The sequence below is a fragment of the Neomonachus schauinslandi genome, chromosome X (genome assembly GCF_002201575.2).
Source record: "Neomonachus schauinslandi chromosome X, ASM220157v2, whole genome shotgun sequence".
Taxonomy (NCBI): Eukaryota; Metazoa; Chordata; class Mammalia; order Carnivora; family Phocidae; genus Neomonachus; species Neomonachus schauinslandi.
In genome coordinates this window covers 46,418,129-46,490,217 of record NC_058419.1, presented here as the reverse complement: position 1 = coordinate 46,490,217, position 72,089 = coordinate 46,418,129, and the positions used below count along the sequence as shown (strand labels likewise).

At 41.5% G+C, this 72,089-nt stretch overlaps 1 protein-coding gene and 1 non-coding gene across 2 annotated transcripts; one reads left to right on the top strand and one right to left on the bottom strand.

Moving 5' to 3' along the window:
• Positions 1–18,265: 18,265 nt before the first annotated feature.
• TRMT2B (tRNA methyltransferase 2 homolog B) lies at positions 18,266–62,595 on the bottom strand. Its single transcript, XM_021684909.1, is given in 16 exon segments — positions 18,266–18,404; positions 18,857–19,004; positions 25,743–25,842; positions 26,288–26,407; positions 27,206–27,307; positions 27,667–27,881; positions 28,411–28,505; positions 29,025–29,039; positions 48,100–48,170; positions 49,178–49,277; positions 50,116–50,250; positions 53,046–53,100; positions 53,803–54,062; positions 60,141–60,366; positions 60,451–60,482; positions 62,539–62,595. Coding segments are annotated over 15 exon segments (1,710 nt in total). The 3' UTR covers positions 18,266–18,404; positions 18,857–18,877.
• On the top strand, positions 34,888–34,991 carry LOC123323478. Its single transcript, XR_006539421.1, has one exon. It is a non-coding gene; the product is annotated as a U6 spliceosomal RNA (small nuclear RNA).
• Positions 62,596–72,089: the final 9,494 nt, after the last annotated feature.

Sequence of the window (72,089 nt, the reverse complement as noted above, 5' to 3'; positions counted from 1 at the left end):
ACAATCTCTCCCAATACAGAAAAGGCATTTTTTTTTTTTTTAAAGCTATGAGACCTTGAGGGCCCATTGTTGTTAATGGCCACTCCTTCTCAGTGTTCCTTGGGACCCCACTGTCCGTGATGGTCAACTGTCAATATTATGTCACCTCTGCTCTCCAAGGAATCTAGCCCTTCAGGCCACCCCAGAGCCTTGGATTGTTACACCTATACGGAGGGGCCTAGCCTTGACCAGGGCCACTGAGGAGGAGAGAGGCACTGCTCTGGGGACAAGGGGTGAGGATGAGAGCTGAGTGGAAGAAATCTGGTAGAAGAGCAGAGGAACTGTTTTTCTAGATGTCAGGAACTACCCCTAAATCTCTGTCCAAAACTGAAATCCATTTTTCATTTCTATAACCTCAGAACCCAAGGCAAAAAAAAACCTGGAGACACGGGACACAGAAGAGATGTTACTGGAAAATCCCTGTGAAGAAGCCTTTGGATCCTGTGGTTAGTATTCCTTATATGAAGGGGAGAGGGAAGAGAGCAAGACTGAAAGTATGAGGGCAGGTGTCTAGAGGGGTGCAGTCTACGCCCCCTTGGGTGTAGGGGCCAACACCCTCCCAACCGGGAGTGATCTGGAAAGGACAGGAAACCTGGTGCTTAGCTTCACTTTGCAGTGACTGGCTGTTTTCTTTCTCTTATTAGACTTTTAACAGAGTACTAAAGAGAAAAATGGAGGGAAGTCCAAAGAAACCATCTCCTATCCTTCTTCCCTCAGTAAATGGGCTCATCTCTAGAACCATCAAGACTGCTCAGTTTTGTTTTTTTTTTCATTTCTATTTGCTAATACTTCTAAAGTCTCTCCTACCTACAAGTCCACCTACTCTAACATCACATCCCTGTGGAGACTCCCACTGTTTCTACACATCTGCACTCTAGCCATCAAATGAAGCTTATATCTGCCCCGAGAGGCTCAAGAAAAGTTAGGTGGCAGCCATTTGAGAACGAAGATGGGGCGCCTGGGTGGCTCAGTTGGTTAAGCGACTGCCTTCGGCTCAGGTCATGATCCTGGAGTCCCGAAATCGAGTCCCGCATCGGGCTCCCTGCTCGGCAGGGAGTCTGCTTCTCCCTCTGACCCTCCTCCCTCTCATGCTCTCTGTCTCTCATTCTCTCTGTCTCAAATAAATAAATAAAATCTTTAAAAAAAAAAAAAAAGAACGAAGATGACCTTTGGCAAAGAACAGAGACGTTACGTCTCTGCACCTGGATGCTCCTCATGCAGCCCGTGAACAATTTGTCACAGGTGACCAACTGAAATCGAGCCTTAGAAGTAAAGGGTCAGGTTGGAATTACGTCCCCCCGCCAACCCCTGCGGTTCTTGGGTGTAAGGGCACTGGAAGAAATAAACAGAACTTCACTGTTGAGAACTGTGCCCTGCTGAATTGTTTTTAGTCATGCCTCCGGAAAAAAACCCCAAAAACTCGGTTTTAAATTCCCACCGATGGTCTGCGAAGCCTGGCTACAATTCCCTTGCTACCGCTCCAAGAAATGGCAATTGCCGCCTCTTCCAACACTTTGGTTAGGTCTGCAAAAACTGTAGAAGCGGGGCGCCTGGGTGGCTCAGTCATTAAGCATCTGCCTTCGGCTCAGGTCATGATCCCAGGGTCCTGGGATCGAGCCCCATATCGGGCTCCCTGCTCAGTGGGAAGCCTGCTTCTCTCTCTCCCACTCCCCCTGCTGTGTTCCCTCTCTCGCTGTGTCTCTCTCTGTCAAAGAAATAAATTAAATCTTCAAAAAAACACAAAAAACAAACAAAAAACTGTAGGAGCTTGAACACATTCAACCCTCCATCCCATGGAGGGTGAGGGTAGTATTTACTATTACTACGACTATTACTTTCACCACATGTATCGGGTGCCTTCTGGACGTCAGGCCTAAGTACAGGCCTAAGTTCTTCACATTCATGATCTTATTCACAACAACCCTTAAGGGTGGGCGGTATCCCCTCCTGCATTTTCCCAAATGAGGGAGCCATGGAGCAGACAAGTTAAACAACTTGCCCAAGGTCCCGCACCCTGTTAAGAAGCAGAGCAGGGAGTTGAATCCAGATCGGACTCTAGAGCTGGCAGCAGGCCAGAAAGATCTGCCTATGCTTTTCTCAGACTCCATGCAGAAAGAGAAAGCTTACATCCAGGAAAAGTGCTGAAGTGTAGCCATGCCCGAGTCAGGAGAATTACATTGATAGGGACAAGCACACCAATAGTTGTAGCAGACTCGGGTGACTGAGTCCTTCTGTCTGGCCACTCTTGACCCACCTACTTTCTTCCAGTTTGCCTAATAAATGTTACTGGAGAATTCTGTTGACAATCATTCTCACCCAGGGATTCAGCAAATACCTCTACTGAAGAAGAGTTTTATCAAACAGGAAATGTAATTCAACAAACTCGTCTTAAGAAAACTGGATCATCCACATTTGTCTCTACGGCATGTATGTTCATGAGACAGGCATACTTTCCCAGCCAAGAGGGAAGTGTGGTTAAAAGGGGGTGGGAGTGCTACCTATAATGTGGGCAAGTTGGGGAATTTAAGTTGAAACAACCACTTCCCTTTGTACAATGTACGTGTTCCTGAGCGTCAACCAAATTTTTCCTACATAGAATCCATCAATCACAGAGTTATTTAAAGAATACCCCCAAATACAGCCTGCATACCTCTCTTTATTTTTTGAGTGAATCTTAATTTTGTTGCTGCAGGCTGTTACTGTACTTTCCAAATCCCATATCAAGCTGGGTAACCCTGGCAATTTCCCCCAGTGAAGACAAAAATAAGAGTACCTACCTCACAGAGTTGTTGTCAGGATCAAAGGGGAAAATCCATATAAAAATTCTTAGCATAGTGCCTGGCACATATTAAGTAGCTCATTAAATGTTAGCTACTATTATTATGATTAGGGGAGAAGCTTAGATCATTAGACAGCTACACACCCCCTCCTGGGAAAGTGATCCTCTTTTCTGTAAAGGACAACCCAAAGAGAGATGCCTTGGATTCTAATGTAAAAAGAGCATGGAGTGGTGGGGGGTGGGAGGGATGGGGCTGCTGGGTGATAGACATTGGGGAGGGTATGTGCTATGGTGAGCGCTGTGAATTGTGCAAGACTGTTGAATCACAGATCTGTACCTCTGAAACAAATAATACATTATATGTTAAAAAAAAAAAAGAAGAAGAAGATAGCAGGAAGGGAAAAATGAGGGGGGGAAATCGGAGGGGGAGACGAACCATGAGAAGACTATGGACTCTGAGAAACAAACTGAGGGTTCTAGAGGGGAGGGGGGTGAGGGGATGGGTTAGCCTGGTGATGGGTATTAAAGAGGGCATGTACTGCATGGAGCACTGGGTGTTATACGCAAACAATGAATCATGGAACACTACATCAAAAACTAATGATGTAATGTATGGTGATTAACATAACAATAAAAAAAGAGCATGGAGAATTTAGGGTGACTATATAACCACTGCTAACCACTGCCTCCCATATCCTTTTCTTTGAAAATTTTACATCTGCCAAAGAGGTCTTAAAATCCATGTCTCAGCATAGCAGCCCAAGACCTAGATTAAGGATAGTTTCTTGACCCTCAGGGGCAAATTTTCTTTCAGGCAAGTGGTTGCCTTGGGAATTTCTCTCCTTTCATTGTCAAGGTCTTGGCCTCCCTCCTCTAGGACTTTTAAAGCTTAGCTCCTTGTCAGAGGCACTTTGTGAGCAAAAGACCCTGGTCCATCATTCAACAAGGCCCATATGGATCTGAGTACTTGTCCATTTTGTCTTGCAGGACAGGCCTGGGTTTTCTGACTAGAGAAATCAATATGCAGTGATAGAGGGAGTCCCTCTGTTTGGAATGGTTTTCAACTCCTGGCATCTACTCACCACTCTCCATTTATATGTTGTTTCTACCTGCCTGGAGGACCTGTCAGCAGTACTGGTATCTGGTGTGATCTGCAGAACACAGGTCATATAATGAGTACACAGTAAGAGTTAAGAAAGAACAGTGATCAATTAGGATTAGGGCATGGAAACCAGTAGAAGCTAACATAGCTATAAATCCCTGACTGTTTGAGTGTTTGGTGCTTGGACCATACAAGTTGTGTTTTGAATATCACTCTTTCCTCCCAGGAACCAATTAGAATCACTCATTTTCAAGGCAGTTGCTACTAGTGAGACCTAACCAAGCGCACTGAATAGAACACTCTTCTCAGGAGAATCCTGCCAACTAGAATTCTTAACCATAAAATGCCACTGGCCATGGGTGGGGTAGAGGTCACGCCTGGACTCACCTGCTTTGTTGCGCATCCCTTTTAACCCTTTACTGGATGCCCAAACCTGGGATTTCTGACAGGAAGAGGTGTAGAGAGTGAGGGCTATGGCCCAGCTTGCCAGGCCTAGAAACCATCCCCACATCCTACTTCATTTTTCACAGGGGTGCCTCGAAGAACTTTAGCCACGGCACCCCCGACCGGTGCCTTACTTCTTTAGCTATAATAATCCACCCTCCCACTCTCCGTGCCTTTTCTCTTGTATCTCTATGTGAAATGCAGGTGGAGGGAACCCAGGTGAGTGAGAAAGCAGCAAGAACTTCTTGCTGTTGGCACGGAGATAGCACGAGCTGGGGGTCGTGGGGGTCAGGGGCTTGTACTTCCATCCCTATGCCTCTGAAGTGCACGGCTTGGGGCCAGGGAGCCCAGGAGGCTCTGCTGTCAGGTGGTGGGCAGAGTGATGTTAACAAAGCACTCAAAATGTGCTGTGTGAGGATGATTCAAGGATCCCACGCCATCCCACGCTCATGCTAGTCTCCACTTCCAGGAACTAAAATAGACCTCTGGTGCTAAGAAACAGCAAGCCTTTTATATCTGCTTAGAGAAAGGAGCCCAGTCCTAAGAACTATCATGCCATTCAATACAACGGAATGTTACCCAGCCATTAAAGATGACAATTACGTACGCTGCACAAGTGGGAAGCAGAATGTAAAATAATGTTAAATGAAAGCAGCAAAACAGAAAACAGCCTGTACACATGCTGATCACAGCTATGAAAAACATACATAGAAGGGTTCATCCCTAAAGAACCTAAGAGAACAAAGAGTGCCACAGTCCTTTTAGACTCCACTCCCCCTCCGCCAACCCCTTTTGAAATTGTCATCTGGTCACATTAAGGTTACAGAAACACCTGCCTTTTAGCTGATAACAGGAGTTCACGCCACAGTTCATTTGATCCAGGGAATAGAGAAGGAACTGAGTGCTCAGGGGGCTGGTGCTTTAAAATGGGTTGGATCCTTACGCTTCCCACTCCTCTCATGCTCAGGGCACCATTTCAGGCTTAGCACTACAGTGAGAAATTCCTTCCAAACACCTAGCTGATCAAACTCTAAGATGGGAGCTGAAGACAACATATATATTTGGACCTCCTTTTTTTTCAGCTTTTATTTATTCTTTCAGTTTTTAAGTCCAGTAAACATACAGTGTTAGTTTCGGGTGCACAATATAGTAATTTAACACTTCTACACATCACCCGGTGCTCATGACAAATGCCCTCCTTAATCCCCATCACCTATTTTACCCATCCCCCCACACCCACCCACCCTCTCTGGAAACCATCCATCAGTTTGTTCTCTATAGTTAAGAGTTTATTTCTTGGGGCACCTGGGTGGCTCAGTCAGTTAAGCATCTGCCTTCAGCTCAGATCATGATCTCCTAGTCATGAGATCAAGCCCCGTGTCAGGCTCCCTGCTCAGCAGGAAATCTGCTTCTCCCTGTCCCTCTGCTCCTCACCAGCCCCCCCGACTTGTGCCTTCTCTCTCTCTCTCTCTCAAACAAATAAAATCTTTTTGAGAAAGGAGTCTGTTCCTTGGTTTGCCTCTCTTTTTGTTCCCTTTGCTCGTTTGTTTTGTTTCTTAAATTCCACATATGAGTAAAATTATATGGAATTTGTCTTTCTCTGACTTACTTCACTTAGCATAATACTCTCTAATACTCTATTTGTCATTGCAAATGGCAAGATTTTATTCTTTTGGGGGCTGAGTAATATTCCATTGTATATGTATACCCCCTCTTCTTTATCCATTCATCAGTTGATGGACACTGGCTGATCCATCGTTTGGCTATTGCAGACAACACTGCTATAGACACTGGGGTGCATGTATCCTTTTGAATTAGTGTTTTTATATTCTTTGGGTAAATGCCTACTAGTTTAATTGCTGGATGGTAGGGTAATTCTATTTTTACCTTTTTTAAGGAACCTCCATACTGTTCTCCAGAGTGGCTGCACCAGTGTGCATTCCCATCAACAGTGTAGGAGGGTTCCCCTTTCTCCGCATCCTTGCCAACACCTGTTGTTTCCTGCGTTGTTGATTTTAGCCATTCTGACAGGTGTGAGATGATGTCTCATTGTAGTTTTGATTTGTATTTCCCTGGTAAGTGATGTTGAGCATCTTTTCATGTATCTGTTGGCCATCTGTAGGTCTTCTTTGGAAAAATGTCTATTCATGTTTTCTACCCATTTTTAATCAGATTATTTTTCCTTTTGGTTGTTGCTTTTTAGAAGTCATATTTTGGATACTGACCCATTATCAGATATGTCATTTGCAAATATCTTCTCCCATTCCATAGGTTGCCTTTTAGTTTTGTTGTTTCCTTCACTGTGCAGAAGCTTTTCATTTTGATGAAGTCCCAACAGTTTATTTTTGCTTTTGTTTCCCTTGCCTCAGGAGACATACCTAGAAAGAAGTTGCTATGGCCAATGTCAAAGAGGTTACTGCCTGTGTTCTCCTCTAGGATTTTGATGGTTTCCTGCCTCACATTGAGATCTTTCATCCATTTTGAGTTTATTTTTGTGTATGGTATAAGAAAGCAGTCCAGTTTCATTCTTTTGCATGTAGCTGTCCAGTTTCCCAACACCATTTGTTGAAGAGACTGTCTTTTTCCCATTGGATATTCTTTCCTGCTGTGCCAAAGGTTAATTGACCATATCGTTGTGGGTTCATTTCCAGGTTTTCTATTCTGTTCCATTGCTCTATGTGTCTATTTTTTGTGCCAGTATCATGCTGTTTTGATCACTACAGCTTTGTAATAACTTGAAGCCCCGTAATTGTGATGCCTCCCCCTTTGCTTTTCTTTTTCAAGGTTGCTCTGGCTATTCAGGGTCTTCTGTGGTTCCATACAAATTTTAGGAGTGTTTGTTCTAGCTCTATGAAAAAATGCTGTTGGTATTTTGATAGGGATTGCATTCAATGTGTAGATTTCTTGGGGTAGTATAGACATTTTAACAATATTTGTTCTTCTGATCCATGAGCATGGAATAAAAACTTCTTTGTGTCATCTTCAGTTTCTTTCATCGGTGTTTCATAGTTTTCAGATTACAGGTCTTTCACCTTAGTTATTAGTTTTATTTTTAGATATCTTATTGTTTTTGATACAATTGTAAATGGGATTGATTCCTTGATTTCTCTTTCTGCTGCTTCATTATTGGTATATAGAAATGCAACAGGGGCGCCTGGGTGGCTCAGTCGGTAGAGTGTCTGACTTTTGATCTCAGGTCTCGATCTCAGGGTTGTGAGTTCAAGCCCTGCATTGGGCATGGAGCCTACCTAAAAAAAAAAAAAAAAAAAAAAAAAGGAATGCAACAGATTTCTGTATGTTGACTTTGTATCCTGCAACTTTACTGAATGCATGTATCAGTTCTTGCAATTTTTTGGATGAGTCTTTTGGGTTTTCTATATAATCATGTCATCTGCAAATAGTGAAAGTTTTACTACTTCCTTGATGATTTTGAATACCTTTTATTTCTTTTTGTTGTCTGATCGCTGTGGCAAGGACATCCAATACTATGTTAAATAACAGTGGTGAGAGTGGGCATCCTATCTTGTTCCTGACTGTAGAGGAAAACCTCTCAGTTTTTCCCCATTGAGGAGGATATTAGCTGTGGGTTTTTCATATATGATCTTTATTCAGTTGAGGTATGTTCCTTCTAAAGCTACTTCGTTGAGGGTTTTTATCATGAATGGAAGCTGTACTTTGTCAAATGCTTTTTCTGCATCTATTGAAATGATTACATGGTTCTTATCCTTTATGTGGTATATCATGCTGATTGATTTGCAAATGCTGAACCATCCTTACAACCCTGGAATAAATCCCACTTGATCATGGTGAATGATTCTTTTAATGTTTTGGTGGATTCAGTTTGCTGATATTTATTGAGAACTTCTGCATCCATGTTCCTCAGGGATATTGGCCTGTAGTTCTTTTTTCAGTGGAGTCTTTATCTGGTTTTAGTATCAGGGTAATGCTGGCCTCATAGAATGAATTTAGAAGTTTTCCTTCCTTTTCTACTTTTTGGAATAGTTTGAAAGGAATAGGTATTACCTCTTCTTTAAATGTTTGGTAGGATTCACGTGTGAAGCCATTTGGCCCTGGACTTTTGTTTGTTGGGAGCTTTTTGATTACCGATTCAATTTCTTTGCAGGTTATCAGTCTATTCAAGTTTTCTATTTCTTCCTGTTTCAGTTTTGGTAGTTCATGTTTCTCGGAATTTATCCATTTTTCCCAGGTTGTCTAATTTGTTGGCATATAGTTTTTCATAATATCCTCTTATAATTATATTTCTCTGGTGTTGGTTGTTATTTCTCTCTCATTTGTGATTTATTCGGGTCCTTTCCTTTTTCTTTTTTGTTAAGTCTGGCTAGTGGTTTATCAATTTTATTAATTGTTTCAAAGAACCAGCTCCTGGTTTCATTGATCTGTTTTAATAGTTTTTTTTTTAGTTTTATATCATTTATTTCTGTTCTAATCGTTATTATTTGCTTCCTTCTGCTAGCTTTATGCTTCATTTGTTGTTCTTTTTCTAGCTCCTTTAGGTGTAAGGTTAGGTTGTTTATTTGAGATTTTTCTTGCTTCTTAAGGTAGGCCTATATTGCTATATACTTCCCTCTTAGGTCCGCTTTTGCTGTATCCCAAAAGTTGGATCACTGTGTTTTCATTCTCTTTTGTTTCCATGTAGTTTTTCATTTCTTCGATTTCTTGGTTCATCCATTCATAGTTTAGTAGCATGTTGCTTAACCTCATGTATTTGTAGTCTTTCAAAATGTTTTCTTGCAGTTGACTTCTAGTTTCATAGCATTGCTGTCAGAAAAGGGGCGTGGTATGACTTCTATCTTTTTGTATTTGTTGAGGCCTGATTTGTGACCTAATATGTGATGTGTTCTGGAGACTGTCCCATATGCACTTGAAAAGAATATGTATTCTGCTGTTTTAGGATGGGATGTTCTGAATATATCTGTTAAGTCCATCTGGTCTAGTGTGTCATTCAAAGCCATTGTTTCCTTGTTGATTTTCTGGTTAGATGATCTGTCCACTGATGTAAGTGGGGTGTTAAAGTCCCCTACTATTATTGTATTATAATCAATTAGTTCCTTTATGTCTATTAATAATTGTTTCATATATTTAGGTGCTCCCATGTTGGGTGCATAGCTACTTACAATTTTTATGTCTTCTTTTTGGATTGTCTCCTTTATTATGATATAGTGTCCTCCTTTACCTCTTGTTACAATCTTTGTTTTAAAGTCTAGTTTGTCCAGGGGCACCTGGGTGGCTCAGTTGGTTGAGTGTCCAACTCTTGGTTTTGGCTCAGGTTGTAATCTCAGGGTTGTGAGATCGAGCCCCGCGTTGGGTTCCACACTCAGCGGGGAGATTCTTTCCCTCTGCCCTTCCCCCCACTCATGCACTCAAGCTTGTGTGCACTCTCTCTCTCTCAAATAAATAAATAAATCTTCAAAAAAAGTCTAGTTTGTCCAACATACATATTGCTACTCCAGCTTTCCTTTGACACCCATTTGCGTGATAAATACTTCTCCATCCCCTCATTTTCAACTGTGCGTATTTTTAGGTGTAAAATGAGTCTCTTGTAGGCAGCATGTAGATGGGTCTTATTTTTTTTTATCCATTCTGACACCCATTTTATCCATTTGTTTGACTGGAGCATTTATATTTGGACCTCTTTTAGGTCAGGCTGCAGTGTTTTGAACCAGGCTAACTTATACTGAAAGAAAGGAACTGCTTTTTGATAGGCTGCCAGAAATTCCTTATCGTAAAATAATAGCTACATGCTACTCCTGCCCCTTGTCACCTTGTCACAGGTAATGCATATGCCCATAACTAGGTATCTGGGTGAGCACTATTCTATCCCTGGAGCCCTGGCCTGAACACCTGCCCACACTTGGTTTTACTAGAATTAGCTTTCAATCAGTATGCTTAGTTTTTAAAAGACTATGTTTAGGTTTTTTTTTTTTTTAATTTCGAAATAATTTTAGATGTGCAGAAGAGCTGTAAACATAGTACAGAGTTCCTGTATACACTTCACCCAGCTTCCCCTAACATTAACATCTCACATAACTCTGGTACGTTGATCAAAACTATGACACTAACAATATAGTACAATACTATTTACTGAACTACAGACTTTATTCCGACTTCACCGGTTTTTCTACTAATGTCCTTTTTCTGTTTAGGATCTAATCTAGAATCCTACTATGCAGCATTTATAGTATGTGTAGTTTAAAAAAAAACAAACCCACCCCTGGAAACTAGTTTCCTTTTAGGAAGTGGAAAAGGTAAGTCAGTAGAGGTTGTGTGCAATTTATGATCCTGAGCTATTCTACCCAGAAGGGAACTTTATCACTTCTGTACCAAAGCCCTTAATTCATGACACCTCATCACGGTTATTTTCAGAAAACATGTCTTACATTAGCACTTCTCACAGCAGTACAAAGGGATTTGACAAGTGGGTTATTTTAGTAACCAATATTTTGAGGGTGACAAAATGAGAGGGATGGCCTTATCTGTTTTCTATGCTTCATTTTTTTCTCCAAACTCTATTTAAACTTTTTACTAGAAGTTGCAATATTTGACTATAACATAAATGCTGAGAAACACCAACACCAACAGGGAAGAGACTCCAATGTGTCGTTGGTTTTATTTGCCTGAAATTAAGTACTGAAATCTTACAGAAACCAAACTGATTGGGTTATTTTGGCTTGTTAATCTCCAGAGAGGGAGAATAACTCTAAGAATAACTCTCGCCTTACTGCACGCAAACTAGGAGCCAGGCAATTTGCGAGGTGCTTTACAAATAATGTCTTGCTGAATGGGTCATGACAATCCCATGAGCTATGTACTATTATTACCCTTCTTTTACAGGGAGAGGGGCAGGGAACAGAGGGTTGGAGAGGTTAAGTAACTCACCCAACGTCACACAGCACGTAAGTGATGGAGCCGGGATTCAAGGCCAGGTCAGACTGATTCCAAAGCTGGTCCTCTTGGCCAGCATGCTATATTGTCTCTCTGAGCACCTGCACATTTCAGACACTGGACTGGGTGCTAAACAGAGATACAACAGCGAACAGGAGATAGCCCTTATGGCTTCAAACCTTACAGTCTAGCTGGAGGAGGAAAACTATTAAACAGCTAAGTATGTATAATAAGGACCTCTCTTCTCCTCAGATATTCCTTGGATTGGTTACAAATCAAGGTGATCAGTAAAATGCAAGCAGGAAATGCCAACACTTTTAAATATTTAAATTCCTTTTTTAGGTCCTCAGAGCAAAGGCCTCTCCCCCTCCGTGTACTCTGAGGATCCCTAACAGTTAGGAATGGACTTGATATTGACATGTTCCTCCACCAAATGAATCTGGGCTGGATGTCATCATTGCCATCCCACTTAATCTTTGAGAAGAAACAATTGGAAATATAATGTGGAAATACATATAATGATAGAACCAAAGCAGCTGATGGAAAATGTTTAAGTCTGGGACATAATTATATTCCATTTCAATTGTCCTTTTGCACTTGAATTAATTGGTAAGCTCTGAGGGAGCTTCAGTTGGTTCATGACTGCATTTTATGGCCATGCCATTTTGAAATACAGCTCTTAGAAAAATGACAATGACGCCCCTGTAAATTATAAATTGGCAATGTGATTTTGAAGATGAAGGGTTGGAAGACTTACAGCTCAGCAAATGACAGTAATTCTCTTCTCCCTTCCAAACCCCAAACCATCAAATACCCTAACCTCGTGGTTCTCAACACTTGGCTGCACATTGGAAATCACTGGGGAAACTTCAAAATTACCAACGCCTATGTCCCACCCCAGAGGCTGTGATTATTTAATTGGTGCTGGGTGTGGCCTGGGTTTTGGAAGCTTTAAAAGATTGCTGCGGAATTTTATTATGCAGACAAGTTTGGGAACCGCAGCCCTAATCGGAGGATAATAACCCCGACCGCACATTATAATCACCTTGGGGGATCTTTTAAAACTCCAGATCCTTGAGTCATACCCCAGATCAATTAAATCAGAATATCTGGGGTTAGGGACCAAGCCCCAGGAACCAGGAGCTTTTTTTAAAAGCTCCCAGATGAGTCCATCATGCAGCTAAGACTAGGAACCACCGCCGTACGTAAAACTCCAAACCTGCACTCAGGGCAATGGCAAAATTGCACTCAGAGGTTCAGCAACTCTAGGTTGAGCCTAATGAGAAGAAGCTAGTTCTGAAGACAGGTCAGAAGCAGGCTGAGGAGAATTCCTTAAAACAACTGTCCTACATTAATGTTAAAATGAGCTCACTTTTCGGGGTGCCTGGGTGGCTCAGTGGTCAGGCGTCTGCCTTCAGCTCAGGTCATGATCCTGGGGTCCTGGGATTGAGCCCTGCATTGGGCTTCCTGCTCAGTGGGGAGCCTGCTTCTCATTCTCCTGCTCCCCCGGCTTGTGCTCTCTCGATCTCTGTCAAATAAATAAATAAAATATCTTAAAAAAATGAGCTCACTTTCTCTTGCCATGGGTGAGGGTTACTTTAAGGCTTGGCTAGAATTACTAGCAATTGATGGTATCTCAAGCCCACTCTCTACCACACCTACCAAAATAACTGCTGGAAGAATGGGAAAGGGAATGCTTTCAAGGGATGAAAATCTTTTCAAAGGAGTGCAAACCAGTGCTTAGAGACCCTGGGTGGGTCTAGACAAGGAGGAAGCAAAAAAGCAAGATATTTGGCCTATGCATTACACACCTAGTTTTTTATCTGCAATCTGATGTGCACTGTCACTCATCAAGTCAAATACCAGGCTTGGAGACAAAAACCCCAGACCATGGTTTTCAGCCTTACTTGCACATTAGAGTCATCTAGGGAGTTTTTAAAATAACGATGTTAGGGCCACACCCAAAATGAAGGCAATCTGACTTTCTAAGGAGGTGACACCCAGGAACCTCTGTTTTGAAAGGTCCCCAGGTGATTCTAATGTGCAACCAAGGTTGAGGAACAGTTGCTCTGAACAAGTGGGTCTCAAACTTGAGTGAGCATCAGAATCCCCTGGGAGTATGTTACAACACAGATTGGTGGGCCCCATCCCCAGTTTCTCATCGAGTTGGGGTGAAGTCTGAAAGTTTGCATTTCTAACAAGCTCCTAAGTGATGATGCCAATCCTGCTGGTCCAGGGGCCACACTTTGAAAGGCAAAGCCCCACCCAGACCACTGGTTCTCAATCCTGGCAGCACATGAGAATCACTGGGGTGGAGGGCATTTTTTAAATACTGACACCTAAGACCCTTCTTAAACCAATTAAATTGGAATGTCCTGGGTCCAAGGCTCAGTACTTTAAATTGCTCTCCAGGTGACACTAATGTGCAGTGAAGTTCGTGATCCACTGCTCTAGACCTAGATATTTTACAGTTGGAAGAGATTTAGTACAAACCCTTAAATCTCCTGGTAATTTACAGCTACTTTAGCTACTACTGGTATACATATGGCAACTCCAATTTCCATTGTTCTTTCTTTTTTTTAATATTTTACTTATTTATTTGCCAGAGAGAGAGAGAGGGAGAGTATAAGCAGGGGGAGTGGCAGGCCAAGGGAGAAGCAGGCTCCTTGCTAAGCAAGGAGCCCGATGTGGGACTCGATCCCAGGACCCTGAGATCATGGCCTGAGCCGAAGGCAGACGCTTAACCATCTGAGCCACCCACAAGAATGCCTTGGGGCGCCTGGGTGGCTCAGTCATTATGTGTCTGCCTTCAGCTTGGGTTGTGATCCTGGGAGTCTGGGATCGAGCCCCGCATCGGGCTCCCTGCTCCGCGGGAGGCCTGTTTCTCCCTCTCCCACTCCCCCTGCTTGTGTTCCCTCTCTCGCTGTGTCTCTCTCTGTCAAATAAATAAAATCTTTAAAAAAAAAACAAAAAACACACAAGAATGCCAGCTAAGAAAAATAGACTGGATGACAGAATTAGGAAATCAACATTTTCCAACCCCAATTAAATCACCAAGCCAGGGAATACATTTTAAAAATCAGAAAACCAAATTACTGAGTCAGGAAACAATAATCAACGGATGCTAAAATATTTAGGTGAGATGTTACTGGGGAACAGGACAATCATATGGTACCAAAGTAACACCCCACAGATTTCTTGTTAATTATAAAGAGAAAATCACATGGAGAGTTCTGAGGGCCACCACCTAAATAATCACCTTCACTAAGAGTGGACAACTTACATTACATGCCTCCTGCTAAGATGTGACATAAAGCACACGACATTGCTTATGAAGCATTCTTATTAAAAAATGGTTTAATCGAATCAAATCAAGCCTCTGATCCCAAGCACTTCTCATTTACAGGAAATTCAGGGGCTGGAAGGAAGAGCTAAACACCACCATAAGGAAACAAAGCATCCTATTCCGGGATACAGGACCAGTGCTTAAAGCAGGACAGTCACAGGATGAATGGTGACACTACAATTAGATTCCTAATGTGGGGCAGAGCCGGTCTCTTAAAGTCAGTGCCATTTAAAAAAAAAAAAAAAGTGGAGAGACTTCTAAATTAAAAGAAACACTACACCCAAATGCAACATATGAACATATAGCCATATATACAGTTATCAAAGACATTTAGGAGGGTGCCTGGGTGGCTCAGTTGGTTAAGCACTTGCCTTCGGCTCAGGTCATGATCCCAGGGTCCTGGGATCAAGTCCCACATCGGGCTCCCTGATCAGCGGGGAGTCTTCTTTCTCCTTCTCTAATAAATAAATAAAATCTTTTAAAAAAAGACATTTAGGGGCACCTGGGTGGCTCAGTCGGTTAAGCATCTGCCTTTGGTTCAGGTAATGATCCCGGAGTCCTGGGATCAAGCCCCGCGTCGGGCTCCCTGCCCAGCAGAGAGCCTACTTCTCCCTCTCCTTCGTGCTGTTCCCCCTGCTTGTGCTCTTTCTCTCTAATAAATAAATAAATAATCTAAAAAAAGACATTTAGGAGACAGCTGGGGAAATGTGAATACAGAGCAGTGCTACTCAGCCAGCCCATAGATGTAAATGAACTATGTCACTAAGCACATTGTTTTATTCAGCTTTTTTTTTGTGACATACTTTCTCAGTGAAGTATGTGGTTCACTGATATACTATGGTCCAAGCTCCTTATCTCCCTGTGTACCATCAAGCGGTCTGCAAACCATACTTCAAGAAGCACTGGATTAGATATTAGATAATATTTGTGAAGATCAGTGAGGTACTGTTAATTTCTTTTAGCTGTGCTTATGGTATCATGTACCATAGAGTTACATAGAAAAAGGTCCTGCTTAGAAGATGTATGCTGAGGGATTAAAGGTGAAATGGCATGTCTACAACTTACTTTCAAATAGTTTACCAAAGAGCAGATACACAGATAAAGTAAATATGGCAAAATTTAACATTTGCTGAATCTTGGTGAATATATTGGTGTTCGTTGCGCTATTCTTTCAACTTTCTTGTAATTTGAAAGTTTTCATGATAAAGATGACAGAAGCATGATTCTAAAATCATCTTACAAGATAATAACACTAACAAAATTAGCAGGAAGCTGATTATACAACCAATTCTATATTCCTAGGGGAATATCTAAGTTAAAAACAGAAAGATAAGTAAAATTAGCCAGAAGAGGTAATGAAAAGTGCACTCCAAGCTGAGGAACAGAGTATGAAAAGGACCAGAATTGGAAGAAATTTATCTTTTCCAGGAAAAGGAATTTAATGCATAGAAAAATAAGGCTGTCCAGATTATGAAGGGGTATTGAGGGTGCATCAAGAATTTTGGACTTTTTGGGGCATCTGAGTGGCTCAGTCAGTTGGGTGTCTGCCTTTGGCTCAGGTCGTGGTCTCGGGGTCCTGGGGTCACAGCCCGAGCCAGGCTCCCTACTCAGCGAGGAGTCTGCTCCCTTCCCCTCTGCCCCTACGCCAAGCTCATGCTCTCTCTCACTCTCTCTCTCAAATAAATAAATAAATAAAATCATTTAAAAAAGAATTTTGGACTTTTTAAAAGCAGTAAGAAGCCAATGACAGATTTTAAGCACTGGAGAAACATAATGACATTGGCATTTTAGAAAACTCACTATGGCTATAGAGAATGGAATGGATGGGGGCAAGAGTGGATACCGCAGCATCAGTTAAGAAGATGGCTTTTTGAGGGGCACCTGGGTGGCTTAGTCAGTTAAGCATCTGCCTTCAGCTCAGGTCATGATCGAGCCCCGCATTGGGCTCCCTGCTCAGCAGGGAGCCTGCTTCTCCCTCTGCCTCTGCCCCTCCCCCTGCTTGTGCTCTCTCTCAAATAAATAAATAAAATCTTAAAAAAAAGAAGATGGCCTTTTGAGCAATGTGGTAAGAAACGATGGTAACCTACAGGGATGGAGACTTGTGATATGTTGGATGGGAGAAGGAGATAGAGAAGAAGGACTCAGATATAATTCCCAAGCTTTTGGCTTGAGTGACTGAGTAGATTGGTATATTCATCAAGACTGGGAATACAGGAGCAAGAACAAGTTTGGGGGAGAGATATGAAGCATGCAACATTAGATATGTTGAGTTTGGAGTACCCAGAAGATATCCAGGTGGAACCCCCTTTGTAGGAAGTTGGTATGAGACTGAGAGACCTAACTCTGGTTTCTGGCTCAGGTAACTAATAGACAGTTTTGCCATTTACAGATATGAGGAACAAAAGAGAAAAGTCGCTTTCCCATTACATAAAATGAAAATAGGGAAATGAAAATAAAACTTATCGGACTGCCATAAGTCAACACTTTTTTTTTATCACTTTACATTATTTCCTTCTAGCATTTTTTAAATGGATATGTATGTAGTAGCTTTAATGGCCACATTTTTTTCTGAGAAGGAGGCTTCTCCATAAGTATTTAGGATCGAGAAAAATACCAGTTGATCCAATATCATTTTATAAATCAGATTTTTGTACATGTCTTTAGGCTGTTAAAAGATTTAAAACACAATCTAAATTGTTGGACAAGTAACCAAGGACAACTCCAGAGTTGAAGAAATCATGGACTAGAGGATGTCAGTTTCCATATCCAGTTTATTATATACTGGATCATTAGGGGATTGTGGAGCTTTCTGCGTCCATACTACATAGCACAGTTACAGGTATTCAGTCTCTTCTTTGAAGATCTTCTTTCCCACAGTGTCTCTACTATAACCAATTCTCCTTCCATAGGTGAGAGCTGATTGGTGCTATTGTTCCTACCATTTTTAAAGGGTATTCTAGAACTTCAAAGCCTAGAAAACCCAAAGGGATGAAGCTCTGAGATCACGCAGTCACCCTGCAATCACATTATAGTTTACGCTGCTTTTTATTAAAAAAGCTAGATTTGTTTCTAGTTCTAATCCTTGGCCACTTAAGGAATGCAGACATATCTACCAAAATCTCTCAGCAAATACAGAGACGCAAGTCAATGTGTTATTATTACCAGCTGCAGAGAAAAACTTAGTTATATTGTCTCCACACCACAGAGTCAGACAGAGGAGATTAGACTGAACTAGGACCAAGGGAGCCATGACAGGCTGACAGCAATAGGAAAGAACAGTCTAGATCTAGGGCCGAGGAGTAGCCACAACCAAGCCAACATCTGTGAGAGCAAGGGAACCTGAAAACTAAGGTTATAAATCTGTATCAGATAGAAGGCCTGCTATAGTTGACCCTTGAACAACACAGGTTTGAACTGTGCAGACGGACTTACACGGATTTTTTTTCAATAAATACCATACAGCAAATGTATTTTCTCAATAACATTTTATTCTCTCTAGCTTCCTTTCTTGTAAGAATACAGTATATAATACATGTGACATACAAAATCTGTGTTAATTCACTGGTTCTATTATCAGCAAGGCTTCCAGTCAACAGCAGGCTAATAGCAGTTAAGTTTTTGAGGAGTCAAAAGTTACAGGCAGATTTTCGACTGTGTAGGGGGGTCAGCAGCCCTAACCCGTGTTGTTCAAGGGGCACCTGTATATTCTTCCTGCTTGAGATCCAAAGGTTGGTTTCTCCAATAATGCTCTCAGGATCTGCAATGTAGCAAGATGCCAGACCTGGAAGGTACTAAAATTCCAGCCTTAATAAACAACCTGCAGGGGCGCCTGGGTGGCTCAGTCGGTTAAGCATCTGCCTTTGGCTCAGGTCATGATCTCAGGGTCCTGGGATCGAGCCCTGCATTGGGCTCCCTGCTCAGCGGGGAGTCTGCTTCTCCCTCTCCCTCTGCTGCTGACCCCACTTGTGCTCACTCGCTCTCCCTCAAGTAAATAAAATCTTTAAAAAATAAAAAATAGGGCGCCTGGGTGGCTCAGTTGGTTGAGCGACTGCCTTCGGCTCAGGTCATGATCCTGGAGTGCCTGGATCGAGTCCCGCATCAGGCTCCCTGCTCGGCGAGGAGCCTGCTTCTCCCTCTAACCCTCCCCCCTCTCATGTACTCTCTCTCTCTCTCATTCTCGCTCTCTCTAATAAATAAATAAATCTTTAAAAAAATTAAAAAATAATAAAAAAAAATAAACAACCTGCATCCCATAGGAGGTGGCTTATTGAGTGAAGAGGAGCACCAGCTCACAGTGTAGTGTGTGGGGGAAGAGATCCACAGGCACAGCTTTTCTCAGGACAAAAGGCTCACCAACAAGCTTCTTAGCAGAGTCTGGAGGACAGCACAGCCTGGAGAAACAGATCATAATATTAGTTCCTAGATACCAAGGAGAACCTATAGGAACACCACTTCTTAAAAATTAAGCCCTTCCAGGGCACCTGGGTGGCTCAGTTGCTTAGGCGTCTGCCTTCGGCTCGGGTCATGATCTCAGGGTCCTGGGATCGAGTCCCGCATCGGGCTCCCTGCTCAGCGGACAGCCTGCTTCTCTCTCTCCCTCTGCTGCTCCCCCTGCTTGTGTGCTCTCTCCCTCTTTCTCTCTCTCTGTCTCTGTCAAATAAATGAACAAAATCTTTAAAAAAAATTAAGCCCTTCCCTGTGTTCCAACGGTCCCCTATGTTTCTCTCTATAACACCATTTACCATATTTAATGTAACTACTTGGGTTTTTTTAACCATCTTCCTCAGTGGAGTATAATTTTTTCAAGGGTGGAAACAAGGCAAAAACTGTTTATTATTCATCACTGTGTCCCCAGTTTGTGATACAGAGTTCAATAGTGAATAGAGCAAGCAGCCTAAGTCATATATGTTTCTGTATGATTTGTACATGAAAGGTAATTAATTAACAAATATTACTGGCTTATTCTATTGAAATTTTTCAAAGATTACTCATTTCGCTTATTTCAAAGGCAGTCCAGCAAAAATAAGCACAAAAATTCACCTATAAACTCACCAAGGAGAACCACTGCTAACTTCTCAGGATATATCTTTCTAAATATGTATATTTAAATTGGCTTCTTAAAATGGAGTCACACTACATATTGTACATACTGCTTTACAACTAGTTTCTTCAGTTCATCAGAGGTCATATCCATCTGTCCACTACATGTCAGTCTACCTCACATTTATTGGCTATATGGTATTTCATTAAACGTGTGTACCATAGTTTATTTATCTAATCCCTTGCTATTGGAAATTTAAGCTGTTTCTAACACTTTACTATTTCAAAAAGTCCCTCTATGAATATCCTTAATAGTTCTATCTTTGCACACATTTTTAGTTGTTTAGTATAATGGCTGAGGTGAAGGGCTTATATGTTTGTAAGGCCCTAAGACATGTACCACTAAACTGTTCTAAAAAAGGTTGTACCAATTTACTCTCAAACCAACAAAGCAGAAGAGTTCTTGTTTCCCTGGCTGACTCTCAACAGTTTAAATAGCACTGTCCCACTGAAATCAGAACAAGGCAAGATATTCACTATTGCTTCTACCATGGAACATTTTTTTAAAAAATTTTTTTAAAGATTTTATTTATTTATTTGAGAGAGAGAGGGGAAGAGAGAGAGAGAGCATATACAGAGGGAAAGTAAGAGGGAGAAGCAGGCTTCCCGCTGAGCAGGGAGCCCGATCGAGCCTGGGCTCGATCCCAGGACCCTGAGATCATGACCTGAGCCGAAGGCAGACGCTTAACTGACTGAGCCACTTAGGCACCCCTATAAGGGAACATTTTCTTATCCAGTGTAATAAGAAAGTATTGGAAGGACAGAGACAAAACCGGTTTTGATATGGTGGTCACATGGCCAGCTACCAAGAAAATGGCCAGCTACCAAGCAAGAGAATCAACTAGAAAACAAATAAAACTAATAAAAGAATGAGGAAGCTGGACACAAGGTTAGCAATAACCACTTAGAAAAAGTAATGAAAAAGATCCCATTCATAATAGCAATAAAAACTTTACAATATCTTATATTAACCTTAAGAAGAAAGACCTATATTAGAAAAATTACATACACACACACACATATATATATATGGCTTTAGAGAATCATATAAGACTAGAGTAATTGAAGAGACATACCACATACTTATAATGGAAGAGACTGAGCATCCTTTCACGGTTCATAAACACATTTATATTTTCTTTCTCCTGTTCATTTTTCTTTTGTGCTTTTTCTTTTTATTTCAAGCTTTTATTTAAATTCCAGTTAGTTAACATATAGTGTAATATTAATTTCAGGAGTAAAATTTAGTAATGCATCACTTACATTCAACACTCAGTGCTCATCATAAGTGCCCTCTTTAATACCCAGCACCCATTTAACCCATCTCCCTGCCCACCTCCCCTCCAGCAACCCTCAGTTTGTTCTCCATAGTTAAGAGTATCTTTTATGGTTTGCCTCTTTGTTCCCTCCATGCTCATCTGTTTCATTTCTTAAATTCCACATATGAGTGCAATCATATGGTATTTGTCTTTTTCTAACTGACTAATTTCGCTTAGCATACTACACTCTAGCTCCATCCATGTCATTGCAAATGGCAAGATTTCATTCTTTTTGATGGCTGAGTAATATTCCCGGGTGTGTGAGGGCATATATATATATATACACACATATATACACACACACATATATACACGTATATATATACACACCAGAACTTCTTTATCCATTCATCGGTCAATGGACATTTGGGCTCTTTCCATAGTTTGGCTATTGTTGATATTGCTACTACAAACATCAGGGTGCATTTGTCCCTTCAAATCACTACTTTTGTAGTAGTGCAATTGCTGGATCACAGGATAGTTTTATTTTTCAGTTTTTGAGGAACCCTCCATATGTTTTCCAGAGTGGCTGCACCAGCTTGCATTCCCACCAACAGTGTAAGAGGGTTCCCCTTTCTCTGCATCCTCATCAACATCTGTTGTTTCCTATGTTGTTAATTTTAGCCATTCTGACAGGAGTGAGGTAATATCTCATTGCAGTTTTGATTTGCGTTTCCGTGCTGATGAGTGATGTTAAGCATCTTTTCATGTGTCTGTTGGCCATCTGCATGTCTTTGAAAAAATGTCTATTCATGTCTTCTGCCCATTTCTTAACTGGATTTTTGTTTTTTGGGGAGTTTGATAAGTTTTTTCTTTAAATATTGTATTTATCCATTTGTCAGAGAGAGAGCGAGCGAGCACAAGCAGGGGAGGCAACAGGCAGAGGGAGAGGGAGAAGCAGGCTCCCCAATGAGCAGGGAGCCCAATGCGGGGCTCGAACCCAGGACCCTGGGATCGTGACCTGAGCCAAAGACAGACGCCCAACTGACTGAGCTACCCAGGCATCCCAGATAAGTTGTTTATACATTTCAGATACTAACCTTTCATCAGATATGTCATTTTTTTAAATTAATCTCTAGGAGTTTGTTATAAATTAAGGAAAAAACTCTTTTATGATATAAACTACAAATATTTTTCCAGTTTGTATATTGTCTCCTATCTTTGATTTTGGTGCTTTTTATCATGCAAGTTATTGATTTTTTTAATGGTTTTATTGAGAGATAATTCACATACCATATAGCTCACTCATTTATACTGTTCAGTGGTTTTTAGTATACTCAGAATTGTCCATCTATCAAAACAATCAATTTTGGAATATTTTCATTAACACAAGAAGGTATCACACCCTCCTTAGCCCTCACTCCCCACTTCTCTGCAACCCTCCAATGCTCAGCCCTAGGCAACCATAAATCTATTCTGTCTTTTGAGATCTACCTAGTCCGGACATTTCCTATAAATGGAATCATACAAGATGTGGCCCTTTGTGCCTGGCTTCTGGATACCTGTCCCTTATTAGATAAATGATTTGCAAATATTTTCTCCCATTCTATTAGTTGTCTTTTCATTTCTTTTTTTTTTTTTTAAAGATTTTATTTATTTATTTGAGAGAGAGAGACTGAGAGAGAGAGCACATGAGAGGGGGGAGGGTCAGGAGGGTCAGAGGGAGAAGCAGACTCCCTGCCGAGCAGGGAGCCCGATGCGGGACTCGATCCAGGGACTCCAGGATCATGACCTGAGCTGAAGGCAGTCGCTTAACCAACTGAGCCACCCAGGTGCCCTTGTCTTTTCATTTCTTGATAGTATCATTTGCAGCACAAAAGTTTTTTTAACTTTGATGATGTCCAATTATACATACACACATATTTGATACATATATTTTTTGTTGTTATTGTTGTTGGTTGGGTTTTTGATGTCATATCTAAGAAAGCTTTGCCTAACCCAAGGTCACAAAGATTTATTCCTGTTTCAACTCTTACATTTAGTTCTATGATCCATTTTGAATTCATTTCTGTGTATGGTGTAACAAAGGGAGAAGTTATTTTTTATGTCGGCAAACTTAACTACCTTTTACTATATGGCTTTTGAATTTTCATAGTTAGAAAGGGCTTCTGTACTCCAGGATTATAAAGAAATTCTATGATTTCCTAGGGTACATTTATGGTTTCCCCTTTTTACATTTCAATCTCTGACTCCTTTGTAATTTATCCTGGTATATACAGTGTGAGATACAGATCCAACTTTTTTTTCACCCTGGCTACCCAGTTGTCCATCACCATTTATTGAACGGTCCATCTTTTTCCCATTGCTGTGAGGTGCCACCTTTATCATATACTCAAAAACATTTTTAAACGGTAAAACAAAAATTAAAATAAAGGACAACTGTAAGAGGTAAATGTGCAAGAATAGACAAGGAAATAAGACTGTGAAAACACATGGGCCTCATGCTTTTATTTTGGGTAGAAGCTCTTTGACGGGGCAAAGGTGTCTGCCTTCGGCTGAGGTCAGGATCCCAGAGTCCTGGGATCGAGCCCTGCATCGGGCTCCCTGCTCAGCGGGAAGTCTGCTTCTCCCTCTCCCACTCCCCCTGCTTGTGTTTCCTCTCTCACTGTGTCCCTCTCTGTCAAATAAATAAATAAAATCTTTTTTTTTTTTTTAAAAAAGAAGCTCTTTGACAACTTTCTCCATTCTTTTCCATGGTTACTGGTCTGTATAGGCTTACCTAGATCCTCTGCAATTAATATTACCCATTTTCATTTTCCCAGAAAATTGCCCATCTAGGTTTTTAAATGTATTGTGAGCAAGTTGTACAAAATACTTTCTTGTAATTTTTAAAAACTTCCTCATGGGGTGCCTGAGTGGCTCAGTCGTTAAGTGTCTGCCTTCGGCTCAGGTCATGATCTCAGGGTCCTGGGATCGAGCCCCACATCGGGTTCCCTGCTCAGTGGGAAACCTGCTTCTCCCTCTCCCACTCCCCCTGCTTGTGTTCCCTATCTCGCTGTGTCTCTGTCAAATAAATAAATAAAGTCTTTAAAAAAAATAAAATAAAATAAATAAAAACTTCCTCATAGCTGTAGTTATGCTTTTTCTCATTTAAGACTTTTTATATTTTTATGTTTTATTCCTTTATATTCTTGATTAGATTTATTTATCTATTTGATTTTCTTCTTCTAATAACATCTTCTTGCTTATTTGTCAAGTCTATAGGGTTTTTTTTGTTGGGTAGTTCATTCATTCATTTCTGGATTTTGTCTAACATTATTAATTTTTCCCTTCAGTCTCCTTTAAGGTTTATTATTCTTTTCTAGATCACTGACTTGAGAGCTCAATTCATTTACTTTTAATTCTCACTTATTCATCCAGGTATATCACCTGTACTTCATACCCACCTATGTTATTCAAACATTGCAAATTGTATTGCTTATGTAAAAGGGAGAGGGAGGGAGGGAAGGAGGGAAAGAGGGAAAGGAGGAGGAAGAGAGAGACAGAGAGAAGGAAGAAAACTTTTCAAAATTCAAAAAGAAGTGACCAGGCCAGACCTGGAGTGAAGAAAGAGGAATTCACCTTGGGTGCAAAATTTAAGAGGGTGCCAAAAAACTCAGTAATTAAACAAATAATATTTTAATGCAGTATTTTAGAAAATCAAATTGGAAATAACCTGCAGACTGGTTCCCTGTTTTTAAATAAAGCTTTATTGGAACCAGGACCAGGATCAGAGTAAGGTGAGTGAGACAGGGTTTAGCAAGCACAGGAGTGGATCTTGCTTTTTTTAAAAAAGATCTTAATGTGGGACGCCTGGGTGGCTCAGTTGGTTGGGTGGCTCAGTTGGTTGCACGGCTGTCTTCGGCTCAGGTCATGATCCCAGGGTCCTGGGATCGAGTCCTGCATCAGGCTCCTTGCTCAGCGGGGAGCCTGCTTCTCCCTCTGCCTGCCACTTCCGCTTGTGTGCGCTCTGGCTCTCTCTCTCACACACAAATAAATAAATAAAATCTTTTAAAAAAAAGATCTTAATGTGTTTTTCACCATGGCTTTCTTGGGACTAATTTTGATTTTTGAAAATGATGCATTAAGGGTGCCTGGGTGGCTCAGTTGGTTGAGCGACTGCCTTCGGCTCAGGTCATGATCCTGGAGTCCCTGGATCGAGTCCCGCATCCGGCTCCCTGCTCGGAGGGGAGTCTGCTTCTCCCTCTGACCCTCCCCCCTCTCATGTGCTCTCTCTCATTCTCTCTCTCTCAAATAAATAAATAAAATCTTTAGAAAATGATGCATTATAAATGTATCTTAATTACTGAGATTTTATGGACCCTCTTACTAAATTTTGCACCCAAAGTGAGTTGCTTTACTTGCCTTACCCGAGACCTGGCCCTATAACTAACTGCTGATAGTAGTATAATGACTTTTTTCTGTCTCTTTATATTACTCTGTTTTCTAAATCTGTACAGTAAGTACAGATTACTTTGATAATCAGGAAAAAATAATTCAAAAAAGAAGTCAATTGGGGTGCCTGGGTGGCTCAGTTGGTTAAGTGGCTGCCTTCAGCTCAGGTCATGATCCTGGGGTCCTGGAATCAAGCCCCACATCAGGCTCCCTGTTCAGCAGGGAGTCTGCTTCTCCCTCTCCTCTCTCTCCATCTGTCCCCACTTCTCGTGCTCTCTCTCTTAATAAATAAAATCTTTAAAAAAATAAAATAAAAAAAGAAGTCTCAAGACTCACTCAATGATGTTCCTTGTGGTTTCACCATGGGGCTTGCAGGAAACAAAAATCAGTGTGCGGATAGCCCTACAGTTTCGAATGGCTTGAACCACCTGATAGTCTGAAGGAAGAAACACATTGCTATTAATATAATTACTTTTGTTTTAAAGATTTTATTTCAGACAGAGACAGCGAGAGAGAGACAGAGAGAGCGCACAAGTGGGGGGAGGGGCAGAGGGAGAAGCAACCTCCCCACTGAACAGGGAGCCCCACGTGGGGCTCGATCCCAGGACCCTAGGATCATGACCTGAGCCAAAGGCAGACGCTTAACCAACTGAGCCAGCCACCCAGGTGCCCCGCTATTAATATAATTAAGTTATCATGGTCTGGGTTATCAGAAACTACCAACTGGCTAGCACCTAGGTTTGGTTAGGAATAGAGAAGTAGGGTCAGAGCCAGCCCACTGGGAGCCCCCTTAGCACCATATGGGATTAAGGTACTAAAGATGGTGGACATCATGAGAACACCCAACTAGTTCTGTTAACAGGAGAGCTATCCATTCTTACGCAGTCCCGCCCGGGCTGGGTTCACCACAGCAACAATGAAGTGCCCATCTTCCTTTGACTTTAGTAGCTGTGGTAAAATCTTCTCTGCTCGACCAGCGTGGAATTCACAGTTGGTGATGCCTGCAGAAGAGAGGTCCCCAGGACAGAAGTCAAAACTCAAGCCCAGCAGTGAGGAAAGGGGCAAGGGAGGGAGAGTTACAGCTTTACAGAAATGTACAGGAGCCAGGGCTCTGCCATCTTCCCTTTGGGTCTGGCATACCACCGAATAACAAGGAAAAAAACGCTTTTGGACCTGCCTCATTGTTGCCAACACATTTTCCTTTGCAATATCTCAGTAGGCCTTTCAGCTTGAGATACTAGAACATGTTATTTTAAAACTTAGTGACACATAGCACATAAGTACCTGTATACTAAGAAGAAAACCTTGACTTTTACTCAAGTGCTCTTTCTGCTACATTAGAGATTTTCAGAGCCTCAAGAGTTGTCTGGAGGTAGGGTAGAGAGAACAAGGAGATCTGCTTTCTATATCATAGTCTGGCATATGATTTTGTTCAAAGAAAAGGTTTTGTGGCTAACAATTGTTTGAAATCTACTGTATTATGTTATAATGCCTCATGAGTCTAATGTCAAGAAGGCTCCTCTTCTTTATTATCCAAAGTTTTGCCAAATTCTCTTCCTGTCATCTAGGCCTGTTCACTGCCTCAGGCTCTTCTTCTGGATAGAAAAAAAAAGGGGGGGGAGATTAGCTATTGGGACCTCTTTTAGAAAACCATCAGGACCCAACTCCAGTCACTCCAGGACACCCTCCCTCCCTCTGCACAGTCATGGGTATAGTCAATGCCCTTTCCCACACAATGCTTTACAGAGCACAGAAGCAACTGGAGCTCTTCATTTCTCTCCAGAATGCAAGCAGTGTACCATTGAAGGCTGCAGTCCGCCTGGCGTCTTCTACTGCCTGTTCCACCAACTCAATCCCAAGGACCTGCGAGGCATACTGAGCCAGAGAGACACCAATCACACCTGAGGAAGGAAGAGGATAAGAGGAGGATATTTTAGGATTTTATTTTATTTATTTTATTTTATTTATTTATTTGTGAGAGAGAGAGCACAAGCAGGGGGAGCAGCAGAGGGAGAGGGAGAAGCAGGCTCTCCACTGAGCAGAGAGCCCGATGTGGGGCTCGATCCCAGGACCCTGGGATCATGACCTGAGCTGACGGCAGAGGCTTAACCGACTAAGCCACCCAGGCGTCCCTATTTTAAGATTTTAAACCAATGATGGTATGCCTGCACCACCCACCATCGCCTCCCCACTTGAGCCCTGGGTGCTGGGTAGATGGAAGCTAAGTAGCATGTAGATTCTGCCCTGGGCTGCCACTTGCCAGTTCCACAGCAGATATCAAGGAGGATGGTGTTAGAGTTCACTCCACTCAGCTCCTGCACTGTCCGATATAGCACCTCTGCACCAGCAGTGTTGATCTGGAAAAAGGCATCTGGAGAGATGCGGATCTTCGAGCCCAGGAGATCTTCAAAGAGGTGGGGTTCCCCAAATAGGAGCTGATAGGGGGACTGCTGATGGCTGCAACGTGTCATAGTGCTGGAAAATAATTTTTTTAAAAAGGTTTTATGTATTCATTTGAGAGACAGAGCACAAGCAGGGGGCAGAGGGAGGGGGAGAAGCAGACTCCCCGCTGAGCAGAGAGCCCAACGCGGGGCTCAATCCCAGGACCCTGGGAGCATGACCTGAACCGAAGGCAGACTCTTAACCAACTGAGCCACCCAGGTGCCCCTGGAAAAGAATTTTTAAAAAAGCAGTTTGGAATAGCAGACCATTCCATCTCTACTGGTTTGCAGGGGGTAGGGGGGAGTGGGCAGCATCTCAGCCAGGAGACACGGCCCCCACGGCATGGCCCTGAAAGGTCTGGAAGAATTCCCTCTCGGGGGATGGAGGTATATGCAGACACCCTCTCATCTAAATTTGGCCTGGGTTCCGGGACCTGGCTGGTGTACAGGGGCCGGTATCACTTAGCCCAGTTCCCCCACAGTCAGCAACCCTGCCTCAGCAAAGCCACAGCTCAGAATATGGCAAGCCACCCTGCTTGCTGTCTTGGCTACCCCAGGTTTACCTTTCCTGGAAGTAAAGTGATGACAAGTCACAGACTGCTCCTGGCCCAGTGGTAAAAAACCTCTTGACAGCCTCCTTCTGAACATTGAAGTCCTCCTGCCCAGATCACAAAATCAGGAGTCAAGCACAGACTCATCTCTGACAAATTTTCTCTCCAAGCTCTACTATAATAATCAGCCTTGCAGTAGTCAGACAAGAAGGCACCTTTCTCAAATCCTATTATAAATAACACTTAACATAAAGCAATGTTCTACATGACAAAAAATACACTATTTACACATCTCAGCAGAAGCATTGCTTTGCTTATCAGCTTTTGACAAATCCTATACAGTAGACATGGTGCTTTCTCCAATTTGAGCCTCCTTAATAGTCTTCTAAAGAAAGTGTGAGAGTTATTCCTATTGTAAACAAGGAACTAAACTAAGTTTTTGCCTCATTATGAAAAGCAATAACTTCTCAACTCCCTTTATGCCTCTCCACTTCAAATATCCCAACCACCCACTTAAATACCACCTCAAAGATGTGAGTCCTCAAAGAAAAGAAAGAGGGCATGGGAGGGAATGATCAGGGTAACTAAATTCTTTCTTTGAATTCAGAACATTTTAAAATTCTTACATCACTGCAGGGGCGCCTGGGTGGCTCAGATGGTTAAGCGTCTGCCTTCGGCTCAGGTCATGATCCCAGGGTCCTGGGATCGAGTCCCACATCGGGCTCCCGGCTCAGCGGGGAGCCTGCTTCTCCCTCTGACCCTCTCCCCTCTCATGCTATTTCTCTCTTGCTCGCTTTCTAAAAAATAAATAAAAAAATCTTTAAAAAAAAATAAAATAAAATAAAATTCTTACATCACTGCAGAGAGCCTAAACATTAGCTTGACACAGGACAGATCACAATAAACTATGCTGGAGCTCTAGAGTTAAAAGGCCAAGAATTGTATTTTGGGGATAAATACCCAGTAGTTCGATTACTGGATCATAGGGTAGTTCTATTTTTAACTTTTTGAGGACCCTCCATACTGTTTTCCACACTGGCCATACCAGTGTATTCTTACCAACAGTGCAGAAGGGTTCCCTTTTCTCCACATCCTCGCCAACACTTGTTGTTTCTTGTATTTTTGATTTTAGCCATTCCGACAGGTGTGAGGTGATATCGCATTGTGGTTTTCACTTGCACTTCCCTGATGATGAGTGATGTTGAGCATTTTTTCATGTGTCTGCTAGCCATCTGTATGTCTTCTTTGGAGACAGTCTGTTCATGTCTTCTGCCCATTTCTTTAAATTCAAGAACACTAATTCAAAGGGATACATGCACCCTGATGTTTATAGCAGCATTATTTACAATAGCCAAATTATGGAAGCAGTCCAAGTGTCCATCAACAGATGAATGGATAAAAGAAGAGGTGGTATATATATACAGTGGGATACTATTCATCCATAAAAAAGAATGAAATCTTGCCATTTGCAACAACATGGATGGAGCTAGGAAGTATAAATGCTAAGCGAAATAAGTCAGTCAGAGAAAGACAAATACCATATGATTTCACTCATATGTGGCATTTAAGAAACAAAGCAAATGAACAAGGGAAAAAAAGAGAGATACAAACCAAGAAACAGACTCTTAACTACAGAGAACAATCTGATGGTTACCAGAGGGGAGGTGGGTGGGGAGATGGGTGAAGTAGGTGATGGGGATTAAGGAGTGCACTTGTCATGATGAGCACCGTGTGATGTATAGAATTGTTGAATCACTATATTGTATACCTGGCCTAATATAACTCTGTATGTTAACTACACTGGAATTAAAATAAATAAATAAATAAATAAATGGGGTTTTTTTTACATATGTAGATTAAACTTACTAATGTATTTTATCATTATCTGTGCTCACCATTATTTACTGCATCTCCCATTAAAGTTAGCATTGTGTATTTTCCTGTAGTTCTGTCAGTTATTAGGTGTACGTAATTTTAAATTGTTGTATTTTCCTTTTAAATTGAACCTTCTACCTTTATTAAGTCTTCTCTTTTATCTCTAGTTTTGAGGCGCAGGCTAGAAAAAGCCTAGATTGCCTTAAAGAGACTATGGGCAGGATTATGGATATTAGAGGTGATTCTGGTGAGATCTCAGAAAGAAATGAGGAGCATGCTGTTGGGAACTAGACAAAAGTTGATTGTTATAAAGCAAAAAAGAACTTGGACGAATGGTGTCCTAGTGTTGGGTGGAAGGTAAAAATTCTAAGTGCTGAACCTGGATATTTAGCTAAGGAGATTTCTAAGCAGTGTTGAAGGTGTGGCCTGGTTTCTGCTTGCTGCTTATAGTAAAATGTATGGAGAGGAGAAAGATACACTGAAGAACGAATTGTTAAGCAAAAAGGAACCGGAACTTGAAGGTTTGGAAAAATCTCAGACTATCCATATAATATGAAAGCATGTTCAGGAGGCAAAACCGAGGTCTGGCTGGACAATCCTTTGATAAAGTGATTACAGGTGTGACTCATGGATCCAATCAGCCATCTCAGCAGAAGCCAGGAATAGAGATGAAGTTTTATCAACAGAAACACCGCCAGCTTTGACTAAAGGGGACAGAGACAAGATATAATGAAGGAAGGCTATCAGACTTCTGGGATTCCACAGGACAGGACAATAGACCTATCTGACTGCCAACAGGTGTTATCCTTCAAGAAAAGAGAAGAATGACCCCAAGGCAATTCAGAGATCAGCAGGACGGCCACTACCACTATTGGCCCAGAGGGGACAGGCCCCAGGGGGGCAAGGTTGTATCCTCAGTTTCAGTGGGCCAGACTGCCAATGTCCAGGGCCTGAAGCATGAACCTGCCACACCAATGGGCCAAAGGACAGAGCATCAAGCCAAAGAGGGTAATTCTTGAGCCTTAAAATCTAATGGAATTTGCCCTGCTAGGTTTCAAACTTGCTTGGAACCTATGATACCTCTCCTCTTTCCAATTGCTCCCTTTTGGAATGGGAATGTTCACCCTATTGTCTGTCCCACCATTGTACTTTGGAAGCAGATAACTTGTAATGGTTTCACAGGTTCACAGCTGAAGATTTGTTTTTAAAGATTTTATTTATTTCAGAGAGAGAGTGTGAGCATGAGCGGGGGGAGGGGCAGAGGGAGAAGGAGAAGCAGGCTCCCCACGGAGCAGGCAGCCCTACAAGGGGCTCGATCCCAGGACCCTGGGATCATGACCTGAGCCGAAGGCAGACACTTAACCCACTGAGCCACGCAGGTGTCCTTGAAGATTTTTGCCTTAGGATGAATTATGCCTTGAGTCTCATCCACATTTGATTTAGATGATATTCAGATAAGGCTTGGGATTTAGGGTCGATGCTGAAATGGGTTTAAAATTAGGGGCTGGGGATGCCTGGGTGGCTCAGTCGGTTGGGCGTCTGCCTTCAGCTTGGCTGTGATCCTGGGGTCCTGGGATTGGTCCCTCATTGGGCTCCTTGCTCAGCAGGGAGCCTGCTTCTCCCTCTGCCTGTTGTTCCCCCTGCTTGCGTGCTCACTCTCTCTCACTCCTGCTCTATCTTTGGCAAATGAGTGAAATCTTTAAAAAAAAAAAACTTAAAAAAAAATTGGGGGCTGTTGGGGGCGCCTGGCTGGCATGTGACTCTTGATCTTGGGGTCATGAGTTCAAGCCCCATGTTGGGTGTAGAGCTTAAAAAACTGGGGGCTGTTATGAAGGGGTGAATGTACTTTGCAGGTAAGGAGAATATGAATTTTGGGGGTCCAACGGGTAGAGGGTTATGGGCTAAATTGTGTCCCCCTAAAACTTGTATGTTGAAGTCCTAACCTCCAGCACCTCAGAATGTGACTGTATTTGGAAATAGGGCCTTTAAAGAGGTGATTAAGTTAAAATGAGGTAGTTAGGATGGACCCTAATCTAATCTGACTGTTATCCCTATAAGAAGGGGAAATTTGGACACACACAAAGACACCAGGGATGCGGGTGTGCACAGAGAGAAGACTATGTAAAGACATAGTGAGAAAGTGGCCATCTGCAAGGCAAGGTGAGAAGCCCAGAAGAAACCAAACCTGCTGACACCCTAATCTTAGACTTCCAGCCTCCAGACTTTGAGGAAATAAATTTCTATTGTTTAAGCTGCCCAGTCTGTGGTATTTTATTATGGCAGCTCTAGCAAACTAATGCAGTGATATAAGAAAGAGGATCCCTGCCCTGCAACCTCACAGAGGAATATTATCCATTGTATTTTCCAAACACTAAGCTCCATGAAGGCTTAGAGTTATATCCTTAGTCTGCCACGTAGTAGGTGCTCAATAATTATTATTGAAATAAAGTATGACTGAATGAACAGGAAAGGTGTTTCTATGTAGAGTCTTAATTTATTCTATGTACACTATGAAGTACAATAATCTTCTATTTTTATGAATTCCTCCTGGAAGCAACTCCTAATACAGCACTAGGTTGCTATGATTCCACTCTTATTTTTAACTTCCTGATATACACCCATCATTTCTATATTCCTTCATATAACCAGGTACCAACTACACCATGGCTTAGCTGGATGCTTCATTTCCTCCTTGTGAGTACAAGTCAGATGCAATCCTGATTTAGTAGCTGGGATAGCAAAAATCCTTAAAGCTAAACTTTTCAAACACAAACCAGTGGCTAGCACAACAGGACACACTTCTGATTTACTAGCTCCTTTCATTTTTGTAATACGTGTGTTCTAGTTCCACTGTATTTTCAAACAAACCCCCAAATGATGCATGGAAGGAGAAGTTATACCAAAAAAAAGTGCTGCCTGAGAGGGTAAAATCAACTAAGGCTGCACTTAATCACTTTTGCTATACTGTCATAAACATGCAATATAAGATATGCTTAACTACACTGAACATATTTTTCAAATTTTGAGGTTGGTGATTTTAATAAAAAATACCGGTTCAACTGTTGGTTACTGGCTGGTTGGAAAGCAATGTTTTCTGGAAGCAAGATTCAAAGATCACTGGGGTCCCGGAAGGATAGGAAATTGAAAAACTGAGTCTAACCCGAAAGATAATGGTAAATAGATATGAAATACAGCTCCGCCACTGTATGAACTGAGACCTTGGTTTCTTCATTTATAAAATGGAGACTGAAACTCTTATTCCTATATAGCAAGGCCTAACTATGATGAGCGAAAGGGGCTTCTAGTTAAAATAACAGAATATTCCTTATAAAAATCCTACTAAAATGGAGGCCCCTGGGTGGCCCGGTTGGTTAAGCGTCCGACTTTTGATTTTGGCTCAGGTCATGATCTCAGGGTCGTGAGATCAGCACCGCATTGGGCTCCGCGCTGGGCCTGGAGCCTATTTAAGATTCTCTCTCTCCCTCTCCCTTGGCCCCTCCCTGCCCCTGCATGTATGTGTGCACGTACTCTCTCTCTAAAAGAAATCCTACTAAAATGAAATAAAGGAATAAAAAAGACACAAGTTGATTTAAGCTCATTACTCCACCAATTCTCCCTTCTCTTTCTCCTGCACCGTCATTTTCCTACCTCACTACTAGAACATTCCCATAAACATATAAGCAAGCTCTTACTCTCCCACCTTTAACAAAGAAAGGGAACTTCCTGACCCCACTATCCCTACCAGCCACTGTTATATTTCACTGCTCCTCCTTGTAGAAAAACTCAAAAGAACCATATATATTCACTGCCTTCCACTCCTCTCCTTCTATTCACCCACTAGAATCAGGTCCCCACCACTCCACCAGAATGGTTCATGTGAAGGTCACCAATGATGTCCTTGTTATGCAATTCAACATACATCCATCTCCACCAGTACTGTCACTGCTCTATATCAACTCTCACTTGGATTACTGCAACAGCCTCCCAACTGGTCTCTCCTTGTTTCTATCCTGTCCTCCAATAATCCATACACAACACAACAGCCAGAGTGATTCTGTGAAACCCAAATCATATCATGACACATCCTGCCCATCAAAACCTCCAATGGTTCAGAATAAAAGCCAAAGTCCCTACAATGACCTCCAACGCACTACATAATCTTGCTCCTATTAACCATCCTACCCCATGTCCGACACTTCTGGGCCTATTTTCAGTTCCTCTAAAAAGCCTGTCACGTTCCCATCTTAGGATGGGCTTTCTCTTTTCCTAGAAAGCTCCACCTTCAGACCTCTACATAGCCGACCCCCTCACAGCCTCTAAGTTTTAAATGCAAGGTTTCTCATCCTCAGCACTGCTGCCATTGTGGGCTAATTCTTTGTTGTGGGGAGCTGTCCCATGTGCTGGGGGACATTTGACAGCATCTCTGGCCTCTACTCACACTAGACGCCAGTAGCACTGCCCAATCATCCCTCAGTGATAACAACCAAAAATGTCTCCAGATATTGCCAAATGTCCTGTGCAAGGCAAAACTGCCCCCCAGTTGAGAGCCACTACTTTATTCAAATACTGTCTTCTTCTGGAAGCCTACCTTGACCCCTTTTTAAATTATAACCCATGCTCACTTTGGGAGCACCTATACTAAAATTGAAATAATACTGAGATTAGCATGGCCCCTGTGCAAGAAGGACACACAAATTCATGAAACATTCCATATTTTTATCATCTCAAAGGATAAACACTGACAAAATCTGTTACTTATAGAATCATGATTTAACTCCCTACCTCTTCTCTAAATAAACTTACTTAAGTTCTAGAACAACAACAACAAAATTACAACCTAGGCTTCCTCCAACCCTAGAATTTCTTATCCTTCTGATCCTGCTGTACTTTTCCTATGGCACTTGCTTTAATCTGGCTGGGCCCCTATAACAAAAATACCGCAAACTGGGTGACTTATAAATAAGAGAAATGTATGTCTCACAGTTCTGGAGGCTGGGAAGTCCAAGATCAAGATGCTGGCAGATGCAGTGTCTTACAAGAATGTGTTTCCTCACATTCCCTGCATATTTTCAAACCACAATGCTTTGAAACTGGAACTCAATCACAAGACGAAATTTGGAAAGAATTCAAATACATGGAGGCTAAAGAGCATCCTACTAAAGAATGAATGGGTCAACCAGGAAATTAAAGAAGAATTTTTTTTTAAATTCATGGAAACATGAAAATGAAAACACAACTGTCCAAAACCTTTGGGATGCAGCAAAGGCGGTCCTTCGAGGGAAGAGCATAGCAATATAAGCCTTTCTCAAGAAACAAGAAAGATCTCAAATACACAAGCTAACCTTACACCTAAAGGAGCTAGAAAAAGAACAGCAAATAAAGCCTAAACCAGCAAAAAAGAAACAAAAAAAAACAAAGCAAAAAACAAAGAAATAAAAACCAAAAAAAAAAAAAAAAAACAGTAGAACAGATCAATGAAACTGGAAGCTAGTTCTTTGAAAGAACTGATAAGATCGATAAACCCCTGGCCAGACTTATCAAAAAGAAAAGAGAAAGGACCAAAATAAATAAAATCATGAATGAAAGAGGAGAGATCACAACCAACACTGAAGAAATACAATCTTAAGAACATACTATGAGCAACTATATGCCAACAAATTAGGCAATCTGGAAGAAATGAACGCATTCCTAGAAACATATAAACTACCAAAACTGAAACGGGAAGAAATAGAAAACCTGAAAAGGCACATAACCAGCAAGGAAATTGAAGCAGCAATCAAAAAACTCCCAACAAACCAGAGTCCAGGACCCGGTGGCTTCCCAGGGGAATTCTACCAAACATTTAAAGAAGAATTAATACCTATTCTTCTGAAGCGGTTTCAAAAAATAGAAAGGGAAGGAAAACTTCCAAACTCTTTCTATGGGGCCAGCATTACCTTGATCCCAAAACCAAAGATCCACCAAAAAGGAGAATTGCAGACCAACATCCCTGATGAACATGGATGCCAAAATTATCACCAAGATACCAGCAAAGAGGATCCAACAGTACAGTAAAAGGATTATTCATCAGGACCAAGTGGGATTTATTCCTGGGATGCAAGCGTGATTCAACATCCGCAAATCAATCAAGGTGATACACCACATTAATAAAAGAAAGGACAAGAACCATATGATCCTCTCAAAAGATGCAGAAAAAGCATTGACAAAATACAGCATCTTTCTTGATTAAAACTCTCCAGCATGTAGGGATAGAGGGAACATACCTCGATATCATAAAAGCCATAAACAAAAAGCCCACAGCAAATATCATTCTCAATGGGGAAAACCTGAGAGCTTTTCCCCTAAGGTCAGGAACACGGCAAGGATGTCCACTCTCACCACTGCTATTCAACATAGTACTAGAAGTCCTAGCCTCAGACAACAAAAGAAATAAAAGGCATCCGAATCAGCAAAGAAGAAGTTAAACTCTCACTCTTGGCAGATGACATGATACTCTATGTGGAAAACCCAAAAGACTCCATCCCAAAACTGCTAGAACTCATACAGGAATTCAACAACGTGGCAGGATATAAAATCAAGGCACAGAAATCAGTTGCATTTCTATACACTAATAATGAGAAAGAAAAAAGAGAAATCAAGGAATCGATCCCATTTACAACTGTCCACAAAACCATAAGATACCTAGGAATAAACCTAACCAAAGAGGTAAAGGATCTGTACTCAGAAAACTATAGAACAATTATGAAAGAAATTGACGAAGACACAAAGAAATGGAAAAACATTCCATGCTCATGGATTAGAAGAACAAATACTATTTAAATGTCTATGCTACCTAGAGCAATCTACACATTCAGTGCAATCCCTATCAAAATACCATCAACTTTTTTCAAAGAAATGGAACAAATAATCCTAAAATTTGTATGGAACCAGAAAAGACCCCGAATAGCCAGAGGAATGTTGAAAAAGAAAACCAAAGCTGGCAGCATCACAATTCCGGACTTCAAGCTCTATTACAAAGCTGTCATCATCAAGACAGCATGGTACTGGCACAAACACAGACACATAGGTCAATGGAACAGAATAGCAAACCCAGAAATGGACCCTCAACTCTATGGTCAACTAATCTTCAACAAAGCAGGAAAGAATATCCAATGGAAAAAAGACAATCTCTTCAACAAATGGTGTTGGCAAAATTGGACAGCCACATGCAGAAGAATGAAACTGGACTGTTTCCTTATACCATATACAAAAATAGACTCAAAATGCATGAAAGACCTAAATGTGAGAAAGGAGTCCATCAAAATCCTAGAGGAGAACACAGGCAGCAACCTCTTCGACCTCAGCCACAGCAACTTCTTCCTAGAAGCATCACCAAAGGCAAGGGAAGCAAGGGCAAAAAATGAACTATTGGGACCTCATCAAGATAAAAAGCTTTTGCACAGCAAAGGAAACAGTCAACAAAATCAAAAGACAACCGACAGAATGGGAGAAGATATTTGCAAATGACATATCAGATAAAGGGCTACTATCCAAAATCTATAAAGAACTTATCAAACTCAACACCCAAAGAACAAATAATCCAATCAAGAAATGGGCAGAAGACATGAACAGACATTTTTCCAAAGAAGACATCCAAATGGCCAACAGACACATGAAAAAATGCTCAACATCACTCTGCATCAGAGAAATACAAATCAAAACCACAATGAGATACCACCTCACACCAGTCAGAATGGCTAAAATTAACAAGTCAATAAAGGACAGATGTTGACAAGGATGTGGAGAAAGGGGAACCCTCTTACACTGTTGGTGGGAATGTAAGCTGGTGCAGCCACTCTGGAAAACAGTATGGCAGTTCCTCAAAAAGTTGAAAATAGGGGCACCTGGGTGGTGCAGTCAGTTAAGCACGTGCCTTCAGCTCAGGTCTTGATCTCCAAGTCCTGGGATCAAGCCCCACATCGGATGCCCTGCTCAGCAGGGAGTCTGCTTCTCTCTCTCTCTCTCTCTCTCTCTCTCTCTCTCCCTCTGCCCCTCCCCACTGCTCATTCTCTCTCTCTCTCAAATAAATAAATAAAATCTTAAAAAACAAGTTGAAAATAGAGCTACCCTATGACCCAGCAACTACACTACTAGGTATTTACCCCAAAGATACAAATGTAGTGATCAGATGGGGCACCTGCACCCCAATGTTTACAGCAACAATGTCCACAATAGCCAAACTATGGAAAGAGCCCAGATGTCCATCAACAAATGAATGGATAAAGAAGATGTGGTTATATATATACAATGGAATATTAGTCATCAAAAAGAATGAAATCTTGCCATTTGCAACGACGTGGATGGAACTAGAGGGTATTATGCTAAGTGAAATAAGTCAATCAGAGAAAGACAATTACCATACGATCTCACTCATATATGGAATTTAAAAAACAAAACAGAGGAGCATAGGGAAAAGGAGGGAAAAATGAAACAAGATGAAACCAGAGAGGGAGACAAACCATGAGACTCTTAATCATAGGAAACAAACTGAGGGCTGCTAGAGGGGAGGGGGGTCGGGGGATGGGGTAACTGGGTGACAGACGTTAAGGAGGGCACTCGATGTAATGAGCACTGGGTATTATATAAGACTGATGAATCACTGAACTCTACCTCTGAAACTAATATTACACTATATGTTAATTAATTTAAATTTAAAAAAATTAAAAAATTAACAAAAATCTGTTTCCTCCCTGGCAACCATCTTTTCATTGTAACTTCCCATGGAGGAAAGGACAAGCTAGCTCTCTGGAGTCTCTTTCATAAGGGCACTAATCCCAATCATGAGGGCTCTGCCCTCATGACCTAATCACCTCCTAAAGGCCCCACCTCCTAGTACTATCACCTTGGGTGTTAGGATTTCAACGTATGATATTTGGGGTGACACAAACATTCATACCATAGCGACACTTATCACCTTCAAACATACCATATAATTTACTTTATTATGTTTTTTAAAAATCTATCTCCCTGACTAAAATGTAAGTTTATACAAGGGAAGGGATATTTCCTTCATTATTGCATCCTAAGCACCAAGAAGAGTAGTGCCTGGCACTTGTAGGTACTCAATAGCACTTGTTGAATTAATAAATGAAAGGGAGAACAAAGATAATGATAGACAAGAGCAAAACTAAAGTCATAGAAGATGGAAAGCAGACTGAAGTGATAACTGAAGCAAGATGAAGGAAACTACATCCAGATTGCCTATAAAGGGGGACCTGATGAGATATAAGGCTTATCTGCTCCATACAACCCTGGGAAGGCTCAAACCTGAAGGTGCCAGTAAAGCACAAGGCTTAAAAGGGGGTGTGGGGGAGCCTGGGTGGCTCAGTCGGTTGAGCCTCAGACTCCTGATTTCGGCTCAGGTCATGATTTCAGGGTCTGAGATGGAGCCCTGTATGGGGCTTCGTGCTCAGCATGGAGTCTGCTTGTCCCTCTCCCTCTTCTCTTCCCTCTGTGCACTCTCAATTTCTCTCAAATAAATAAATAAAATCTTTTTTAAAAAGAGGGTGTAATTGAAAGTCTAGACACAAAACTGGTAAATATCCTCATCTTACCAAGAACATCCATCTTCCTGTAGCAAGAGACTGGAGATCTTTTTCTCAGGAGAAAATGAACCCACAAAAGCACTGAATTTGGAGATACCAGACACTGTTAAGAGTGACAGAGGTGTGGAAATAGGAAGATTCCATGTAAGCCTGCATTCTAAATGGTAGGAATCCCACCCCTTTCCCACACTTCAATTCTAAAAGGCCAGCAGCCAGGCAGGAAACTTGGAGATAATTCACTCAAGAAACTGAATAGCTCCAGGGTAAAGATCACCTGAGACAAACATATTACATAATCACCAGCCATAAAGCCAAGAATCAACAAACACACTCAAGCTGAACTGCCAATCAGGTTTTTAAGGCCTCACTCTTAAATATGAATAATCAGTCAAGTATCAACAGCTGTTTGGTTAAAGTCTCCTCTGTGAAAGACAATGACCAAAACAGGAAAAAAATTCCTGAAGGAACAGACAATTCAAAGAACAGAAAAAATACATACACACATGCACACACACACACACACACACACACACACACACTACATTACTTATATTACTAAAAAAAAGAACAAGATGTTATACAAAAGGATCAGAGAACAAGAAAAATCTTCTGAAATTTAAAGGTAGGATAGCAAAAAATTTCAATAAAGATGTTGGCTTTTTCTTTTTAAGATTTTATTTATTTGACAGAGAGAGAGCACACAAGCAGGGGGAGCAGCAGAGGGAGAGAGAGAAGCAGGCTCCCTGTTGAGCAAGGAGCCCGATGTGGAGTTCGATCCCAGGACCCTAGGATCATGACCTGAGCCGAAGGCAGACGCTTAACCAACTGAGCCACCCAGGCGCCCCTAAGATATTGGCTTTTATATCAAAAAAATTTCACAGAAAGGAAAACAAAAGGGCAGAGATAGAAAATAGAAGAGGAATGAGCAGCAGATTAGACTCAATCCATGAGGTCCTAAATTCAAATAATAGGAGATATAAGGAAAATATAGAAAATGGGGGAAAGGAGGTAAGAAATAATACAGGAAACTTTCCCACATCTGAAAGTATTAGCTTCCAGATTGGCAAGTCCTAATTTGTACCCACCACAATGAATGGAAAAAAAAAAAGGCCCACTGGGTCATTAAGTTTCAGAGATAAAGAGATAAAGCTTCTAGAGAAAAAGAGGAGAGAAATTACCTACAAAGGATCAGGACTTAAAGTAGCATTTAGACTCACACAACACTGGTGGCCAGATGACAAAACCATATCTTCAAATTTATAAACGCAAATTATTCAAACCCAAATCTAGAAATCTAGAAGAAGTTTCAGTCATATGTCAGGAAAGAAAAGACATTTATAGACATGAAAAGACTTAAACTTTACCTCCAGGCACACTTCCTCAGGAATCTAATGGAGGTTATACTCCAGCCAAATGGGAAAGGAAAGACAGGAAAAAGGAAGACAGGAGAGTAGCAAAAGGAGTCCGGGGATAATAGCCATGCAAAAGACCCTGAGAGCCTAGGATGGAAGATTCCAAGAAAAAGGTCTTCAGGGAAAAAACGGAACTCAAGTTGTTGAGCATATGGAGAAGGCAGATAAATGTTTGACAGAGCTCTTTGAGTACTTGGGGAAAAAAATTAGCAATAGGTTCATAGAAAACTAAACCAATGGAAAAATGAGGTAATTATCCATGCCAATAAAAAGTTATAAAAATCCATCACACTGAATAGGACTATGCAGCTATAAAAAAAAAATGAAGTGCAGGGGCACCTGGGTGGCTCAGTCGGTTAAGCATCTGCCTTAGGCTCAGGTCATGATCTCAGGGTCCTGGGATCGAGCCCTGCATTGGGCTCCCTGCTCAGCAGCGGAGAGTCTGCTTCTCCCTCTCCCTCTGCCCCTCCCCTCGCTCGTGCTCTCCCGCGCTCTCTCTCTCCCTCACTCTCTCGCTCGCTCTCTCTCAAATAAAAAAAACAAAATCTTTTTAAAAAATGAAGTGCAATATTACATGAAAAAAATCAGGTGCAGGGGCGCCTGGCTGGCTCAGTCAATAGAAGGTACAACCCTTGATCTCAGGGTTGTGAGTTTGAGCCCCACATCGGATATAGAGATTACTTAAAAATAAAATCTTAAAGGGACCCCTGGGTCGCTCAGTCGGTTAAGTGTCTGCCTTCGGCTCAGGTCATGATCCCAGGGTCCTGGGATCAAATCCCGCATCGGGCTCCCTGCTCAGTGGGGAGCCTGCTTCTCCCTCTCCTGCCGTTCCTCCTGCTTGTGCTCTCTCTCTCTCTGACATATAAATAAACAAAATCTTTAAAATAAATAAATAAATAAAACCTTTAAAAATTGTTTTAAAAAAAATGGGTGCAGAACAGGGTCCATATTAAGCTACCTTTTAGCTAAGAAAAGCTTATTTTTTTAAAAAAAAATAAGCAAAAACAAAACTTGTACTTATAGAAGGAGGGAGGGAACTGGGTAGAAGGGACAGAGATAAAAGCTAGACCTCTATAAAGGTAGCTTTATTTTGTAGATTTGACTTTGGAACCATGTAAATACTTTACAAAATCATAAAACAAAATTTAATCAAAATGAAAAAACTCAATCCCTAAAATTTAAAAGGAAGCAAAATAAAAAAAGTAAAAAAGAACCTGTGCATCAAGTATCAAGTTAGTCTTAAAAAAAGATTTTATTTAGAGAGAGAGAGAGAGAGAGAGTGCAAGTAGGGGGGAGGGGCAGAGGGAAAGGGAGAGAATCTCAAGCAGACTCTGCGCTTGGGGCAGTTCCAACATGGGGCTTGATCTCAGGACCGTGAGATCATGACCTGAGCCAAAATCAAGAGTGGGATATTTAACCTACAAGCCACCCAGGCACTCCAAGTTAGTGGCTTAACCACAAAGACAGGTAGTATTTAAGAGGCACAATAATGTGACAAAAAGGAATTGGATATAAATCTTGAGCTCTTTTCAGTTATCAGTTGTTGGTAATAATATTGGTACTCATGTTCTGAAATTATAATATATATAGTAGGATATATATATATATAGTAGAATAGAATAAATAATTATGTTAATGTCAGGACTCAAATTTTCATTGTAAGACAAAAGATAAAAATATAAAAATTAAAGGATTTCAGTAAAAGTTCTATCATTCCAAATTTGATTTTAATATATCACTCTGAACTAATATTTTCTCTTTAAGAAAATATTCCCTGGCTCTGTCCACTAGAAAGGGCTTGAAGTATTACCAACCCAGTATAAGTAAGCACCCCTAGCACCCATACTGTGCTTCCAAATACCATTTCCCACTAAAAGAGACAAGGATTTCTTGAAGAAATGGTTGATTCCCAGTCTCAGGCAGAAAAGACTAGATGTGCTAGAAATACCTTATCATTCCAGAACTACTAGGGCCATCCTAGGGCTGAGACAACTTAAAGCAGTTCCAATTGGCTACAAACAGAACAATTTGAGTACCAAAAAATAATAGTAAATTCAGTGGACTAAAACATATCAAGTATGTTAAAAATCCATGATTTTGGGGCACCTGGGTGGCTCAGTGGGTTAAGCGTCTGCCTTCGGCTCAGGTCATGATCCCAGGGTCCCGGGATTGAGCCCCATGTCAGGCTCCCTGCTCAGTGGGGAGTCTGCTGCTCCCTCTCCCTCTGTTCTTTCCCCCCCCAACTTGTGCTCTCTTGCTGTCTCTCTCAAAATAAACTCTTTTAAAAAAAATCCATGATTTCATGAAACTGAAACAAACAAATTTAACTGATCATCTTTTGAAGAAGGTGAAAGAACCAAGGATTTACCCTGTCTTGATTATATCAGTACATCAGGGTAACCAAATAGCTGATAAGGAAAAGTTATTTTTAGAAAAATTCTAACTAACAAATGAAGACATGATAGACTAGGTAATGATCACCAATGACTGCAAAAACCATTAGGTGAAAACCTGACAGGAAATTTTTTAATGAGTGGATCAGGCTGATGACACTGAATCCACAATTCCCTAATCTTAACATCACCGAAAAAGAGCCCATCAGACATATACACGTTAAAAATATTCTCACCTCAAGTTAAATCTGAATCTAGTCATCTAGATCTACCAGTTTATAGGAAATACAGGGGACAGAGGAAGAACATTAAATGACATCATGAGAATTCAATCAGCAAAATCCAGAATAAGAATTTCCACAGGAAAACCAACCAGTTTCTTCAAAAAATAAATTGCAAGGACAAAAAAATTAAGAGGGAAGGGTACCTACAAATTAAAAGAGAATGAAGAGACATGTTAATCAAATGCAATGTGCATACCTTGTTTGAATCCTGATTTGAACAAACCACCTATAAAACTCGAACCATTTATGTGATACATCGGTGTCAAACCTGAATATTTACTGGATATTTGATATTATGGGATAAATGTTTATTTCTGGATGTAATAATGATATGAAGTTATGTTTAAAAAATTAAGTTCTTTCTTTTAGAACTCACACTGAAGTTTCACATTTTATATGATATAATGTCTGGAATTTGCCTCAAACTAATCCAAATGTGTTGGTGGAATGTGGGGTGGGTGAGAGTATAGATAAAATAAGATTGGACACATACTGATAGTTTTTGAAGCTGGGGAATGGGTATATGGGGTTCGTTACACCATTCTTTACTTTTATATGTTTGCAATTTTTCACAATATAAAATGAAAGGAAAATTTGTACAATAAAGGAAAATAAAATCTTAGTACATGTACTTGGCTCAGGAATGAGTATCTACATAGTCATAACAATAGAAACACTAAATATTAATTTAACCAAGAATTGTACTATAAAAATAGAAGAAGGGTAGTTTGGGAAGAAAAACAAAGTAAGGGAGAGAAATTCTTATATGCCATAACTGGAAGTCAACAAATAATATGTAACTTGGATAAAGCAAAATACATCAGAATAATGTACTATTTAGAAATACAGAACATCAGAAGAAATAGCTAAAATAAATGCTGTGGTTTCTAGAAAGCAAGACTCAAGAGCAAGGAAGGGTAGGATAGAGAAACATCACTTTTCCTTACTAACCTATTACTACTATTTGACTTTTAAAACTATGTACTTGTATTTTTTGATAGTATTTTATTTATAGACTGCTTCTTAGGTCTTGGTGCTCTGGCTGTCACCTCCCATAAAATTCATATTTTGACTCAAGACTCAAGAGTAGATATTTAAACCTCAAATCAGGGCAAACTAGGGTTATCCTATCATCGTAATGGAATGGACTGTCACTACCAGGAACAGGGAAAGAGAAATGAAGGTATTAAAGAAGTGAAAACAACCTAGGGCTATACATAAGGTATTATTTTTATTACAGTCAGCATCTGGCCTATATTTGAGTACCTACTGGATTGGATCTTAGGTCCCAGTACAAATTTTGCAGGGAAAAGGAATTCCTCTGGATAGATGTGTAGGGTAAACAATTTGCCCAATAGAAGCTGGAAGGGCTGGAAACTTGGGTAAATATTGCAAAGAGGTATCCATTCACCAAACATTTGATGAGCACCACTATGTGTATGAATCTATGCTAAGTGCTGGGCTACAAAATTAAATAATATCCAGCTGCTACCTCCCAGTCTCATGTGGGAAGCACCAATCAATGCACAACAATGCAATATGGTGTAACAAATGCAACAACAGGAGATAAGCAATGGGAGATTAGACTAGAGTACAGAAAGGGGGACTCCCTAATCAGACTGAGGCATCAGATAAGGTTTTCTACAGGATCTAATGTTCGAAATGAATCTTTGAACATAAGTAGAAGCCAAGGGGAGAAGAGTGAGGGCACTGTGGAGAAAGGACAGCCTCAGGCAGGAGTGAGATAGCTCGGTAGGATAACTTGAGTTCCATACGAACGGAAAGAGGAAAGCAGGTGAGGATGCGGCAGAAGATGAGGCTAGGGACCTTCTCATGAAGATCTGTCAGTGCAAAGATAACAAATTTAAGCTTTATTCTAAAAGCTATTGGGTAACTCCTGAAGAATTTTAAGCAAGATTGTGGTATGATTTTATCTGCATTTTAAGGACACCTCTGGCTACATGCAGTGTAGAGAATAAACCAAGGTAAGGGGTTGGAACTAGTGAAACCAGTTTGGAGGTTAGTAATAGTTTAGGCAAGAGAAGATGGTAGCTTGGAATTGAGTGATGGTGGTGGTGGTAATGGTGGCGGAAATAGAAGAGGGGGAGTCAAGGTATTTTTAGGAAGGAAAACTGACAGGACTTGGAGACTGATTAGATGTGGCTGAGGAGGAAGGTGGGGATTAAGACAGAGGAGTCTAGGATGACATGTCTCTAGTACATGGTGCTACCATTTACTAAGGTGAGAAAAAAGAAGCATATTCTGAAAGGGAAGAGGATAAATTTGGTTTAGGGCAGTGTTTCTCAACTGGAGGCAACTGTGCCCCCCCCCAAGAGACATCTGGAGACAGTTCTGATTGTCACGACTAATGGCACGTAGTGGGTAGAGGCCAGGGATGCTGCTAAAGTCCTATAATGCACCTAACAGCTCCACACAACAAAAAATGATCCAACCCAAAATGTCAGTAGGGCAGAAGCTGAGAAACCCTGATCTAGGGCAGTGCTGATTTGAATCTGTAGGCCAGTTAAGTGAGGAAGTTCAATAGCCTTTTAGAAATGTACCTCCTAAAGCTCAAGAGGGAACCAGAATGCAAATATAAGTTTAGGAGTTATCAATTTGTAGGTGGTCATTCCAGTCACCAACTATACTTGGGTGCAATCTCCCATGAATGTATCTGAAAAGAAGGTCAAGGACAGAGTCCTGGCGGATACCAACACTTATAGTAGGAAAGGAGAGGAGAAAGAGATCCCATGGGAAAGACTTAGAAGTGGCCAGCAAGATAGGAGGAAAACCATCAGAGAAAGGAATCACAGAAAGCAAACAAAGAAAATGTTTCAAGGAAGGAAATAAGAAAAATAAGTGGTGTCAAAGGCAGAGAAAAGTTGAGTAAGTTAGGGAAAGTTTCCATTGGATTTGGCAAAATAGAATCACTGATGACTTTGACAAGATCAATTTCTATGGGGTGTTAAGGGCAGAAGAACCATGAGTTTTTTTTTAATGGGAGATATTTAATGTTTATGAACTTAAAGAAAAGAGCCGATAGGGGTCATAGGGAAGGAGGTACAGAAACAGGAGAAAGAGGGTATGTAATGAAGAAGCAAAGATCTAAAGGAGGGAGGAGATGAGTCCAATATGGTGTTTCAAGGAAGGATAGGAAGGTTGGAAGACCAACCGCCTCTTTCACTGAAATAGGAGGAAAGGAGGGATAAGATTTCAGTGGAATTGGTAGATGTTAGGAGAACAAGCTCAGAGAGTTCTCATGTGATACCCTTAACTTTTCAGGGAAGAATGAGGTACAATCATCTGCTAAGGGCAAGAGTAGAAGTGATGGGGTAGGGAATTGAGGAGAGGTAAGGGTTTAGAGAAGTCACTGAAGAGAATGGGAGAAGAAACTGATGAGGCCCATGTAGGAAGACTTCTGGAGAACAATTCTACAAAGGAAGCTGCATCCTAACAGCGAAATCCTAGAGGTCAGGATGTGTCCTATTAGAAGGCACCACCCAAGTGTCAGGAACTTAAATCATTAGGAGGGTGGGTGCTGGTAAGAACCAACAGGGAACAAGAGTGTCAGTTGCGAGTGCTGTTCAGTCCTCATGAGCAAGGCTTTTGACTTGTTTTCTTAAGTTCCACAAGGGCAGGGACCATGTCTATTTGAGTCATCATTGGATCCCCAGCACCTGGCACAGTGCCCAACACATAGCAGGCACTCAATAAATAGTAGGTGCATGAAGAAAGAAGGATATAAAAATGTCTTACAGGCCAACCTCATGACGTAGATGCCTTACCACTTACATCTCCCATGATACTTCTCAGTTTTGTTCTGCCGAAAACACTAGCCTTCCAAATAGTTCAGACACTTGTCACCTGTTAGACTGCCCTCACCGGTACCTCTTTTTCCTAATACTTCCTTCCTATTAAATTCCTTGGATGCCTGACATGGGCAATAATGGATGAAGTTCTCTCTCCTGCTCTCCACCGTCCCTGAAATGAAACACCAGCAATGTTCTCTCCGTGTTACAAGGTATGCTTTCAGAACAGAGCCCCTCCTCCCCTATAGCACCAGGGGCCGCTCTATTATTAAAATGTCAGGGACACTACTATTACAGACTGCAATGTCTAGGGTTATCTTCAACCAGCCCTTGTTTCTCATTACCTGTGCCACTTGATTGTGTTTCTCAGGGATGTTTTTCAGATGGTTAGACCATACACAGACGATGCTTCTGTCTAAAGAAAGAAAACGGATTTGCTTTATATGGTTTTCTTGATGAAAGGTTATTTAGAAATGTCTGGCCATTCAAATACCCTCCTTCAGAGAGGCATACTCAGATTTGAAGAAGTACCTAATTCAAGCTCAAGGCCATTTTTCAGAGAAAACCTGTTTCCTGGTCTAGCCATTTCGAAGCTGATTCTTAATAGAGCATAGAGCTAGCCTGCAATATTTTCTCTCATGCCTCAAATGCACCAATATGACAAGATCTGCTTTCTGTTCAGATTTTAAGAGGGAAATAAAATGTAATGGGTTTTGTTTTTGTTACTGAATAATAGAACACTGACGTCATATACTCATTTAATTCAGCACACGGCGGGGAAAAAGCCAAGTGCCTGCCCTAATGAACTGCAGTTTAGGGCATATGGGTATTAAACAGTGTGACTAATATAAAATGATGGTTTTTCAAGTGGATTTATTGAAAATGGGCAAATGCAAAGTTCAGGAATGGAATCTGAGAATGGGTACTGGGATTAAGTCTCAGAAATACACCACTGTGAACTCCCTTACCACCACTCACCTCCTCTACCAATTACTTTAAGGCAGATCAATCACAGAAAGTCTAGTTTTCAGGGATATGGAGATATGAAATAGAAAAGGCGACTCTCTAATAAAGAGGAGACTTCTCCCAGTACAGAAAAGGAGCATAAAATGATGATAATGACAATGGTGAGTGGGCAGTGGCAACAACATTAACATTTACTAAGTGCTAACTGGGGCTCAGGCGTATGACTTTTCGAGGAAGAAAGGGTGAAAGTTGTGATTCCTAGTGCTATGTGACAATGACTACCCACCAAAAAGCATCCCAAATTAACTTTGTGATCACATTCTGCATCAAAGACTTCTTCAAGGCTGCCATATTTTCCACTCCTCTCTACCCCTCTCCCCCGACACTGTTCCTATACCTTCCTTCTCCTCTCAGCCCTTAGTTTGCTATTTCTACTAGTCATGGCCTTCAACTGGCCTCTCCAAGTTCCCAGGTAGTACCCCACAGTCTTCGGATTGCCATCTGGACCTCAGTTCACAGAGAGGGTGGACTTATTTCGGTAGCCATTGATGACAGGCTGGAGAAGGCAGGGCAGGAGAAGCACAATAGGACAAATGAAACCAAAGAGAACAGCAATAAAAGGAACGTAAGAATGTTCTCTGGATAAGGACAAATAAATGGCACTTTCTTGGAAGGTATGGCATTTGTGAAAGTCCATAGCTGAGGTCAAGATACTCCACAGGCACTCCATAGTGGAAAGGAGTTTCAATCTTGCTGTGAAGCAGGGATCAGCGAACTTTCTCAGTAAAGAGCCAGATAACAAGTTATTTTAGGCTTTGCAAGTCATATGGTCCTTGTCACAACTACTTAACTCTGCCATGCAGTGCAAAAGCAGCCAGGGACAATCCATAAACAAGCAAGCTCAGCTGTGTTCCAATAAAACTTTACAAAAAAGCAGGGGTGGGTGACAGATACGGCCTAAGGGCCATAGTTTGCCAACCTCTGCCATAAATTAAATTCTGCCTCTCTGAGGCCTCATTCGGTTTCCAAAGTCTGAAATCTTTCTACAGAGGTAATACCGTAGTGGTTGAGAAAGTGAGCTTTGCATCAAATAGACCTGAGTGTGAACCTCAGCTCTGGCACTTTCTAAATGTGTGTCCTTGGGCAAATTACTTAATCTCTCTGAACCTCAACATCTTCATCTGTAAAACGATAGTGCCTACCCCTCAGGGTAACTATAAACAGTCAATGATGATGCATGCTAATCACTTAGCACAGACAATGTGCTAGACAATGATGCATGCTAATCACTTAGCACAGGGCCTGGTCTCCAGAAAGTGCCCAGTAGGTACTGGCTGATATTATTAGCTATTAAGGGGACTTAGTAGATAAAGGATAGGGAAGTAGTGGCTTACAGAGGGTATAATAGGATGGAGAAGACAAGAGAGCCCCTCAGCTCTGGGTGCAGATGTTGTCACATTGACTCCATTGAGCTTTTGGAGGTAAGACTCTAGTCTCCGTAAAATTCTCTTCTGAGCTTCAAATTTCACCTGCAAAAGAATATATGTAATGAAACAAAGAGACTTATGCAGTATTACCTCGAAAAATGGAAAACAAAGAGGAAAAGAGAAGGCTGTCCCACAGATTCTTGGGTCATGGTCTTAGCAGATAAGGAACCCATAATGATGGGACAGCAATAGACCTAAGAAGGTATTGGGAGAAAGGTCAAAAGTGAGCTCTTATGTAAGCTCTTCATTTTAACTGATCTTTCAGATTGAACACCCAAGCTATAGGTCAGTGCTGTGATAATGGAAATGTTTTATGTTGGTATTATATGCCATATAATATGGTAACCACTAGCCACATGTGGCTAATGAGCACTTGAAATGAGGCTCATGTGACAGAGGAACTGAATTTTTTTTTAAAGATTTTATTTATTTATTTGACAGAGAGAGACACAGCAAGAGAGGGAACACAAGCAGGGGGAGTGGGAGAGGGAGAAGCAGGCTTCCCACTGAGCAGGGAGCCCAACTCGGGGCTCGATCCCAGGACCCTGGGATCATGACCTGAGCCAAAGGCAGACGCTTAACGACTGAGCCACCCAGGCGCCCCAGGAACTGATTTTTTAATCTCATTTAACTTTAGTTAATGTATATAGTTAGTTGCCTCTGCTGTATCAGTACATACGCATTTCTACACTATGCTATGCAAAATCACATGAAAGAAATCACAGGGCATTAAGAGTACACTTATCTTGATGAGCACTAATATATAGAACTGTTGACTCACTATACTGTACACTGGAAACTAATTTAATATTGTATGTTAACTATACTGGAATTAAAATTTATTTTTTTTGTTAAAGATTTTATTTATTTGACAGAGAAAGACACAGCGAGAGAAAGAACACAAGCAGGGGGAGTGGGAGAGGGAAAAGCAGGCTTCCCGCTGAGCAGGGAGCCCGATGCGGGACTCGATCCCAGGACCCAGGGATCATGACCTGAGCCCAAGGCAGATGCTTAACCGACTGAGCCACCCAGGCGCCCCATGGAATTAAAATTAAAAAAAAAAAAAAATCACAGGGCTCATGGGAAAAATGGGGTTAGGCACACACATTCCAAAACTTTATAGTATCACATATAGAAAGGATAGGAACCTAACAAAAAGGGTAATACAGTTTTCCACATTCACTGGTTAAGAAATGGGGCGCCTGGGTGGCTCAGTTGGTTAAGCAGCTCGGGTCATGATCTCAGGGTCCTGGGATTGAGCCCTGCATCAGGGCCCTGGGATCAAGTCCTGCATCAGGTTGCCTGCCCAGCAGGGAGCCTGCTTCCCCTTCACTGCCCCTCCCGCTGCTTGCGTGCTCTCTCTCAAATGAATAAATCTTAAAAAATAATAAAAAATTAAAAATTAAAAAAAATAAAAGGTTAAGAAATTTATAGATAGATACTACAATAAGGATGGCACTTTACCCTGACAAAGACCTGAAGTTTGCTTGTGGAAGTGGCTGTCCACTTGGGAATGATCCTGAAGTGGTGAAAGGAGGGTTATGTGTCACATACAGAAAGATCTAGCAGCAGACATGGATGAGCGTGGCTCATACCACACTCAGTGAACTGCGGGAACCCGTAAATGCTTGAGGCACGTGTGCGTGTTCATTTTATGCATTCTTATGCAGCTCGGTTCTGCTGGGTACAGTTTGCTTCTTTCATCTGGTGTTTCTCGCAGACAAAAAAAAAAAAATCACTCCTAAGCCAACGTGAAATTTGCATTATGTTCAAATTGGTTCCTTAATCTATCAATTCCTTGGAACAAATTTATGTTTTTAAAACAAGCATTACAGCAGAATTGACTGTATTTAAAATCAAATAGCCACATGTAGCTAGTGGCTACCAGGTTGGAAAGTGCAGCTATGTATAAAGCAGCAAGAGTACTTGCTATTCACACATACAGAGAATAACAAAAAAGCAAGGGAGAAACAGGCATTTCCCGGTATGTCTCCAGAGTTTGGAAGATGTAACAGGTGTAAAGTTTCAGATTCATATTACATTAAATTCATATTATATTAAAATTTCAGATTCATATTACTCAGCCACCAAAAAGAATGAAATCTTGCCATTTGCAATGATGTGGATGGAACTGGAGGGTATTATGCAAAGCGAAATAAGTCAGTCGGAGAAAGACAAATACCATATGATTTCACTCATATGTGGGATTTAAGAAACAAAACAGATGAACAGAGGGGAAGGGAAGGAAAAATAAAATTAGAACGAAACCAGAGAGGGAGACAAACCATAAGAGACTCTTAACTCTAGGAAACAAACTGAGGGTTGCTGGAGGGGAGGTGGGGGGGGATGGAGTAACTGGGTGATGGGCATTAAGGAGGGCATGTGATGTAATGAGCACTGGGTGTTGTATGCAACTGACGAACCACTAAATTCTAACTTTGAAACTAATAATACTGTATATGTTAATATAAAAAACTAAATACATTTGAAAAAACTTTTCAGGGCACCTGGGTGGCTCAGTTGGTAAGCGACTGCCTTTGGCTCAAGTCATAATCCTGGAGTCCCAGGATTGAGTCCTGCATCAGGCTCCCTGCTGAGCAGGGAGTCTGCTTCTCCCTCTGACCCTCCCCCTCTTATGCTCTCTTTCTCTCTCTCATATAAATAAGTAAAATCTTTAAAAAAAAAACAAAAACAAAAGAAAAAAGCTTTTCATTAGCATATTGATTTTAAGCACCTGTTGGGGGATCTGGGTAGAGCTGTCCAGTCAAGCTTCCTACAAGTCTGGCACCATTCCCCCTGATGGAACTGAGGAGTGAAAACGTAAGCTGGGTACCAACCTTGAGCTGTTCCTCATAGCTCAGCCTCCAGGGTGGCGTCACAACATCAGCCAGCCTTAAAAAAAATAGTTCAGGCACTTCATTCATTAAATAAATATGTACTGAGCACCTACTATGCATAAGTACTTCCTGCCACCATTTTCTCTGGCATTTTACTTATTCAGAAAACCTAACTCTCATGCCCCTGGGGAGATACAGTCTGGGAGAAGAGCCCATTTTGGTGCTGTCTACTTAACAAAGCAGAACAGATGGGCAAACTTAATATAAGAAAAATCCAGATTTATCAAGAGGTAATTAATCATATTACAAAAGGCTTCACTGTTGGGTTCCTTTAAATAGCTCACCTCCCTAATGCTTTTAAAATATAATTTGATTTAGAAAATACATTTGTTGCATAAAATGAGGTATATTTGTGTTTGCATGGCTGCAACGGGACTATTCATTTGTAAGCCATCTGATCGCTCTCTGGATTCCTGGTTTTCAGCATACCTGCCCTGGGCCTTTATAGAGACAAGGTCCCAGTTTAATATCTCATTTCTGTGAAAAACATACTTAGAGGCAAGGAGAATATTTTCTGCCATCACAAAGCATTTCCACCAACATTCTTCAGGTGTCTTCAAATTTGCCCTGGGTATCCTACCTCAGGCGCCCCCTTGATCCCTTGCAATGCCATGTTAGTTACAACAGGAATACAGAATTTTAGGAGACCCAGAGATTCAGACTTGCTAATGGGAAACAATATCCGCCTGGGTCTTACCTTTCCTGCCAGGAACCATCAAGTGGTCCAACACGGCTTGGTTTCTTCTGACTTTTCTGTCCTCTTTGACACTTCTTGGGTATCACGTCGGTGAAGTTTCCCTCACATGCTGAGCCCAGAAAGGGCTGTGACCAACCCGGAGGCTTAGTGGCACACCAGGGGAGTGATCCTGGTTTGGGGAGGAGACCCACCCTGGAGAGGAAACATCTCGGGCTATGCATTGGGACTCTTCTTTTAATCCCTGCCAACCACAGAAACACCTGCATGAAAGGTGAACAAACAGAAGTTGGGAAACAGAAGCACAACTCCCAAACCCCTTCATTCATTTACAAACCCTTACAGAAGCTCAGCACCCAGCACACTGCCTGGCAGAGAGTCAACACTTGGTAAAAGCAGGCCTGCTGAATGGAACTGAATTACTGCATGTCAGGTACTGGCTTAGGTTCCCAAAATAAAAAGATGAGGAAAATATACTCGTTGTCCTCCAGGGAAGAGTTCAACACTCTGGATACACTTCTATGGCTGGTCCCTCTCTATATTCTACCCTCCCACCCAAAAACCAACCAGTCAACTACTATTTAGTACGTGCTAGACTATGTGCAAGACACCGTGCCACACAAGATTACAATCTAATTGAGAAGATCAAGTGCAGATGCAGGACAAGATGACAATAAATAACACAATGTGCTTAGTTCCTGACAAATGCTCAGGGAAAGCTTCCCAGAGCAGGTAAGCCTTGCACCAGGACTTAAAGGATGGCAGGGAGCTGAAACAGATGGCTAGACCAGTCTGGCTAAAACAGTAATTCATTCTGGGGAACAGAGGAAATGAGGTTGAAGTTACATCAAAGTGAGAGCTGGAAGAACTTTAATGCCTGAATAAAATATGGACTTTATTATGAAGGCAACAGTGAGCTGATGGAGGCTTTATGTAGAGAAATAAAGATGAAATAGGGAGGTTAATGAAAAGCACGTTCAACGACAGGGATGTCCACTCTCACCACTGTTGTTCAACATAGTACTAGAAGTCCTAGCCTCAGCAATCAGACAACAAAAAGAAATAAAAGGCATCCAAAGCAGCAAAGAAGTAGTCAAACTGTCACTCTTACCAAACAACATGATACTCTATGTAGAAAACCCAAAAGACTCTACCAAAAAATTGCTAGAACTGATACAGCAAGGGGGGCCTGGGTGGCTCAGTTGGTTAAGCATCTGCCTTCGGTTCAGGTCATGATCCCAGGGTCCTGGGATAGAGCCCCGCATCGGGCTCCTTGCTCAGCAGGGAACCTGCTTCTCCCTCTCCCTCTGATCCTCCCTCTTGTTCGTGCTCTCTCTCTCTCTCTCTCTCTCAAATGAATAAATAAAATAAAATAACATAAAATAAAATAAAATAAAATAAAATAAAATAAAAAGACCAATCTCTTCAACAAATGATGGGAAAATTGGACAGCCACATGCAAAGGAATGAAACTGGACCACTTTCTTACACCATATACAAAAATAAACTCAAAATGGATGAAAGACCTAAATGTGAGACAGGAATCCACCAAAATCCTAGAGGAGAACACAGGCAGCAACCTCTTTGACCTTGGCCGCAGCAACTTCTTGCTAGACACGTCTCCAAAGGCAAGAGAAACAAAAGAGAAAATGAACTATTGGGACATCACCAAGATAAAAAGCTTTTGCACAGCTAAGAAAACAGTAAACAAAACTAAAAGGCAACCTACAGAATGGGAAAAGATATTTGCAAGCGTCTTATCAGATAAAGGGCTAGTATCCAAAATCTATAAAGAACTTATCAAACTCAACACCCAAAAAATCCAGTAAAGAAATGGGCAGAAGACATGAACAGACATTTTTCCAAAGAAGACATCCAAATGGCCAACAGACACATGAAAAAACGCTCAACATCACTCCACATCAGAGAAATACAAATCAAAACCACAATGAGATACCACCTCACACCAGTCCAAATGGCTAAAATTAACAACACAGGAAACAACAGATGTTGGCGAGGATGCAGAGAAAGGGGAACCCTCTTACACCATTGGTGGGAATGCAAAGTGATGCAGCCATACTGGAAAACAGTATGGAGAGTCATCAAAAATTTGATAATAGAGCTACGCTATGACCCAGCAATTGCACTACTAGGTATTTAGCCAAAGGATACAAACACAGTGATCCGAAGGGGTACATGCACCCCAATGTTTATAGCAGCAATGTCCACAATAGCCAAACTATGGAAAGAGCCCAGATGTCCATCGACAGATGAATGGATAAAGAAGAGTGGTATATATATACAACAGAATACTACTCAGCCATCAAAAAGAATGAAATGTTAACATTTGCAATGACGTGGATGGAATTGGAGGGTATTATGCTAAGTGAAATAAGTCAGTCTGAGAAAGACAAATACCATATGATTTCACTCATATGTGGGATTTAAGAAACAAAACAGATGAACAGAAGGGAAGGAAAAACAAAATAAGATGAAAATAGAGAGCGAGGCAAACCATAAGAGATGCTTAACTCTAGGAAACAAACTGAGGGTTGCTGGAGGGGAGGTGGGTAGGGAGAAGAGGTAATTGGGTGATGGGCATTAAGGAGGGCACTTGAAGTAATGAGCACTGGGTTTTATATGCAACTGATGAATCACTAAATTCTACCCCTGAAACTAATTAAATTGAACATATAAAGAACTTAAATCAAGAATTTAATAAAATTCTATTATTCTAATCTAATTCTAAATCAGTTCTAAATCAAGAATTTAATTAAAAAATAAAAATAAAAAAGAGGGAAAAAAAGCAAGTTCAGGGGTGCCTGGGTAGCTCACTGTGTTGGGCATCCAACTCTTGGTTTTGGTTCAGGTCATTATCTTATGGGTCATGGGATCAGGCCCTGCGTTGGCCTCTGTGCTCAGCGGGGAGACTGCTTGAAGATTCTGTCCCTCTGCCCCTCCCCCTGCTCACACGAGCTCTCTCTCTCTCTCTCTCTCAAATAGATAAATCTTAAAAAAAAAAAAAAAAGCAAATTCATGTTTGAGACATGTGTTTGCAATGGTAAGGAAAATATCCAAATGGAAACATCTAACAAGTAGAGAAGCAGTACTACGAGTCATGAGAGAAGTCAGGGTTAGAGATTTGGTTGAGTGTCTATAAGTACAAGATGTAAGATTTTTTTAAAGAAAGGAGCTTTCAGTAAAGAGAAGAGCAAAAGACCGATGACTACACCTGGGAAAAAGACAGTATCTGGAGAACAAGAAGAGATGCTGGTGACCCAGGAGAACATGGAGCTTAGAGGCCAAGGAAGATGCCTTTAGGTAAGACACTGACATATCCAGTAAGTCAGAGGCCAAAGAAAGAAGTGAAATAAGGCAGTAGTAAGTGGCAGACAGGAGGTACAAATGAAGGTTTGAGATCTTAGGCGTGGAGACCCTAGAGTCAGGCAGACCTGAGTGGTCCCCTGACTCCACCACTTACTAGTTAGGTGGCCTTTGGCAAGTCAATCATTCCCCATGACTTTCCTTTTTTTTTCATCTGTAAAATGGAGATAATAATAGTACCTACCTCATATAGTGGTTATAAGAGTTAAATAAAGGATAATTAATAAAAAGTACCCAGCAGAAGATTAAATGGAGCTGATGTTTGTAAAGCTCTGAGCACAGCGCCCAGTACCTGGTGAAAACTCAGTTAATTGTCATGATGCTTAAAGACAGTACAGGACTGGGTGGGGGTGGCAATACTGACAAAAGGGAGCAGAGGGTGGAGGGGGGGAAGGACAAGTAGGAGTAACTATAAGGCAAAAGCTGCAAGAGTCAGAACAGGTGAGGGCCTCACTTTGGAAAGAGGAAGGAATCCCTTTGCCTCCAACACAGGAGTCAGTGTTGGTGCCTATTTACTTTATGGTGCCTGATCACTGCTGTGTAACTTGTTTGGGTACCAAGGACACATGAATGGACTTGGCTGGACACCTTAGTGATGAGCTGTGAAATTACCTTTTTGCCCTTGTCCTCTATCTTGGATTACATCCCAATGTTAAATCATACCTTAATTCAGAACACACACACACACACACACATTTCCAATGTATGTAACCGATTCATTAACAGAGATTCCTCCACGGCTTCCTCTTATTACTGTGAAATTAGTATGCTGTGACCACTGTGTAACTTAAAGGATGCTGGTATGGGTGCTATAGTCTTTAGCCCATATACCACTTTGTGTGTTTACAAAATATTAAAGAAAGTAACTGTCAACATGGAAGCATTTGCGGGGGATCTTCAGAAATTTCTAACAAAACATATTTAAGCTGTCTCAAAGTTGAGGTGATAATAGATAGCACCCTCTACACAACTCCCAGAAAAAGGCAAGTTATTAAGAAGAACATGGGCTTTGGAGCCATATTCTAATCTCAGCTCTGCTGCTCACTAGCTATGTGACTTTGGGCAAGTTACTTAAGCACTATGAATGTCAGTGTCATCATCTATAAAAATAGGACTAGTACCACCTACCTTTCAAGGCTGTGCTAAGAATTAAATAAGCTCGGATGCCTGGGTGGCTCAGTCAGTTAAGCGTCTGCCTTCGGCTCAGGTCATGATCCCAGGGTCCTGGGATCAAGCCCCGCATCGGGCTCCCTGCTCAGCGGGGAGCCTGCTTCTCCCTCTGCCTGCCACTCCCCCTGCTTGTGCTCACTCTCTCTCTCTCTGATAAATAAAGAAAAATCTTTAAATAAAAAAAAAAAGAATTAAAGGAGCTCATATATATGAAGTGCTCAGGATGGCACCTAACACAGTAGGCATTTGACATGTGTCACTGCCCCTCCTTAGGCTCTGATTCGAAGCACATCACTTGATTTCTTCATGCCTCGCCGTGTCTGACCTGCAAAACTGGCGAAATGTAATAAAGCCTGTGAATGCCGTTAGGATAAGTAAAATTATGTGGGAAACTTATAACACAAAACACAAACCAAAGAACTTTCATAACATTCTGCATTAGTGCCTGCTAGAGTGTGGTGAGCTTAAGGCCTGCCCTGGACCACCTATGAATACTATCAAAAGTGTGTGATCTGTGATAAACATTTTTCTAAAGTGAGACAAAAGTATGTATTTGATATGAAGAAAAGCAAAAGCCAGAGAGAGGAAATGAGTGAAGAGGTAGGAGACAAAAAATAAGGAATGGGCAGAACGGGGGCAGACTGCAGGGGGAGGGTGTGCTGCAGGCCCATTTAGGGGTTGGCAGAGGAGGGACAGGGGAGCTGAGGGCTGAAGACATCTATCTGTACCTCACAACATTCAGACTTTTTTTGAGTGTGTGGGTCCTCTCACTGGTGAATGCCACCAGGACTGTGCTCTACTTGCCCTGTATCCCAGCAGTAGGCTCTTGTGCATCTAGGTTTCTTCCTCCAAATTATCAGGTATGGTCTAAAATAGGACCCCACTATTGCCAACCGGTCACCGCTCCTGGTAAAGACCCTTTCATCATATTTAGTAATTTCTGAAGTGAAATATATTTTTCAAGGCAGCATAATAATACCAGTCAAAGTGAATTATGTTTCTTTGTTTCTTGATGGGGGGGGGGGGGGGGGGGGCATCTGCCCACAGAAAAGACTAGTTTCTTTTCAGAGGTTTTCCTGTTTTAAAAAAATGCTTGGGTTTAAAAAAAAAAAAAAAAGTGTGTGACATCTGCTCAGTTTCTCCTATAGGAATCAATCGGAAAGGGACTCAGGGTCCAGAGCTGCTAGATAGGAAGGAAGACTAAGTCTCTAGGGCTGGAATAGGTAACCTGCCTGAAATGCTCAGAGATTCCAATCTGAGACTACGTGGTAGGTTTGATGTGTGTGGGGCCAAGGAGCTTCTTGGAGCAAAATGTTAACCCACAGACAAGGGTCCTGCTTACACTCTCTGTTCATCCTTCCTTCAGCTGGCCTGGCCCCACACACGGTTCTTGGCAAGAGGTGATGGACATAAGGGTGTACTGCTGAGTCCTCACTGCAATGCACGCTCCATCAGGTCCTTCCCCCACCAGACCCCCTCACCAGCCCCTCCATCCCCCTCTTCTCCGGGCAAGTTCTACCCACCGTGTCTGTGGGAAAGACTATCACTGAACTTGGGCCAAGGGAGGGCTGAGGTCACAGCACAGGCGGACGCAGAGCTGGCCGCAACCTTGGACAGCCAGCATAGGTCAGGTCCGCGCGTCCCCACCTCCTCCGGCCTCCTCAATTCCCCGCCCCGCAGGCAGATTGGCTCGCTAAGCAGTTTTCTCTAAGTAAGGGTTCAATCGGGCTTTCCGAGTTCTCCACGTACCCCCCATACCTTTGCAACCAATAAATCCTCTTACAAACCTGAGGCGGCCAAGTAAAAGCCAGCGGCCGGCCTGGATCGCTGCCGCTGGGGAGAGTCACTTCCTGGTGCGCGCGGCAGCTCGACTCCCGACGCACACGCAGCCAGCCCGGGGCAGGCGCGACGGGACGCGGGGCTCCTCCCAGGCGCGGGTCAGCCGGGCCTGCTCGGGACAGCCAGTTTCGGGGAGCCCTCCTCCCTACCCTAACCGGGCGCTTCTCTAGACACCTTCCTCCAAATCACTCAACGCCTTATTGCTCCCTTCCCCCGCCACAAGGTCCCCTCTCCTCCCCTCCTAGCGACCCCGCCCACCTCCTGCTCTTCTCCCCGTCCCATTGGTGGATCTGGATAAGCCTCAAAAATCACAAAGAAATTTGAACTACAGCGTGAATAGTGCTACCCATCTCAGGGGTGCTTGCGATTTAACGCAACCAAAATTATAGGCTCAGATCCATGATGGCTTGGAAGATTGGGAGATGAAGGGTAGGGTGGTGTCTTCAAATCGCAACATTTTGTAAAAGTCGGCCCTTTTTGGAGCCCTAGGGTTTTTCAGGCGTTCGTTCTCCCTCTATTTTATATTGCTTCAAGAAAGTGTTACATTCTTATGACAAGGTAAACCTGTTTGTTTGGTTTTTTTTTAAGATTTTATTTATTTATTTGACAGAACACAAGCAGGGGGAGTGGGAGAGGGGGAAGCAAGCTTCCCGCCGAGCAGGGAGCCCGATGCGGGGCTCGATCCCACCTGGGATCAGGACCCCAGCCGAAGGCAGACGCTTAACGACTAAGCCACCCAGGCGCCCCATAAACCTGGTTTCTTAAGTGGATCCCACGCAGGGCTGCTAAATCCTCAGGGCAAGAATTGGTTTTCAACTTCAAAAGACAGAAGGAGGCTTGATACTGACGTGAGAAAGAAAGGCAGAAGGAAACGTAGATAAAATTAAATGTCCTTATAACCTGCAGCCCAATGACAAAGCTCCCAACTGTCTTAAAGTTAATGCCTTGCTAAAGGGAAAAACAACCTTAGTTTGACAATAGCAAGGCCTCCAGTATCTTGTGAGTCTTCTTTAGCATATGAAAATCCTTTTGGAACTTCCCTTATCTTTACTTCCCTGAACCCCAAAGTATATATAATCAGTTGCTCCTCACAATCCCGAGGCTACAGCAGCTCTTTCTGCCCATGGGTCCTGTCCTGTGCTTTAATAAAACCACCTTTTTGCACCGAAGACATCTCAAGAATTCTCTCTTGGCCATTGGCTCCGGACCCCACCAACACAACAACACTACTCCCAAAATACATCAGATACCACTAATTCATCTACCAGCTCCTCGACTACATTCAGTGATTCCTCTAATTTTTAGAGGGGTCAGGAGCCCAGCCAAATGAATAAGAGAATGTTGAAGCATGCACACATCTGTGTGCTGTAAAAAAAAAAAAAAAAAAAAAAGTTTTTAATAAAATTAAAATAGTAAGTGCACATTTAATGACACTTAATTTTTATATTTAATAGTAATTGGACTTTAGTGGAAAGCACTTTATAGCTAACATTTCAGTTATTTTTTTTAAAAGATTTTATTTATTTATTTGAGAGAGAGAGAATGAGAGACAGAGAGCACGAGAGGGAAGAGGGCAGAGGGAGAAGCAGACCCCCCGCTGAGCAGGGAGCCCGATGCGGGACTCGATCCCAGGCCTCCAGGATCATGACCTGAGCCGAAGGCAGTCGCCTAACCAACTGAGCCACCCAGGCGCCCCAGTTATTTATTTATTCAAAGTATAACATGCCTATTATGTGCAAGGCAGTGCATTAGTACAGCAGTAGGTTAAACATGGCCAAGTACCACAAATAACAGCAAATATTAAGTCAGCCAGACCAAAGTTCAAAGCCCAGACTTGCCAGATATAAGCTGTGTGAACTTGGGCAACTTACTTAATTGCTCAGTGCCTCAGTTTCCTCATCTGAAAAAAAATGTCCATAATAATTGCACCTACCTCACAGGGTTGTGATAAAGAGTAAATAAGTTAATATATGTAAAGTACTTAGAACAGAGTAAGCACACACTCATTGTTAGCTATTACCATCCAAAAATAATTTTATATACTGTATATGTACACATACATGCACACACATGCATATATACCCTTTAAAAAAAGAGAGAGATCTTTTAATCCCCATTCCAAAGGCTTGAGTAGGTAAAGGTTTGCCTCAATTCAGGGCCTTTCCTAACCACTCTAACGGTTCTTAAGCATTATTTGAACTAAAACCACTGCTTCAGGTTTCTAGGCTTGCACATTGCTATCAAGTGAGACCAGGCTGGAGAATGCACCTTTGGTTCTCTTCTCCCTTTCTTTTCTTTTTTTTAGTCCCCTTTTATGCAAATAGCCAGCTCTAGTCCTTTCTTCACCTCTTCTTCCCTTTTCTTCTCCTTCCCATGCTCTTCAGCTCCATTATCATTTCTCATCTTGGCATTTATTGTTGTGCCTAGCACAGAGCCTGGTGCCCTAATGGGAGCTCAATGAATGATGATGAATTGAATTGAATCCTCCCCTGGTCTACTTGAAAGGGAAAGGGCATATTTTCACTCACCCCCACCCCCACCTATTCTGAGCATCCAAGTGAACTCCTTTAAAGCAAGTTTGTCATTTGAGAAGGCAGAACCCTGAAGGGTAAAGAGAGAAAAGAAATTAAGGAAGCGATAATGTAATTATTTAGCCATTAACCCTTTTATATTTATTTAATCTGATAAAGCATGTTCTTCTATAAAAGAGAAATCACCACATTTGTAAGAGGGGCAAGAAATATCCCATAATAAATAAAAGGTTAGACTCTTCAACTGGAAAAGTCAATAAATGGACATGTCAGAGGTGACAAGCAATATTGTTAAATTAAATAAGAGCTGAAGCCAAGATAACCTTTGCTTAACTTGGTTATCAGCAAACCAAATCACAACGTGAAGTTTCTAGAAATCTGTCATTCTCACTTTGGTCCAGAGGAGATTTCTGAGAGGCTACGGCATTAGCTTTCAGAAATAACATGTATTAAAATCACTTCCATTAACCACATTCTTCAGGTGTGACTGCGTTAGAGGCTGAGAGGAATAGATGCACAGACCACGCCCTCTAAATTGTGTGACCCCATGGGAAGACTCACAACAAAAGAATACGCAATAATGGGCTTTGGTAATTCTAGCAAAGCAGTGAAAATCCGAATAGTGAGGGAAGGAAAAGAATGTGAGAATTGAGTTGAATGCTTAGGATTTGAATAACCTGAGAAGAGGTAGGAGCTGCAGCAGGAAAACAAGAATGAGCAATTTGTGTCCAAGGCCCAGGAGGAGGCAGGCCGGGCTAGATGGGAGGGCTGTACGGAAGTCGTTAGCTTTCTGGCCTATTAGGTCAGTAGGTCAGGAAAGATAATGAAGGGCCTGGAGCGCTGGATGAGGGGCTTGATCTAGTTTCCTTAACAATAGGCAGCTAATGAAGAGTTTTTCATGAGATGTTTCTGGAGCAGAACTCTAGATGCTGTGTGTAGGATAGATTTTAGGGTGTAGTGGCCTGGAAGTTGAGGGAGAGTGCTACGGTCATCCAGATGGGAGGCACTAAGTCTCTGTACTAAGGCAGGTTACACTGCATTCTGTAAGAATTTCTCAAAATGTGGGCTGCGCCTGGGTGGCTCAGTCCCTTAAGCGTCTGCCTTCGGCTCAGGTCATGATCCCTGGGTCCTGGGATAGAGCCCTGTGTGGGGCTCCCTGCTCAGCAGGGAGTCTGCTTCTCCCTCTCCCTCTGACCCTCCCCCCTGCTCATGCTCTGTCTCTCAAATAAATAAATAAAATCTTTAAGAAAAAGAATTTCTTAAAAGTGGATAAGGGCCCATCTGCAATGTAATCAGCTGGGGTGATTGTAACAAATGCAGGTTCATGAACCCCACCCCATACCTACAGAATCAAAATCTCAGGGGGATAGAGTTCAGAAATATTTGAGTTTTTAACAAGCACTGATAGTGATGTCCATTAAAATTTGAGACCTACCACCATGCATCAACTGAAATACTAGATGATTAGTTGAAAGTTCAAAAAAATCAAATTGAAAAAGCCCTAAAATAGAATATAGATAATTATGCATCTGAAATTTGGACATAGGAGGACTTTCTAAACTGAAAACCAGTAGGAAAAAAAAACACCAAGTAGGTCGAGTTTACTACATAAACCCTAAGAATTTCTATATGACAAAGGTATAATTAACAAATTAAATAATACATATCAAAGAAAAAAGATATACAAGTATGGCAAAGGGTCATTATCTTTATTGTATAAAGAACTTATATAAACGGATAAGAAAAACACAGTGACCCTAATAGAGGCCTTGGCAAAGGTTTGAAGAAATAATTCACAGGAAAAGAAATATAATTGGTCAAATAGTGTTTTGTTCTACCTCACTAGTAATGACAGAACATGCAAAGTATATAGATTGGCAAAGATTTAAAAAGATCTGTTATTCCTCAACGTAGACCATGGACAGTGAGGCAGATGCTCTGCACATTGCTGGTGGGATTGTAAATTGATATAAAGTTCCTGGAAAGCAATTAGAATCAAGAATCTTTTGGGGTTCCTGGGTGGCTCAATTGTTGGGCGTCTGCCTTCGGCTCGGGTCGTGATCCTGGGGTCCTGGGATCGAGCCCTGCATGGGGTTCCCTGCTCCGCGGGAAGCCTGCTTCTCCCTCTCCCACTCCCCCTGCTCGTGTCCCCTCTCTCGCTGTGTCTCTCTGTCAAATAAATAAATAAAATCTTTAAAAAAAAGAATCTTTTAAAATATCACACCATTTGCCCCTGAAATTCCACCTCAGGAAGTTTATTCTAAGGAGATAGAGATGTGAAAGGTCTTACAGTTAAAAATTAAAAAAGCATCGGGGCGCCTGGGTGGCTGTCAGTTAAGCGTCTGCCTTCAGCTCAGGTCATGATCCCAGGGTCCTGGGATCGAGCCCCACATCAGGCTTCCTGCTCTGCGGGAAGCCCGCTTCTCCCTCTCCTTTCTGCTTGTGCTCTCTCTAGCTATCTCTGTCTCTCTCTCTCAAATAAATAAATAAAAATTAAATTAAATTAAATTAAAAAGCATCTTTAAGGTCCAACATTGGAAAAATAGGGAATGGTTATTACATAAAATATGGTCCATCCATAGACTACTGCAGAGACACTAAAAATGACACTCACGGGATGGTGTTAGAATTCAGAAGGGTGTTACCTTTAGGGTGTGGGGAGCGGCTGGCAGGGGGAATGAGGGGGCTTCTGAGGTGCTGATAATATTCTATTTCTTCATCTGGGTGCTGGTTATAGAGATGTATTCACTTGGCAAAAATGGATCAGTCTGTACTCTTGATATGTGCACTTTTCTGTATGTATATTACACTTGAGGAAAAATTTAACTTAAAATTGTGTCTTTGAAAAGTTTGTAATGGCATGGAAATATGTGTAGAAGGCAACCTTAAATGAAAAAGGCAGGATAAAGAATTATGCATTCAGTACGATCCTGTATGTATAAAGCAAAAAATGCATTGGAAAGCAATACAACAACTCTTTACAATTGTTGCCTCTAGATAGCAGGCTTAGGAATGAATCATTTGTCAGCTTATTTTTCACTTCTGTACTTTTCAAATTTTTTTTACAATGGACAGGCATTACATTGATAATAAGGAAAAATAGTAAAATATCAGAGAAAAAAAGTGAATTGACGCATCTTGGTAAAGCCTGCATAGTCCAGACTGAAACTGAGAACTAGATTTTATCAGTTCCTGTGGAGGTGATTTAGACTCTGAGGGACTAACTTACATGTAGCAGATTTATAGGCTACTGGCTTACAAGCCAGTTTCTAGTGACCGAAATATTCTTATTTCCTATCTAGGGTTATACCTACCAGCTATTTATGTACTGGAGAAACCAAACTAGCAGTCAGAAGGTCACTTGCAATTTAAAAGGAGATGAATGGTTTCGAGAGAGGTCTTTGGGTTAATTGTAACATGCTTTCCAGACCAGCGTTCCTGTTACTTGAAGAGTGTTGGATAAACACTGACTCTCCACTGTTCTTTTTTCCATCACCTCTAACTACTCACCAGAATTTTCTGTCATTACAATATTACCTGCCTCCTATCCTCATGTCACAGTTGCCAAGGTAACAGCTCATCTTACATGAATTACATTCTGGGTTGGTTGTTCCTAGGTGAGATATTGGGAAGCATCTTAATCTCATCTGCAGTATATCTACAAATTATATTTACAAGAAGTTGCTTCAGGGAAGAGTCACAGATGGCTAGTTTCATTCACTGTGAGCTTTTTAAAAAAATTTTTTTTCAATTGAAGAGTCTATCATTTCCTGATTTATGTTTCTAATTTTTTCCAAACTGTATCTCTTAGGTTTGGAGATACATATTACTTTTGGGGCCCTTCAGTTCCCCGATAAACATCAAGGGTTTTTGAAGAGAGTACTTAGGAGAATGGCATTGGCACTTACAAAAATAAAGAAGTCAGAAAGAGAGATTTTTGAGAGAGAGAGATGATAGTGGAACACTGAGTGAGGGTCCAGTGGGCTTATAGAGAAAGAGTTAACATAATAGGAAAGCTCTCATGTTGTATGTGGGAGGAATTACCCTGGAAACTGTCACCAAACTACCTAGCTACCTTTATGTTCTGGTTTCTAAGGTAACACAGATATTTACTACCTCGCATTTACATGGCTGGTGCTGATGTTCACTTTCTCACTTAAGGTCCCAACCCTTTGCTTTTTATAGTGTTGAAATTTGCAATTCAATATTAATAACATTCCAACACTGGCATCTCTTCCCTCAGAGCTCGATGTAGAGAAATAACAGGGGGACACCTCTCCCATGTCCTGGTCCACATTGGAACGCCATCAGTACCTGAACCTCAGCTTCATGCCTGGGACTCAGCCCAAGGGCACAAATTCTGCAACAACCTAGAGGCTATAATTTCCATCATCTCCAAATCACCATCCCCAGCAAATCTTCAATACTAATGACGCTCATCTCTACTTTCTTTTCCTGATGCACCTGGATTTCTTTTAAGAGCCATTACCAGGTTGAATGGAATGGTAGGACTAGATTGTTTTTAAGATGCCCCCCTATGCTTTTATGTTCCATGATTCTGTGAAGAAATGTATGTGAAATACTTTCTGCCCCATCCCCACTGAGTTGTTTAAGATACTTTGTTTGGTTTCTGATCTTGTAATTAGGATCTTTTCCAAAGGAATCCAATTATGTTGGAAATAAAAGTGATTATCCAGAACAGAATAATAGTAATAAAATAATAATAATAATAAGTATTCAGCATGTATTGAATCCTTATTTTGTGCCTCACTCTGTGCTTAGCGCTCTATGTGCATTATCCCATGTAAGTACCTATTTTACAGGTAAGAAAATTGGTAGCTGTATTTTACAGATGAGGTAACTGACATTTAGTGAGGGATCAATAACTTGCCCAAGGTCATGCAGGAAGTGGTGGAACCAGAACTTGAACTTAGCCGTCTGATGCTTGTGTCTCCACTTTTAATCTTTCAGCTTTTCATTGGTGGTTCTCAAATTTTAGTGTGTCTCCAAATTCCCTGGAGGACTTGATAGAACAGATTGCTGGGGCCCCTTTCCAGAGCTTCTGATTCAGTGGGTATAGGGTACGGCCAGAAAATTTGCATTTCAATCAAGTTCCCGAGTGATGCTGTTGTTGCTGGAGCAGAGGACCTGTACTCTGTACTCTATCGCCTTCCGTCAAGGACAGAAGAGCCTCTAGCTGTAAGAACATGAGAAAGCTTACACTATCCTCATGGCTCAGTGCTCAGGGACCCTGGGGATGTTCTGAACTGCAGGTTCCAGTCACTGCCTCTGCCTCTCCAGTAAGACCAGACAAGAGATTCCACCCTGGGGGAGAACACAGTGCAGGGGCTGTGCTCACAGAACACAAGATTGCTGCATATGGACACAGCCTGGGTTAGGCTCAGTTTCTAACCTGGCTCTGACAGCTGGTTCTTTTGTGGAAGTAACTCAAAGAGTTAAAATCGAAGAGCAGTATTTGCCGAGTATAGCTACCTGTCAGTTGGGATTTTGATAAAACTGACACATTCAGTCCAATGCTGTAGAGGGTCTCGATTAGCACTATTTGTGAAGCTCAGGAAAGAGCCATTACTGTGCAAGCTGTCCTCAGAGCTTGCTGTTCACACCTACCTTATAAAGAACATATGTAGGCAGAGGCACTCACCCCACCATAACCTTGTTTCTCTTTTCACTTTTCACTCTTTTCCCACCATGTGCCTTGTGTTTCCCTGAGATACCGCTGAGGTCGCTGAGTTTTGAGGCAACAGAGTCCAGGGTTCATTAGCGTGATCACACATTAGAATCAGTTGGAAAGTTTTTTTGAAAATACCAGTGCTGGGGACCCACCCCAGACCAATTAAATCAAAATCTCTGCAGACGGGCCTTGCTTATATGCCTTAAAAGGAAATTTCCAGGTGATTCTAAGGCCAGCCAAGGTTAAAAACCAATAGTGGTCCAAAAAATAGGCTCTGCTGTTAGGCAGACTCTATTTCTAGCTCTGCCACTCATGAGAAGATGACCTTGGGCAAATGACCTCACCTCTTTGAGCCTCAATTTCCCCATCTGTAAAAATTGGCTTAATAATAGAACTCACTAAACAGAATTTTCAGAGCATTCAGGGATCACTATACAAAAAACTTAGTATCTGTTGCCTAACATCTCATGGGATTTACACATTTACATGAACTCTTCACCCTCTGTGAGCATGTGAGTTCAGGACCCCTGGTGTAGTCACCACCCAGAGACCTCTACAGGTGGAGCAAAAACCTACAAATATGCAAATGAGAGGATGTAAGGAATGGTACGGATCAAGAATAGAATTTCTTGGGGAGCCTGGGTGGCTCGTTCAGTTGGGCATCCAACTCTTGGTTTCTGCTCAGGTCATGATCTCAGGATTCTAGGATCAAGCCCCACATTGGGCTCCATGCTCAGCGAGGGGTCTGCTGGAGATTCTCTCGCTCTCTCCCCCTACCTCTCCTCTTTCCCTCTCCCTCTCTCTCTAAAAATAAATAAATAGATCTTAAAAAAGAGAATAGAACTTCTCATGCCCTAAGAGACAGCAAGGAGGGCCACCTCTTTGTAGGAACCAGGCACTGGATCTCAGGTCAGTTTCAAGTTCAAGTTTAAAAATCCAGTGTTCTATTTTGCCTCCAGAGCCAAATAAAGATAAGAATCATCTCAAACCAACAGCTAACATTATGATAAATGATAAAATAAAAGTTAGCATGATGTAGCAGTTAATAAAATGGACTTTTTTCAGACATACCTGGGTTTCAAATCCCAGCTCAGTAACATACAGACATGTGACTTTGAGCAAGTTACTTAACCAAACAAAGCCCAGTAATGATAGTTTCTATTTTGGGGCGTTGCTGTAAGGAATGAATGAGATAATGTATGTAAAGCACTTATAATGGCATTTGACACATGGTAACCCCTCAGTAAATGATAACTCCCTATTACTAAAAGCATTCTTACTAGGATTGAAGACAAAGCTAGACTGTTGCCATTTAAAAGTGCTTAGAAATGTTCCAAGCAACCAGTACTATTCTCAGACCTGGGCAAGAGGGGCTTCTGCTCTGGCACCCACAGTTTAGAGGATCCCTCATATTACAAATACATAAAAATAAATTTATTAAAGAAGACATGGCCATCTGTGTCACTCAGGATCCAGTGCTCAGTGTGGCACAACACATAACCCTAACCCTCTGCTCTCATAATTAACATCCTTCAAATGCAAGGGGAATACTTCCTATCGCTTGCCCTGTGTGCTTGAAACAAAAGGCAAATGCATCCGAATGCCTTGAAAGTTTGTGAGTTATGTTGCTGCTGATATCAGACACTGCTTTAGTGTGCAGGGAGAATTTGAGCAGCAGAAGTGCTTAGTAAGAGAAAAGATAAATCAACCTGTCAAGTCCTTCCTCTCTCAATAGCAATAGATTCTTCCATAACAATGATTGTTTCCCAGTAGTAACAAGCATTGGCTTTCTGGCTTCTCTTTGTGTTCCAATTCACGGTTCCTTGACTTGTGGTAAGTGGACCTCTATTTGCACTCTTGCCCCAGGCCAGGCAAATCTTAGAAGCTGGCCTATAGCTAGCACGGTAAGATGTGAAAAAGGAATGAGGTATAACTATTGGAAAAGGAAACAAAATCCATCATTATTTGTAGCTGATTCATTTGTTGCTCCAGAGAACACCCAAGGGAATCAGTTGAAACACTCAGATGTAACTCAGAAAAAAGTTCAGGAAAGAGTTCAACAAAGTGGCTGAATAGCAATCAATAGTTTTCCTATAAGCCAGCAACAACCAGTTAGAAGATATAATGGAGAAAAAAAAATCCATTTGTGATGATGACAAAAAATAGCAGAGAATCCCTAGAAATAACTTTTTTTTAAAAAGTTTTTATTTATTTATTTGACAGAGAGAGATTCCAAGCAGGGGGAGCAGCAGGGAGAGGGAGAAGCAGACTCCCGCTGAGCAGAGAGCCCGCCGTGGGGCTCGATCCCAGAACCCTGCTTGATCCCAGGACCCTGGGATCATGACCAAGCCAAAAAGAAGACACCCAACTGACTGAGCCACCCAGGCACCCCTAGAAATAACATTTTTTAAAAGGCATATGCTCTACACAAAGAAAACAAGGATATTTGTATATCTCTCAATAACTAGGATTTGAATAAATGGAGATTGATGCCATATTTCTAGATGAGAAAGCTAAATTTTGTAAGATGACCGCTTTTAAAAATTAATCATATGTTTAATTTAATCCAGTCAAGATTCAAAGTTATTTACCATGATAAAGTGATTCTAAGTTCACCTAAAAGAATAAATAAGGAAAATAGCAAAGAAATTTTCAAAGAAAGAATAATAATGATGGGATACTTGGCTTATGAGATATTAAAATGTATACATAAGTTATAATATTTAAAACATTATAGTATTGTCACAAGAATCAACAAACAAATCAGTGGAATAGAAGCCTTGAGACTGACCTAGTAAAAAGATAAGAACCCAATATACAATAAAGGAAGCATCACAAACCAACAAGGACAGAATTCATCAACATATAAAATGTAAAAAAAAAATGAAAGCATAAAACAGCTTTAAAAAGTATAAGCAAATGTTAAATTTTGAGATTGGGAAGAATTTTCTAAGCAAAAAAGCAATGGAAAAGTCATAAAAGTATTGCTAGACTTGATTCCGTTAAATTTATTGGCAAAAACAAAGTGGGAAAGATATTTTTTTATTTTTTTAAAGATTTTGTTTATTTCTTTATTTGACAGAGAGAGAGGGAACACAAGCAGGGGGAGTGGAAGAACGCGGGGCTCGATCCCAGGACCCTGGGATCGTGAGCTGAGCTGAAGGCAGACACTTAAAGACTGAGCCACCCAGGCACCTCTGGGAAAGATATTTAAAACATAATTGATGTCAGTATGATATAAAGAGCTCTTATGAATCGATCAAAAACACCAACACTCAAAATAAAAATGGAAAAGGACATAAACAGAAAGTATACATGTGACCAACAAATATATGAAAAAATGTTCTAACACACCAATAATCCACAAAATACAAATTTTTATGAATGAAATTGGTGAAGATGAAAAACACTGAAATCCTCAATGCAGAAAGATTGTGTTTTTGAAGAAAGTTTAATGATACAGAAAAATGCTAACCATTGAAAAAAAAGCAGGGTATAAAACTGACTCTATAGTAGGATCAAATTTTGAAAAACAAATTTATATGTATTTTGTACATAGAGAAATATTTAAGAAAAAGGTCAATTAGAATATTGACCAGTTGGGGTGCCTGGGTGGGTTCAGTTGGTTAAGCATCTGTCTTCAGCTCAGGTCATAATCTCAGGGTCCTGGGATA